The sequence below is a fragment of the Hordeum vulgare genome, chromosome 3H, assembly GCF_904849725.1.
Source record: "Hordeum vulgare subsp. vulgare chromosome 3H, MorexV3_pseudomolecules_assembly, whole genome shotgun sequence".
Taxonomy (NCBI): domain Eukaryota; kingdom Viridiplantae; phylum Streptophyta; class Magnoliopsida; order Poales; family Poaceae; genus Hordeum; species Hordeum vulgare.
Window position 1 is genome coordinate 156774 of NC_058520.1, and position 72001 is coordinate 228774.

Here is a 72001-nt window from a genome sequence, read left to right on the forward strand (position 1 = left end):
CCTCCTCGCCGCCTCCTCGCGCGCCGCCCCATGCCGCCTCCTCGCCGCCCCACTGCTTCATCTTCTTCACGTACGGTATATCCATATTTTCGTATATCCATATTGTTGTATGCTTGTACTTATGCTTGTACTTTCGGTCTGGTGGTTTGGTTTATATATAAAACGGGACTGGTGGTTTTCTTTTTATATAAAACGGGACGAAAGCTTTTTTCAGTATAATAACCGTCGATATTAGTTTTTTTCCGGCCCGAATAGGACATCCTATAAAAAAAAAAGTTACGTGATCATGCATATTCTCGGCCATTTCTACGGGAGAGGCTGCTATTTTGTTGGACCTTGTCGTAAATTCAATTGGTTTATATGGGATTTGTTCTATCGACGTACAAATCGTACCTGCTAGAGATGCTCTCACGGCTCGATTTGAAGCCGCCTTCATCATTTATGTCGCTAAAGCGAGGAAGACGATTCTAGTAGACCCACTTTTTCAGTCAAAATCGCCATACGTGTTGCTCTGGCTATCAAGGTCCCCTGAACTTCGTGTGTTTCTCGCTATCAAGGTCCCCTGAACTTTCTTTGGCATCAAAGCTCCAAATTGTAATGTCGCGGCATACATAATCAGAAAATAGGATTCACATCGCCTAGAGCTCTGATATTTTAGCATAAAAATTGAGAGAGATATTAGTTGGCATGGATTGGACGGTGAAAGGGATGGGTGATGGCTACCATCATCACCGGCCACCTGTTTCTTCTTGCTTTACTTGCACGGTTGCAACACCGATTCCTTGAGCTTTCACTTTCGGCCCCTATGACGCTCCCCTACTCCAAGAAGTCGGTCAACATTCGTGCAACGTGAGGTGACTCCGACGATTCCGACGATTCCGTAAAACCCTAAACCGACGATTCCGACGATTTCGTAAAACTTTCCTATGATTCCGTAAAACTTTTCCATAAAATTTCCGGTTCCGTAAATAATTTTGCTAAGTTAAATTCTTGTTACTAGCAGGTGTTGAGCTATGGATCCCCAAGAACCATATGATCAGCATGCCGATCAGCTCGCGGGAATGGGTGAGGCGGAGAAGGAAAGATACATGTGCCAAATGATTTTTGAAGATGCAACGGCCATATATCATGATGACGACGGTGGACATGCGTTTAGCAATCAATTTTTGAACGACTCCGGTGACGGAGCTGAGAATATAGAAGATGTAGTAGATGCAGAAATGCCCTCCGGAACAAACTCTGCCAATGTATATCTCAAGTCACTGTTGACGCAACAATTAATTTGTATTGCACTTACTAACGAATCATTATTTTCCCGTTTAGGTGCCCTCCGGAACACCTAGCGCAAGTACTGAGACAAAGTCGAAACGAGGCCCGGCCGCAAGGTTGAAAGATACTGCAAGGTACTCGATCGATAAAGTTGCTGCTGATGGCAAACCACTGGAACCCCCAGAAACTTATCGCAAATTTGTAAATCAGTGCGGAGTTGTTGTAAGAGACCTGGTCCCGATCAACTTAATAGAATGGAATAAGCCGAAGACCGGCGCCAATGTTGGAGCTACTTATGTCGATGACAGATTGAAAAGAGTGCTTTGCGACACGGTCTGGCTAAATTTCACCGTAGCGGAAGATAAGAAGAAGAAAGTCGAGGAGTGGGCTTTGAAGAAGATGGCCACACAATTCCAGAGGTGGAAGAAAGACTTGTGGAAGAAATATAAGGACGAAGATCCAGTTTTCACTGGGCACCTAGTGAAGATAAGAGACGCTTGGCCTGATTTTAAGGCATACAAGAAATCGGGTGTCTTTACATCCCGATCAGCCACAAATACGGAGAATGCGAAGAAGAAGAAATATCACCATATTTTGGGGTCAAGTGGCTACATGACTGCCCTGCCTAGGTGGCGACGCTATGAAGATGCGCTTCTGAAAAGAAATATCATTCCACAGACACATGACTGGCCCGATAGGTCCAAGTTCTGGTTGTTCGCGCATGGGGCAATGTTGGACGCTGAGACTGGGATGATTGTTGCGGAGGGACCATGGTCGGAAAAACTAAGACAAGTCATATCAGATATAAAGAAGGCAATAGAAGCTGTTCGAAAAGGAACTTTTGTTCCCGATAGAGAGAACGACGAGTTGACGAAGGCACTCGGGAACCCCGAAAAGTGGGGACGAACACGAGGCTTTGGAGCCACTACCCCGTGGAACCAAGGGTTTCCGGCGGACCTTGGCACTTACAGAAGCCGTGGTAGAAGCAAGAGGAAGGCGCTGGAACGGATATCGACATTAGAAGAAAAGGTGGCGTTTCTCTTAAAGAAAGGGGGACACCCTGTACCTGACACTGAAGAGGAGGAAGAAGATCCTGCACCTGACGCTGATCAGCAGCAATTAGAAGACGATCCTGTAGCAGATGCCGTCCCATCTCAGCATAGAAGCAGCGTGGGTTCCACGCAGCTGCAGCTAGAAGATGGTCCTGCAGTCGAACCGTCGGCGCCTCACTACCCCGTGGATGATGTCACGGAGAAGACAAACTGTGAGATACATATGCCAATGGGGAACATATCCTTCATGGTGGCGTCAGGCTATGCTTTACCGAATCAACCTGGAGCAACCTACCATGGTGGTCAGATTCCAGCATCCCATGCTCGTGTCGGGTTGTCAACAATTACGCCGGGATGCCAGTCAATTGAGCTTGATATTCCTGGAGGTGAAGGCGAGAAGACACTGGGAGAAATGGAGCTTGGTATCATCTTGTGGAAGAAGAAACACATCGTGTTTCCTAACACGGCGCCAAGGCCACCGACTCCTCCAGGTACAAATGCACCACCTCCAACAATTACTGAATGTTGCACCACATGTAAGCCTATTTTTAATAGTTTTTTCACTTTCATACAGAGAATGCACGACCTCCAAGTCCACCCCCAACGCACCTCCAAGTCCAACCCACAACGAAGATAGGGAGCCCGAGGCCGAGAGTCCATCGCCCGTGCACTCCAGTGAGCCGACGGATGCGCCCACTACGGGTACGGCAAAGCGGAAGCTGCAGTTCAGAAGAAACGGGACTCCTCCCAAGAAGAGAGAAAGGAAACCCAATAAAGTCAAGACTCCCCCGAAGTTACCAGGCCTGATGACTCCGGAGAAACTAGACGAGGCCTTGAAAGCCAAAAACAAAGCATGGTTCGCACGGTTTCCCCTGAAGCCCCCTCCAGACATCTGGAAGGAAACTCTGAAGAACGTACCAAAGTGGAAAATTGAGCGCACCATCGACAACTTATATTATCCTGAACCGCCGCCACCGCCTCCCCTTTCAGACTATGAACGGTTCATTGAAAAGATGCACACCGCACAGATGAAGCAGGCGGAGCAGATGAAGCAGGCGGAGCAGACGAAATGCGGGAAACAAGTTCCCCAGCTCGGACAACAAGAAGCACAGTCAATTGCCCCGCTCAAGGTGTTATCTGACCAGGCTTCAGTGTCTGGTCCACGCATGGGCGACGTAGGTTACGCTATTGCTGATGTGGTATATAAATATAAGCCCGAGCACCCTCTGGTCGAAAATCCTAGTGCTCTAACAACCCAACTATGGAATTTACATGGTTGGTACTTGGAGGCCGCAAGGCAAAAGAGAGACTGTATCATGGCGGCAGTTCAGGATCAACACTACTTCAGAGAGTACGGTGTGGAGGTTGGGTTCGATGATTTTTTCCAGATGTACAATCAACGTGCCCTCGACAAAGCTATCGTCAGCTGCTACTGTTTGTAAGTGATTTATTTGTGTAATTTAATTATTTAGTTAAGCTCGCGTTCATTGCCCGTATAATTATCACTCACGAGACATTCTTTTTGTACGCTACTATGCAGAATGAAGATTCGTGAATGCAGGCTGGCAGGAATCTGGGACTTTGGGTTCATTGACCCGTATTCGTTTCATCAAGAGACAATAGAAAAGTTCAACAAGGATACACCAGATGATTTGCTAAGGTTTTTGAAGCGACAAAGTACCAAAAAAGAAATACTTTGGTCCTACGGATTCAAGTGAGTGTTACTGTCTTGTACACATTCCATTTTGCTTACCTGATGTTAAGTGTAATTGATGAGTATGCATGACTGCGTGTGTACACGTGCGCAGGTCCCACTTCATATTGTTCATCATTAGAATCGATCAAGGACAAGTTGAAGTCTGGGACCCGTTAACCTGGGACGCTGACAAATGGAAGAGCGCGCGTCAGATGCTTCAAAGGTATATATATATCGGCCTCTTTCGTTCATCGGCCTCTTTTTCGTTCATTTCCTGATATCAAGTAAGTAATAATTAACTCTTGTATTCATTTTTCTTTGCCGGCCAGGGTTTGGCAAATGTTCATCAAGGAAGAACCCGGTACATGGGCAGACAAGCTCCACTTTCAGATTAACAAAGTAAGTAGTACTACGTACCCTGGTTTCAATACCATTACCGTTCTCTTGATTATTATTAATTTGACTGAATTATGTTCTCGTATATAGGGCGTCCCGCAACAACCACAGGGCACTGATTATTGTGGATACTACGTTTGCGAGTACATTCACAGGATTATCAATGAGAAATCCCGTACTTCCAGAAATCTAGAGGTACGTAACCGGATCTTCACAACTTTATTTATGTTGCCATCAATTATGTTTAGTTTTGTTCATAACTTAATTGTTTTCATCTACTTCTTTTAAAGCTGCAAGAAAGCGGGCGATGCTCAGACCAATCCAACGTTGCAAGGCAGTTGCAGAGGAATTGGCAGGATTTCTCCTCACGCAAGTCATAGATGAAGGCGGAGAATTTTTCCATCCTATGAACCAATAGCCAGCTCCCTTCTCTATGCAAGTATACAGCTATAGGAAACGAACTTCAAATTATGTAATGATAATCGGTCCAGTACTTCGTGTTACATGCATATATGTACTTTTATTTGGTGCATCAACATTTAACCGCAAACACGGAATCGGAAACACTTAACCGCAAACACGGGATCGGTGTTTCCGGATACGTGTTTCCGATTACGTGTTTCCGATTCCGTGTTCGTAAAAAACGGAACACGGACACACGGAATCGAAAAAACGTAAACGGAAATACGGAACCGGAAACACGTAAACGGAAACCCTGAAAATACGGAACAAAAAAATACGAAACACCGAAATACGGAATCGGAAACCCTGAAAAGAAAAGGAAAAAAAAGAAAAAAAAAGCATTATGACCGGTTGGTGTTACCAACCGGTTCTAAAGGTCCTCCGCCTGCGCACACTCTTCGGCGCCCACGTGGAGGCGTTTAGCACCGGTTTGTAAGAGACCGGTGCTAAAGGGGGGGGGCTTTAGTCTCGGATACGTAGCACCGGATGTGTATCCGGGTCCAAAGGCCCTTACCAACCGGTTCTAATACCCCTTTCTCCACTAGTGACCCACCCGATCGCAGGGGCCAGCGAAGCAGTTCCTCGTCCGCCCCGTAGCCCATCGCCCCTCCCTTCTCGTTCCCCTTCCTACTCATATCCTCTCGCGCTTCCCACATGGTGCTCAAGATGAGTTTCATTTATTTTTGTATACATTTTTGTTGTTCGGTAGCAACGCACGGGATCCAGCTAGTAGATTATTGAGGGTGATTATAGATCGAAGAGTGATCAACATTTTTTTTTCAACCATTGATCATGATGAGTTCAACACCTTTACTAGCTCCTTTTTACTTACTACTCCCTACGTTTCTAAATATAAGTCTTTTAAGAAATTTCAATAGGGGTCTACATACGAAGCAAAATGAATGAATATACACTTTATAATAAGTCTATATACATCCGTATGTAGTCCATTAGTAAAACCTTTAGAAAAGACTTATATTTAGGAACCGAGGGAGTAGTTAGTTAAGGTGTTTCCATCCCTGATTGTAGTCGGTTAATGAACAAACATCCTGTATCACTAGTGGGATGTTTATTTATACAGTTAAGTGGGTTTTTCCTTTTTACATAAACGGACTTACTATCATACCAATGCCCCCAGCCGTTTGGAAATTCTTGAAACATCTATGCCAATTCTAGTGCTGAAGGCCTGCACAATAACAAGAGAGAATTTTATGAAATTAGTTTACTTAATTTGATGCAAACTAGAGAACATTATAATTTGATATCTAGATGGAAACCAATCCTCCATCACACAATGCAATTTTTTTCCAATCGCGTCTAATTAAATTTAGCCACAAGAGAGGGACAAAAACAGAAGGAAATCAATTAAGACGTGTATGTCACGTTGTGTACATCCAAGGATGTTTTCAAACTTCTGGGCTAGATTCCCCCCTTCTTTTGTTTCTTTCTATCGTTCTATAGACTAAGAAAATGATGGGAGAGGAATCAATAGTTGCGCACTTTCACATACAAAGCGACACTCTTAAGTTTTATTTTCTGACCTTTACTTGTATACATGTCATTAATTCCGTTCAATGTTTTTTTTTGCGGAAAATTTTAGTTTAATGTTACATTAGATACTAACATTACCCATCAGATAAATATGAACACTTATTTTCTTTATAAGGCTATATCGACCCAAGGTTCCAAAAAGGACAAATGATATTTCGACACAAACATCATTTTACTCAGAAAATAATGCTTTTAATGATACAATTTTCATGCCACATAAACTATGTCGGTATAATTAATTATGGTCGAATCCTGAACCCTAATACCCATGTGTGCATCATGTTTTGCAACATATGTACGTACCCGGGAGTGTATAATGCAGAATATTTTGTGGGCGGTAACAGAGTGGTTAGCGTTGATGATGACAGCCCCTTCTTCCTCAAGGATGGTGATCACCTCATGGAGCTTGATAGGCCTCTCCGTACTGCATATCATCCTCATCTCCATACTTTCATCGTCGGATTGCCGCACCTCGACTACCAGTGGTGATGCCTCCAATTTTCCCCCTCCTTCTGGTGACCCCGCACCGCTGCTCATAGTAGCGGTGATAGTGGGTGTTGAGATGCCACTACCTCCAAGTAAGGTAGCCATGGCTTGTGCAGAGGTCTTCTTGTGTTGTAGGTCATCGACCCGTTCCTTGAGCTTGTTGATGTATGATGCCGCCACATCCAGGCTGCCTAGCTGGGTCATTGTATCCTATATACACATTAAAGGCACAATAATATGAACACATTGACATGCCATGGGCTCCAAGAATATTAGCACCTAAAGTGCAAATGGATGCCCAACAAAGACTCTTAACTACCATTCTCCACTTAAATATTCACAATATATGAACTCATTACTTCCTGGACAGGATGAGATCATGACATAAATACGGAGAATTGAAGAGAAACAATCGTAGTATATAAAAACAGAACAAGCCAGCCATCACACTCTTGTAATAATGAAAGGAAAATAGCATGTGAAGAGAAGTGTGTCCTTAATTACAGCGTGGGGGAAGTGTTGTTTGGGGATGAGGGACGTGAGCTTCTCACAGAGCGCCTTCATGCGCTGCCTCCTCTCTTTCTCGGACTCCTTCTTCGCCATCGGCACAGCGGCGCCCCTGGCCCTCTTTCCGCTCCTAGCCGGCTTCACCTTCGCCTTGATCTAGGTCACCAGGTAGAGGTCGATCAGCGGCTGCGGTCTTAAAAACTAGAGATCGAAATTTAAAGGTAATGGGGAAGAAACATATATACCGAGGCGCAGGCAGCAGCTAGTTTCATGGTGGCAGCTCTAGCTAGGATGGATGAGATGTAGGAAGAAGAACGAGTGCGTACGTGGTAAAGGCTGGCCGGCCGGCCGGGGACCTGAGATATATGCTAGGCCTATGGGAGTATGAGAAATATATATTGTTTCGAAAAATATGTGGACATATGCGATACTTTTTTTCTCTGTATCTAAATAATTATAGTTGAAGAAAACAAGTTTATTCTTTCAATCTATAATTATTTAGATGCATAGAGAGTATATACAAGGTATACATAATACGAGGGATGGAGAAATTTCAACGGAGGTTTGCTTGCTTGCAAGTTGCAGTTGTGCATTATGTGGTGTTTCTTTACCCAGAGACTAGACTAAAAAGTTTCTTTTAGTCCCTAGGTAAAGAAATAGGAGGGACTTTTTCTTAAGGGGTTAGAAAAAGACTTTATTGGAGGGATTTTTTCTTTAGTCTTTGAGACAAAAAAAAAGTCAGTCCTTTCAAAAGAAACACCACCTTAGTTGTTGTTGTTGTGATGCTAGCGGCAGCGTACGAACGTATTGCAAAGCTCCGTGTGTTCCGGTGACATGGATGATTGATTGGGTGCAAGTGGGAGTGGGTGTCTGTACCTATTCAGGCATTGTTGCTTTTTTTTTTGAGATACGGCCCTAAGGCATTTTATTTATTCAAATACCGTACATAATCTGAGTGCACAGCCGCACTCAGAAAGTCAGGGATAACATCAATAGTTACACTTTGCATCTCAGTGAAGAGCCCTCTTTTTGCAAGCATATGAGCTACTTCATTTGCTTCTCTTTCACTGAATTTTAATTCGAAACCCTGAAAACACGAGAAATATGAGGACATCTCTCTAAAAATGGGACCCCAACTTAAACGGTCACTGCCTCCATTCCAGTCTTCTACCACTGTCTTGCAGTCTGATGAGATTTGAATGATCGGCCACCGTCTCTCCTTAGCGAGTAACATAGCATCTCTACATCCCAAAGCTTCACTAACATAGGGGTCAGTAATACCAGCATATGGGCAGAACCTTCACACAATGAATCTTCCTTCATGATCCCTGGCAACAACTCCCGTACCTGCTCGTCCACCCATTGTTGCTATTCACCGCAATAAACTTACTATTGTAGGTGAGATCCACACGTGGTTACTCCTGGAAAACAAAACACCCACACGTTTTTGGGCTGGCCGTACCTTGCCCAGGCCCCAGGCCACGTTGTGGACCCAGAACAAGAGACATGCATGTTAAATAAGTGCATCCACTCCACGGTCTGGACCATGTACCCTGCTCATCCCTCCAGGTCCAAACCACGTACACGGCTGCAGATGTCGGTGGATTGATTTATGTCTTTATCAGATCTTTATAAAATAACTAATAAAGATGATCGCATGTATCGATTGATGCAGAGGTCAGAGTTTAGCCTTCTTTTCCAAAAAAAGAAGCGTTCATAAGAATGCTATGAGCTAGCCATCACTTCTACATAATTTCTGGCCTTTGTGCATGCACGGTTGAGTCCGAGTGATAACATTTTTCATTGATCCCCGTGAAACAATTTACAAATAACTAGTTGCATACATTATACGTTCACACTTGAATCTGTCAGTATAGAGGGGGAATGTGTTGACACCATTTTTTGGCACGGTAAAAAACATTATTAAGATGACCCGAAGTTAAGTCGTGAAGAAATGCTCAATATAAAAGAGGGCGTGTCTCAATTAGAAGATCGACAAGGCCCAGCCTTTTGGATGAATTACGATTAAGGAAAGGTTGCAACTTGCTCGAGATATGAAGGATTCGAGGATAATGTTGGCTGACGCAAGTCTCTTGGATGAGCAAGGAAAGATATGGCTCACCGGAGGAAGAAGGAGATCAAAGAACGTAGGAAGTATGAGGCAGCGAGAACGGGGATGGCAACAACGGAGCAGGTGGCACAAATGGAGGCGAAACAGATGGCGTCCGGCCAGTGGTCCGTCTGACGATTGATGTGTCGAGAAGAGTAATGCTACACGTACGGGCGTTCTACGGAAGATTTACAGGCTCGTTAAGAGTGATTAGTTGGAATTTACTTAAAGAGGACGGTCCTACCGGTGAAATCAGGGGGAGAGCAGTTAGATTAGGCCACGTCGCCCTCCCGTAGAAGCCTGTTAGAAGCTGTCCGTATCTTTAGCATTATCGTGTCCAGAATGTCGAACTATGATTTATTTTGCCATGTCCAGAATAAGTTACTGCAATTTAAATATGCATGTTTACATTTGATGGATTTGACTGCCCAACATTAAATATGAGGGGCTATCCAAGCCTGTCTAGGAGGCCGGGTTTGTTAAGTCCGGCTACAAATGCTTTACTAGATGATACTGTTGGAATTATGCCCTAGAGGAAATAATAAATATAGTTATTATTATAATTCCTGTATCAAGATAATCGTTTATTATCCATGCTATAATTGTATTGAATGAAGGCTCATTTACATGTGTGGATACATAGACAAAACACTGTCCCTAGCAAGCCTCTAGTTGGCTAGCCAGTTGATCAAAGATAGTCAGTGTCTTCTGATTATGAACAAGGTGTTGTTGCTTGACAACTGGATCACGTCATTAGGAGAATCACGTGATGGACTAGACCCAAACTAATAGATGTAGCATGTTGATCGTGTCATTTTGTTGCTACTGTTTTCTGCGTGTCAAGTATTTGTTCCTATGACCATGAGATCATATAACTCACTAACACCGGAGGAATACTTTGTGTGTATCAAACGTCGCAACGTAACTGGTTGACTATAAAGATGCTCTACAGGTATCTCCGAAGGTGTTCTTGAGTTAGTATGGATCAAGACTGGGATTTGTCACTCCGTGTGACGGAGAGGTATCTCGGGGCCCACTCGGTAATACAACATCACACACAAGCCTTGCAAGCAATGTGACTTAGTGTAAGTTGCGGGATCTTGTATTACGGAACGAGTAAAGAGACTTGCCGGTAAACGAGATTGAAATAGGTATGCGGATACTGACGATCGAATCTCGGGCAAGTAACATACCGAAGGACAAAGGGAATGACATACGGGATTATATGAATCCTTGACACTGAGGTTCAAACGATAAGTTCTTCGTAGAATATGTAGGATCCAATATGGGCATCCAGGTCCCGCTATTGGATATTGACCGAGGAGTCTCTCGGGTCATGTCTACATAGTTCTCGAACCCGCAGGGTCTGCACACTTAAGGTTCGACGTTGTTTTATGCGTATTTGAGTTATATGGTTGGTTACCGAATGTTGTTCGGAGTCCCGGATGAGATCACGGACGTCACGAGGGTTTCCGGAATGGTCCGGAAACGAAGATTGATATATAGGATGACCTCATTTGATTACCGGAAGGTTTTTCGGAGTTACCGGGAATGACGAATGGGTTCCGGGAGTTCACCGGGGGGGGACCCACCCCGGGGAAGCCCATAGGTGTTTGCAGTGCCGCACCAGCCCTTAGTGGGCTGGTGGGACAGCCGAAGAGAGGCCTATGTGCATTGGGAAGAAAATCAAAGAGGAAAGAAAAAAAAAGGAGGAGGTGGGAAAGGGAAGAAGGACTCCACCTTCCAAACCAAGTAGGACTCGGTTTGGGAGGGGAATCCTTCCCCCCTTGGCTCGGCCGACCCCTTGAGGGTTCTTGGACCCCAAGGCAAGGCTCCCCCCTCCCTCTCCTATATATAGTGGGGTTTTAGGGCTGATTTGAGACAACTTTGCCACGACAGCCCGACCACATATCTCCACGGTTTTACCTCTAGATCGCGTTTCTGCGGAGCTCGGGCGGAGCCCTGCTGAGACGAGATCATCACCAACCTCCGGAGCGCCGTCATGCTGCCGGAGAACTCTTCTACCTCTCCGTCTCTCTTGCTGGATCAAGAAGGCCGAGATCATCGTCGAGCTGTACGTGTGCTGAACGCGGAGGTGCCGTCCGTTCGGCACTAGATCGTGGGACTGATCGCGTGACGGTTCGCGGGGCGGATCGAGGGACGTGAGGATGTTCCACTACATCAACCGCGTTCACTAACGCTTCTGCTGTACGGTCTACAAGGGTACGTAGATAACACATCCCCTCTCGTAGATGGACATCACCATGATAGGTCTTCGTGCGCGTAGGAAAATTTTCGTTTCCCATGCGACGTTCCCCAACAGTGGCATCATGAGCTAGGTTCATGCGTAGATTTCTTCTCGAGTAGAACACAAAAGTTTTTGTGGGTGGTGATATGCGTTTTGCTGCCCTCCTTAGTCTTTTCTTGATTACGCGGTATTGTTGGATCGAAGCGGCTCGGACCGACATTACTCTTACGCTTACGAGAGACTGGTTTCATCGCTACGAGTAACTCCGTTGCTCAAAGATGACTGGCGGGTGTCAGTTTCTCCAACTTTAGTTGAATCGGATTTAACCGAGGAGGTCCTTGGATGAGGTTAAATAGCAACTCATATATCTCCATTGTGGTGTTTGCGTAAGTAAGATGCGATCCTACTAGATACCCATGGTCACCATGTAAAACATGCAAACAACAAAATTAGAGGACGTCTAACTTGTTTTTGCACGGTATGCTTGTGATGTGATATGGCCAAACGATGTGATGTGATATATTGGATGTATGAGATGATCATGTTGTAATAGATAATATCGACTTGCACGTCGATGGTACGACAACCGGTAGGAGTCATAGGGTTGTCTTTATAACTAACGTTTGTGCTTGCAGATACGTTTACTATTTTGCTAGGATGTAGCTTTAGTAGTAATAGCATGAGTAGCACGACAACCCCGATTGCGACACGTTGATGGAGATCATGGTGTGGCGCCGGTGACAAGAAGATCGTGCCGGTGCTTTGGTGATGGAGATCAAGAAGCACGTGATGATGGCCATATCATGTCACTTATGAATTGCATGTGATGTTAATCCTTTTATGCACCTTATTTTTCTTAGAACGACGGTAGCATTATGAGGTGATCTCTCACTAAAATTTCAAGACGAAATTGTGTTCTCCCCGACTGTGCACCGTTGCTACAGTTCGTCGTTTCGAGACACCACGTGATGATCGGGTGTGATAGACTCAACATTCACATACAACGGGTGCAAAACAGTTGCGCACGCGGAACACTCGGGTTAAGCTTGACGAGCCTAGCATGTGCAGACATGGCCTCGGAACACATGAGACCGAAAGGTCGATCATGAATCATATAGATGATATGATTAGCATTGGGATGCTTACCACTGAAACTATACTCAACTCACGTGATGATCGGACTTGAGCTAGTGTAGGTGGATCTGAACCACTCAAATGACTAGAGAGATGTACTTTTTGAGTGGGAGTTTAGCGAAAAATTTGATTAAGTTAAAGTCTAATAATCTTGAACATAGTCTAAGTCCACTTTGAATATATTTGTGTTGTAGATCATGGCTCACGCGACAGTCACCCTGAATTTTAATACGTTCCTAGAGAAAGCTAAGTTGAAAGATGATGGAAGAAACTTTGTAGACTGGGCTCGTAATCTTAAGCTAATCTTACAAGCTGGGAAGAAGGATTATGTCCTTAATGCTGCGCTAGGAGATGAACCACCCGCTACGGCTGATCAGGATGTTAAGAACGCTTGGTTAGCACGTAAGGAGGACTACTCAGTAGTTCAATGTGCAGTCTTGTATGGCTTAGAACCGGGAGTTCAACGTCGCTTTGAGCGTCATGGAGCATTTGAGATGTTCCAGGAGTTGAAGTTTATCTTTTAGAAGAACGCCCGGATCGAGAGGTATGAGACCTCCGATAAATTCTATGCTTGCAAGATGGAGGAGAACTCGTCTGTCAGTGAACATGTGCTCAAAATGTCTAGGTACTCAAACCGTCTAGCTGAGCTGGGAATTGAACTCCCGCAAGAGGCTATCACTCACAGAATCCTTCAATCACTGCCGCCAAGCTATAAAGGCTTTGTGTTGAACTACAACATGCAAGGGATGAACAAGTCTCCCGGCGAGTTGTTTGCGATGCTGAAAGTCGCAGAGTCTGAACTCCGTAAAGAGCATCAAGTGTTGATGGTGAATAAGACCACTAGTTTCAAGAGAAACGGCAAAGGCAAGAAGGGAAATTCAAAGAAGAGCGGCAAGCCTGTTTCCAATCCGACGAAGAAACCCAAAGCTGGACCTAAGCCTGAAACAGAGTGTTACTATTGCAAGGGTATGGGTCACTGGAAGCGCAATTGCCCCAAGTATCTAGCAGATAAGAAGGCGGCCAAAGAAAAATCAGGTATATTTGATATACATGTTATTAATGTGTACTTAACCGGCTCTCGTAGTAGTGCCTCGGTATTCGATACCGATTCTGTTGCTCATATTTGCAACTCGAAACAGGAACTGTGGAATAGACGAAGGCTGGCAAAAGATGAAGTGACGATGCGCGTGGGAAATGGTTCCAAGGTTGATGCAATCGCCGTCGGCACAGTTTCACTTCAGTTACCATCAGGATTAGTTATGAACTTGAATATTGTTATTTAGTGCCTGCATTGAGCATGAACATTATATCTGGATCCTGTTTATTGCGAGACGGTTACTCTTTTAAATCAGAGAATAATGGTTGTTCTATTTCTATGAGTAACATCTTTTATGGTCATGCACCCAATGTGAGAGGATTGTTCATATTGAATCTTGATAGCAATACACACATACATAACATTGAGACCAAAAGAGTTAGAGTTAACAATGATAGCGCCATATTTTTGTGGCACTGCCGTTTAGGTCATATTGGTGTAAAGCGCATGAAGAAACTCCATGCCGATGGACTTTTGGAGTCACTTGACTTTGATTCACTTGACACGTGCGAACCATGCCTCATGGGCAAGATGACAAGAACTCCGTTCTCCGGAACAATGGAGTGTGCAAGTGACTTATTGGAAATCATACATACCAATGTGTGTGGCCCGACGAGCTTAGAGGCACGCGGCGGATATCGTTATTTTCTCACTTTCACTGACGATTTGAGTAGATATGGTTATGTCTAATTAATGAAGCACAAGTCTGAAACATTTGAAAAGTTCAAGCAATTTCAGAGTGAAGTTGAAAATCATCGTAACAAGAAGATCAAGTTCCCCCCTTGGCTCGGCCGACCCCTTGAGGGTTCTTGGACCCCAAGGCAAGGCTCCCCCCTCCCTCTCCTATATATAGTGGGGTTTTAGGGCTGATTTGAGACAACTTTGCCACGGCAGCCCGACCACATATCTCCACGGTTTTACCTCTAGATCGCGTTTCTGCGGAGCTCGGGCGGAGCCCTGCTGAGACGAGATCATCACCAACCTCCGGAGCGCCGTCATGCTGCCGGAGAACTCTTCTACCTCTCCGTCTCTCTTGCTGGATCAAGAAGGCCGAGATCATCGTCGAGCTGTACGTGTGCTGAACGCGGAGGTGCCGTCCGTTCGACACTAGATCGTGGGACTGATCGCGGGACGGTTCGCGGGGCGGATCGAGGGACGTGAGGATGTTTCACTACATCAACCGCGTTCACTAACGCTTCTGCTGTACGGTCTACAAGGGTACGTAGATCACACATCCCCTCTCGTAGATGGACATCACCATGATAGGTCGTCATGCGCGTAGGAAAATTTTCGTTTCCCATGCGACGTTCCCCAACAGATACATTATCCTTAAAGATATATAAGAGCGTTTATATCACCATTTCTTTATAGAGGAAGTACATAATGGCCTTGGTTTTGCTAGTAATGAAATGAGGGGCCTTTGGCCCTTTTTCTCTTAAAAAATGCTTGGTCCAATTAACTTTTCTTTTTTACCGTGTAATTTTTTTTTTGTAAATTATCTCGAGCTAGAATAATTAGCATGTATAAAAAAATCAAACATTGATTCTTGAATATCCATTGCTAAGTATGTATAATTATCCTCCTGTGATCTATCGAACCTTGGGACTCCATTCACCGAGGAGGAGGTCCGTGCAGCGATACATGAGCTTCCAGGAGATCAGGCATCAGGCCGAGACGGATTCACTGGAGTTTTCTTCAAAGATTGCCGGGACATCATCAAACCGCATATTATGCTCGTGGTAAATAATTTCCCCAAGCTTCATATCAACAACCTTCACTGGCTCAACTCGGCTAATATTGCCCTTATCCCTTAAATAGATGGGGCGGAAGACATCTCTGACTTCCGGCCTATCAGTCTCATCCATGATGTTGCTAAGATCATGGATAAGATGATGGCTACTCGGCTAGCCCCTTACATGCCCAAGCTTGTCCCAGCACGCAAAATGCCTTCATTAAGAAGAGAAGTATCCACGACAACTTCATGTATGTCCGCAACCTGGCCCGCCGACTCCACCGTACAAAAACCCCAACCCTGCCTCCCAAGGTGGACATCAGAAAAGCCTTTCACTCTGTTTGATGGGATTACCTTATGGACTTGCTATGACACCATAACTTCCCGAGTCGATTCTGTGATTGGATATCTGCTCTCCTTTCCACGGCCTTGTCGAGATATCTTCTTAATGGTGTTGGGGCGACCTAATCAAGAATGAAAGTGGGCTTCGATAGGGGAGTCCTCTCTTCCCTCTCCTCTTCGTCCTTGACATTGATCCAGTGCACCATATCCTGGCCAAGGCTACCACGCACGGCAACCTCCACCCCCTCCGTGGCAACCCCATCCGGGCCTCCTTATATGCTGACGATGCGACCATCTTTGTTGCTCCCATCAAGGAAGATATTCAATTTCTAGCCTCAACGATCTCTGCCTTCGGTGACATAACTGGTCTCGTTGTGCCAACATTAACCTTGATGACATCCTTCAGGCCTTCCCGGCAGTCCGGACCTCTTTCCCCTTGCGGTATCTGTTGGGGAACGTTGCATGGGAAACAAAAAAATTCCTACGCACACGAAAACCTATCATGGTGATGTCCATCTACGAGAGGAGATTAGATCTACGTACCCTTGTAGATCGCTAAGCGGGAAGCGTTAAGAAACACGGTTGATGTAGTGGTACAGCTTTTGATTCAAATCACCGTCGTCCCACGATCCGTTCCGATCTAGCCCCGAACGGACGGCACCTCCGCGTTCAGCACACGTACAGCTCGATGACGATCTCGGCCTTCTTGATCCAGCAAGAGAGATAGAGAAGTAGATGAGTTCTCCGGTAGCGTGACGACGCTCCAGTGGTGGTGATGATCTACTACTGCAGTGTTCCGCCCGAGCTCCGCAGAAATCCGATCTAGAGGCAAAACTATGTGGAATAGGCTTGAGTTGCACGTGGCAAAGTTGTGTCTCAATAAACACTAAACCACCAATATATATAGGATGAGGGGAGGGGCTAGCCTTGGGGAACAAGGGCCCCAAGGGTGCGCCGGCCGAAGGGGGAGGAGGACTCCTCCTCCAATTCGGTTTGGGAAGGAGGAGTTGATACGTCTCCAACGTATCAATAAATTTTAATGGTTCCATGCTATTATCTTGTCAACTTTAAAGCTTTGTATGCATTTTTATATCTTCTTTGGGACTAACCTATTAACACAGCGTCAAGTGCCAGTTCCTGTTTTTTCCGTGTTTTTGACCTTTTTCAGAGGAGAATACTAAACGGAGTCCAAACGGAATAAAACCTCCGAAAAGATTTTTTCCGGAATAAAAGATACGCAGGGAGCTTTAGAACCAAGGCAAAGGGCACCACGGGAGACCACAAGCCCCCTAGCCGCGGCCGGGGGGGGGGGGGGGCTAGCAGGCTTGTGGGCCCTCCATGGATCCTTTGCCCTACTTCTTCCGTCTATAAATGCCCGAAAAATCTGAAACCATGGGAGGGAGCCACGAAAATACTTTTTTGCCGCCGCAAGCTTCTCTCTCCGCAAGATCCCATCTGAGGCACATTCTGGTGCCCTGCCGGAGGGGGGATTCGGACACGGAGGGCTTCTTCATCAACACCATTGCCTCTCCGATGATGCGTGAGCAGTTCACCACAGACCTTCGGGTCCATAGCTAGTAGCTAGATGGCTTCTTCTCTCTCTTGGATCTTCAATACAAAGTTCTCCATGATCTTCATGGAGATCTATCCGATGTAATCTTCTTTTGCGGTGTGTTTGTCGAGATCCGATGAATTGTGGATTTATGATCAAATTATCTATGAATCTTATTTGAGTTTCTTCTGATCTCTTATATGCATGATTTCATATCCTTGTAATTCTCTTCGAGTTGTGGGTTTTGTTTGGCCAACTTGATCTATAGTTCTTGTAATGGGAGAAGTGCTTGGTTTTGGGTTCATAACGTGCGGTGACCTCACCCAGTGACAGAAGGGGTAGCGAGGTACGTATCGTGTTGTTGCCATCAAGGGTAAAAAGATGGGGTTTATAGCTATTACATGAATTTATCCCTCTACATCATGTCATCTTGCTTAAGGCATTACTCTATTTGTTATGAACTCAATACACTAGTTGCATGCTGGATAGCGGTCGATGTGTGAAGTAATAGTAGTAGATGCAGAAAGTATCGGTGTACTTGTCTCGGACGTGATGCCTATATCTATGATCGTTCACAACCCATCTTCAGCCGCCCCCTGAAATGCAAGGTTTGCACTTGGCTTATCATCCAAAACCGGGTGTGGACAGCGGATCGGTTGCATTGGTGTGAATGGTCAAACTGCGGTCAATCCCCCATTTGCAATTAAGTCCAAGAATCCGCCGCCCATCTTCTCTTCCAGTGCAGATTTGCTACCCGCATATGGAACAAGGTGGTCGCCCGGCTTGGCATTCAGGATCACTCACCTTTGGCTTGGCGACACGAAGACACGGTGTAAGATTGATGGATGAAGACGATCACCTCGGGAGGACACCTCAAGAAAGCTTTAGTTTCGATTCTGATGTTGGTCATGTAGGAAATTTGGAAGGAGAGAAACGCGAGAGTTTTTCGCAATACGGCTTCGCCGACCGTCATTATTTTCGCTAAGATCAAAGAGGAGGCCCACGTATGGGCGCCGGCTGGAGCTAAACATCTGAGTGCACTTATGTCGCGAGAGTAATCTTTTATTTTTGCAGCTTTGCTGCTCCTGTCTAATCCTTTTCTTTAATTAATGAAAATGCCAAGTCTTTTGCCTTGTTTAAAAAAAAGTAACGTACACCTGACTGTGACGCGTATAGGAGTTTTCAATTCCCCTAGTATGGTTAGTGACAATTAGTTGGTTAGCAATGTGTTTATGGTTTCGACTGAGGTAATGAAATGAAGATGGTGTGAGAGTGACACAATAACGAATAAGTTAAGCAATCACATGCGGCATTTTGGTGGAGTTTACACTCCTTCACGCTCGTCATGAAAATATTAAAGTCTGAGATCACGGTCTTTTGGTGACGATATCTTGTCAAATCGACATTCGGTAAAAGTTAACATCGTTATCTGACAGCAGATTTCTCCATTTATATGGGATATGAGAGTTGACTCACATGTTATTTTGCATAATGATGATTTTTACCTTGAACAGAGTCATTGTTGTGCAAAACTATAAAGGATCTAATAAAAGAATTACTTATGTGAAAAAAAAAAATACTTCGGTCACTTCCACGTGCCAAATAAGTTTCTTTTGAAAAAATGGTGTGTGGAAAAATAGACTTGTAGATTGATTCCTTCCTGGTGACCTTTTTTGGGCCACCATTTGGGTTTCGATGTGGAGAGGAAGAAAGCGATGTGTCCAAAGGCCATAGCATATTGTTCATTTGGCACGAGTTTACATGCATCATGTGACATGGGTCTTCTGTCACTTTCCTGTTCCTTTTGAAACATGAACATCAATATATATACTTGTTGAGTCAATCAATTTTATATTCATTTGGTAGGCATGGTTCATACTGATACTGTACTCAACCTTTCTACCATATGCACCCTTGACATCCACACATATTGTCTCTTCGGTTTCATACAGAGCCTCATTAGTTTAGGAAGTCTAAGCTTTCTACCTGTTAACACACGATCATCTTACATACATCTTCTAGTGTAGTAGAGAGGACAAGATATGGAGTAGATTTCAGACAAACCTGAAGCTCACTCAGTAGCAGAGTTGAAAAGTAATTACCGGGATAAGCTGGCTGCTCGTTAGCCAAGGGAGAAGCTAATTAAGCTAAGCCTCATGGTAGCGAGAAAGAGATCATGTCCTGTCCGCAGGAGGACCGACGTACGCCGAGACGGCGGCGAGGCGGCGGAGCCGGTGGGCGACGCGGGCGGCATCGAGGCCGATGCGGGGGCAGAGCGCCTGGGAATGGACGGTGTAGAAGATCTTGTCGCCGACGACGGAGAAGCTGGCGCTGACCACCTCGGCGCCCTCCTGCTCCAGCACCGCGATCACCTCGTGCAGCCGGAAGGGACGCCCGGCCTCGCTCGCCAGCGCCACGTCCAAGGTTCCGTCCCGGTGCCGGACCTCGACCACCGGCAGCGCCGTTGTAGAGGTTGAAGTAGCTCCCTTGTAGTCGCCGGCGGAGACCGAGGACGAGCAGGCACCGGCGTTGCCACCGGAGAGGGCGGCCTGCTTGCGGCGTTTGAGGTCGTCGATCCGGGCCCTGAGCTGGTTGATGTAGGCCGCCGCGCCGTCCAGCTGGTCCAGCTGCGTCGCCGCGTCCTGCAAACACCACACAACCAAGTCGTCGTCGTCAGATGAGGCAATCAATGGCTAGTAAAATAAGCAGAGGATCACCTGATTGGCATCATCTTGCACATGCAATAAGAAACATACTGTACTAATTAAGATTTTGTGGCACGTGAATGCAATCAGATGAGTGATCTGCAATCTTGGGTTGGTGGCTGAAAGCGGGATTATTGGGGTTTGGGATGGATTGATGGAGCAAACATTTTAATTTCTTCTTGACCAGAAAGTAGTAGCTGCCTTATCGGATGGACAGGGAGCGAATGAGTGAGTGGTAATACGTACTAGACTGATCGCTTTCTATGGCCACCGCATCTGGCACGTGCCCAAATTCTAGCCCAAAATGAGGATGAGATAATTCAGTGGAGACACCACCACACATCACACTTGATGTTTTCTTTCTTCTTCTGGAAAAGGCTCTCACGTGCATACAGTATTACTGCTCGGTAACAGTGTGGTTTATTAAAGGGTGTTTGTTAGCACATGGACTTATTTGGGACTTAAAACTTATAAGTCCTTTAAGTCTCATGTAAATCAAACAGGGGGATTTATAGGGACTTAAAAGTGGGCATTTGGAAGTTACGAAATAAGACTCTTAAAAAGGGACTTATAGGGACTTATAGTCGTAATATGGTCTTTTAGTCCATGTTAAGTCTTAGGAACCAAACATGTAGGAAATTTTTAGGGACTTAGGACTTATAAGTTGAGACCAAACAGCTGCTTGTAGCTGCGTGCGTCTAGCTAATTAATCTGGCAAATGAGATGTGGCTTTTGGTGCGCCATGGACGAGGAAGAGATTGTTTACCTTGTTGGTGGAGGGCGGCGAGGAAGAGGAAGAGGAAGGAGAATAATGGCGGAGGTGGTGGTGGGGGGATGCGGCGGGGATGAGGGATGAGAGCTTGAGGCAGAGGCCCTTCATGTGCAGCCGCCGGTTCTTCTCCACGTCCTTGCGCTCCATCTTGGCCCCGTCCGGCACCACCACCATGGCCTGCCTCCTGCTCTTCATTCTTGTGTTGCGAAGTGAGATGAGTTGCTGTATTTCGCAAAGAGCAGGCAGATGGAGGTGTGGAATGGAAGGGTAGAGTTGGTTGGGTATGGAAGGGAAGAGCTTATTTATATACAGCCAGAGGAGCACGGACCAGCCACACTGCAGCTAAGGGCGATTTATGATTTGACGCGTAATAGGAGTAAGTGTTGACTTGATTGCATCCATTAATTCCACCACGCAAGCGTCAAGTGTGAAATGTGACAGTGGTTGGTTCCGTTGATGGATGAAGATGTGCGCACGTGGATGGGATCGAATGAGAAAACCGCGGTTTCTGGACCGCTGGTCGCCCTCTTGCTCTGCCCCCTCCACTTCCCTTCTCGGGTGCACTCTCAAATAATCTACTCACTCTGTTTATAATTACTTATCTTATCATGAAAATGAATGTATCTAGACACATGTTTACTTCTAGATGCATCAATTTTTATCAATTTTCACGACAAGTAATTTGGGACGGTCACCTCATATGTTAAAACATCTACACCAATATATACCAAATCCAAGCCCTTAAATGCCCGCGAGCATTGACCGGACACGTCTCATATTGGATTTCACACCCGTGTTTTTTTATATCCCAAACCTCAAAAGTATGTAAAACATGATCAACACACGCTTCATCGGATTAACATTTTATCACCGGGCAAAAGGAGCATAGATTATCGGAGTTCAACGGCGAACGGTGCCCCTCCTCCATGTAGGCATCGACGTGTCGAGCTGCATCGTCGTCGGAGCTGGAGGTGGAGCCGCTCGTCAGGTCGGAGTTGGAGCTACGCCTTTTGACTGAGAGCATGCGTAGCAGGCAGGCGGACCATCCTGGTCTGCCTCGCGCTCCGGCTTAGCATTCTTGCGGCGGAGGCGCCGCACATCCGTCTCCGCTGCCATGTGAGAGCGAAAAAGGACATGCGTGAGGAGCGTGACCTTGGCATACACCGATGCACAGTCAGCACCTCCCTCGCCCGCTGCCGCTCACAGCGGTTTGTTCGTGCCTGGGACTCGAGCATCCTTGTGCGTGTCGGCGTCGCTGTGGGCACGAGGACCAAACGGTGCCCCAGATACCACTTCCAGACAAGAGGGAACCTGCATTGGTGGTGGTGATGGTGTACTTGAAGGACGTTGGGAGCGGAACCGCCAGAGTTGCGGGACATGCTCGCGACGTCGTGGGGAGTTGCTTCGACGGGTGGCGGGCACTGAGGATGAGTTGCTACTGCGGGTGCTGCCTTGGTCGAGCCGCGACTGCCTGAATGCGCTACAGAGGGCGACCTCCTGCACAACGCGAGGATGGGGATATATGTGGTGCACGGGTGGTCTGTAATGGGCCAAGCCGATGTGACGGACACGTTAGGTCTGCCCCATATCCGCCCTAAATTTACAGTGGACATGACGCCGAAGAGCCGTGGAGTTTGAGGCCGACTTAAGTCCCAATACCCCCATTAATCAACGATTATGTGATGACATCGACGTCTATCTCCACAAATAAAAAAAATTCATCGTGGGAGTTGAGATATGGGCTGGTGAGATATTATTTGTACATATTAGTTAGTAATTCGCGTGGCGAACGCGTCCTTTCTATAATGTTCATAAATAAGTAGGAAAAACACTCCGACAAGTTTGGTTGGGAATCCATTCCGTTGACACAACCGGTGCATGGATCCGGTGTCGCTGCCTCATCGGAGGCGGTACGGTCCTTCTTCCGTTCGAACGCGATGGCGGACGCGCAACCCCTCCGTTGGTGCGTCCGGGATGCACCATGGTCATCCGCGGACGCAGGCATGGCGCGGCGTGCCAGTCATGCAAGGCAGTGGGCACAAGAGGCAACAGAAGCCCTCGCGGCGGTGGAGATTGGGGAGGTGGAGTCGCACTCTCCGGCGCCCCGTATGATGAACACGTGTGGGCGCCGTAACTGCATCATGGTGGACGTCGGCTCCATCTAGAATGGATCCGTCATCAATCTTACCTCCATGGGCACCATCCGAGTCATGGGCTCCTACGAGGAAGAATAGGGCATGTGCGACGACGGAAGCTCGACTCCCGTGAGTCGGCTAGTGTCCTATGTCCTACTTTACCTCGCCGACGACCAAACCGACACTACAAGGGGCGCAGTCAGCTGCAGGACATGGGCACGGTGTAGCCGAACGAGCCCCGCTTAAATATTTCTACATTGCATGTTTTTTTTTTGTTTTTTTAGAAAAGGAGGATGACCCCCGGCCTCTGCATCTGGGAGATGCATGCAGCCATTTTATTGATTATTCTCGAGGACTTTACAAAGCAGTACAACAATATGTCTGAATCCGCCATCTTGGCAACATCTGCCGCTACTCCTATCCATATGATGAAGGGGTGCAAGCTGGACCAAATACCCAGACCTCTCACCTAAGCCTAACATCTAAAGCCGGAGACCCTGACCGAGCCGCATACCGGGTCCGGGGCACAAACCGGTCAGACGCACTCACATGTGTCGTCGCCGCCATCTTCCACTGGTCCATCTTCAGATTTTCCGCCGTCGCCCACCACCCACAAGCGTCACCCAACCCCAAGGTTCCACATCGGCGCCTTCAAGAAGGGAAAGGCGCCGTGAGCGCCGCCGCCGCCCAACAAAGTTAAGGCTTTCGCCCGGGTGACCTAGGGGAAGGGGAAGTGAGGGGATCAATCCATACCGACGCCTCCAAGGAGGGGTACGGCGCCCTCAGGCGTCGCCGTCGACGCTGCCGGCCATGGCCGACCAGGGATTTTGCCCGAACTAGATCCCCACCACCAGCAGCACCTCATGTACAAAAACAGGCAATCCAAGGAAGCGCGGCCCGACCAGGCTGGCCCGGACGCCAAACAGGGAAGGAGGGGAATCGCTAGATCGCGCGCACCGGCCACCGCAAAAGTCGCCGCCGGACGCCAGCGACCACCGGATCCCGCCGCCAACGCGACCGAGACGCCGGATCCACCTCCCGCACGACTGCTAGCCTGCCGTGCCTCGCCAATGGAGCCGCCGCTCCAGATCCGGGACTCCGCATGCAGAGGCAGGGCAGCCTAGGCCCCGCAGCCACCATCCTTGGCGCCCCGGGCTTGCCCGGCGACTGCCTCAGGCGGCGGCGAGGAAGGGAGGGGGAGGGGGAGGTGGCTAGGGTTGGAAGGGAGGGAGGGAGGGAGGGAGACGTGCGTGAGAATCAGGATGGGAGCTTCTACATTGCATGTAATAGTACGAATTTATGGTTTCAACTTTGAGATATTCGGTTGTAAAATGCATTTTTTGATGGTTGATGTGTCACTGTGTTCACGGACGTTTGAGTGGTTGAATTTTCCCATGACGGTTGTAGATGCTTTGAGGGCCGTGGTATTCCTCCGTTTTGAAAAGTTCACATTCTATATAGAGAAATGTATCAGAGTGTGATATGTATCGAAGTGCTTTAGCATAGGTATAATAGTGGCGATTAATTAACTGAAGATTAAGTAATGTGCTATGGTTTCACTTTCATGTCAGAGGATGCTTTGAGGGCCGGGGTATTCCTCCTTTTTGAAAAATTGACATTCTATATAGATAAATATATGTGAGTGCGATATATATGTATCGAAGTGCTTGAGCATAGGTATAATAGTGGCGATTAATTAACTGAAGATTAAGTAATGTGCTATGGTTTCACTTTCATGTCAGAGGATGCTTTGAGGGCCGGGGTATTCCTCCTTTTTGAAAAATTGACATTCTATATAGATAAATATATGTGAGTGCGATATATATGTATCGAAGTGCTTTAGCATAGGTATAATAGTGGCGATTAATTAACTGAAGATTAAGTTGAAGATTAAGTAATGTGCTATGGTTTCACTTTCATGCCAGAGGATGCTTTGAGGGCCGGGGTATTCCTCCTTTTTGAAAAATTGACATTCTATATAGATAAATATATGTGAGTGCGATATATATGTATCGAAGTGCTTTAGCATAGGTATAATAGTGGCGATTAATTAACTGAAGATTAAGTTGAAGATTAAGTAATGTGCTATGGTTTCGCTTTCATGCCAGAGGATGCTTTGAGGGCCGGGGTATTCCTCCTTTTTGAAAAATTGACATTCTATATAGATAAATATATGTGAGTGCGATATATATGTATCGAAGTGCTTTAGCATAGGTATAATAGTGGCGATTAATTAACTGAAGATTAAGTTGAAGATTAAGTAATGTGCTATGGTTTCGCTTTCATGCCAGAGGATGCTTTGAGGGCCGGGGTATTCCTCCTTTTTGAAAAATTGACATTCTATATAGATAAATATATGTGAGTGCGATATATATGTATCGAAGTGCTTTAGCATAGGTATAATAGTGGCGATTAATTAACTGAAGATCAAGTAATGTGCTATGGTTTCACTTTCATGCCAGAGGATGCTTTGAGGGCCGGGGTATTCCTCCTTTTTGAAAAATTGACATTCTATATAGATAAATATATGTGAGTGCGATATATATGTATCGAAGTGCTTTAGCATAGGTATAATAGTGGCGATTAATTAACTGAAGATCAAGTAATGTGCTATGGTTTCACTTTCATGTCAGAAGATGGTGAGGGTGACATAATTTAAATTTAAATTAAGCAATCATGTTATACTCATCGGCCCATCACCTCCTCGTCTTTGTGCATAGATTAATTAATCAGGTAATTTAAGTCATGGTCTCACGATCTTTTGATTGTGATATCATGTGGAATTCCACCGGGTAAAAGTTGATCTCTTAGAAGGGTAATGATACCGCCACGTAATTTTTTTCTTCTTGTTGCATAAAACAGTTTTAAGTAAAGAAATGGATGGAATTATATAATTAAGGGAAAATACAATCAGAAATAGTGCTATAAAATAACTACCTATGTGCAAAATTATATTTGACAGAACCAAATACCCTCATCATCCAGATTTCTCATCCACTAGGTTAATCTTTTAGTTACCCTAGTTCTTTTTGGCTTTTTAATTAGCCTAGCAACCAACATACTTTCTGAGGAATTCGCCAAGAAAAGACATACTTTCTGGGGCGAAATAATAAAATGGAAGCGTGGATTTATTCTTTTTTGAGTGACATTTCGGCCCACCATTGGAATCTCGCCTGAGTGGGAGTCAGCGACATGTAGCATGGGCCGAAAGGCCATCGTATAGTAATATTCGGCACGTTTACATGCATTCAGTAACATGGGCCTAGCTCTCACTTTCATCCATCCATTTTCCGACTCTTACTGCGTAGTACTAGTTTCTTTTTTGTTTGGCAGAAAGCACGTTTCATACTTTGTTCAATCTCTTTACCATACGCACTCTAACACCCACATATGTGTATTATCTTTTTTTTTTTTTTTTTGCGGGAAACATATATATTATCTTCAGTTTTAGACAAAGTTCAATCAACCAAAAAGCTAGTATTTGCTTTCTGTCAAAGAATTATTAACTTAATTGTCACTGTCAGTGTCTAGCAATTACACCGCGGTATTTGTTCCTTTCCCCAATTATTCTTCTCTCATTTTATAAATGCATCATGTAGTCTTAAAAAGCCTCATGCATCCGCGAGGTCGAATTTCTTTATTCTGGTCGGAAGCACTAGCTGAGGAATTGATATTTAAGTGCCGCGGTGAAATTGCGGCTGTTTAGTTAATAAATTGCTGTTAAGTCACACTGCTCTCCTTTTTATCGGATGTCCCCGAAGGGACAGGTCATACTGCTCTTTGCGATACACAACGGATAATTTTCGGATATGTTTGGACATTTGCACCATGCAATTACACAGTCTAATTGCATACATCATGAAATATATATCGAGCAGTTAGTTCGTGCAATAAGCCCCAAAAAATATTCTGCGAAAAACAATCTCTTGTAAAATACTGCCTCCGTCCCAAAATAAGTGTCTCAATTTTGTATTAATTTTAATACTAAGTTATATTAAAGTTAAGACATATAACTTTTGGGATGGAGGGAGCACTAACAAAGTAGCCATAAGATAGTACCCGATTAGTTTGGGATGCCTCTCGTGCACTCTATTATGTCACAGCTAAAGCAATACATATTTGTTTTTAGGTATATATATATATATATATATATATATATATATATGATGACGAGGAAATCCCCTGCCGGATAGGCCCATGGCGACGGTCGGCCCAGCTAAAAGCCCATGCCCATAACATATATATGGTCCAATTCAACAGCGACATAGGTCACGGTGAGTTGGTGAGTAGTCACCAGTTATTCACTCCGTTTCTAAATATAAGACCTTTTAGATATTGCACTATGAATTACGTACGGATGTATATAGACATATTTTAGAATGTAGATTCACTCATGTTGTTCCGTATGTAGTCTTCTAATGTAATCTCTAAAAGGTATTATATTTTGAAACAGAGGGAGTAGATGAGATGAGTTCTTCAGTCGTGTCCATAAATAAAGAAATAAATAAATACCGGATAAATAAAGAAATAAATAAATACCGGACTTGATATACATGTTGTAGTTTGTTCGGGTGACCTTTTAGGTTGCTGCAACACCTCCCCTGACCAATCAAATAAAATAATAACACAACACTTAGAGCGTGACATTGTAGATTGTCGAATGCTTGGTCAACACACACACCTCAAAGTTCGAAGGATGGAATGACATGGTTTTTGTCCTAGTAGCGTTCCAAGGGGGTAAAAATCGATAACGTTAGATGGATCTTCGTCGAAGAGTAAAACACTGGATTTAACGGTTGTGTTCCAAAATTTTCATAGCATAAGTGAATGGGCAAGAAGTGCAAGACCTACTTCCACAATATGGTGATGTTTTGTTTCCTGTTCTTGTAAACGATAGCGATCCGTTGACAAGAATTCACTTAGATTAATAAGGTTTTGTGACTACGAGTTGCAAGGGAACTATTCTGCTTACGCGTATGAGGAAATGCAACATTATTGTATTGACAAATAATGGCCGAACGATCATACGATCTGAAAGTAATTTCAAACGAAAATAGAGAGATTGGTGGTGCACGATTATTGTAGGTTCAGGCCCCCATATGGGTAACATACCTACGTCTGGCTATATTCCATTGAACGAATATCTCTTCCTAATAATAAAGCACTTTGTGTTTCTGCCGTCCGTCGTGGTCGTTTTGTAGAAAACCCCCTAGAGTTTTCTGAAATCAACCCACAGTCTGGATTTAAGTGAGAAACGAATCGTTTTTTTGCATTTTTTACAGGAAACCCCTGTGCTTTCCCGAAATCAACCCGCAGTACATAATAAAGTAAGAGAACGAAACTTTTTTGGATTTTTTGTAGAAACATCCTTCAGTTTTCAAAAAATAAACCCGCAGTACATACTTGAGTAAAAAAATAATATTTTTCCGTATATTTTCGAAAACACCCCTACAATTTTTAATTAATTAATCTGTAGTTCAATTATAAGTGCAAAATACTTTAAAAAATTATATCTTTTAAACGGTAACTCCAATTTTACATTATTATATATGAAATTTTATTAGAAAAATATGTAGAATCTGAATATAATGTTAGTTTATCTATTTAATTTTTTAAAATTCTGTTTATAATGTAATTTTATTCAATAGTGATGCGCACAATCTAAATATAATGTGATTTTATCTATTTAAATTTTTTAAAATAATATTTATGCTGTAATTATAATCAATAGTGTACAATCAATTTTTCATAACGAGGCTGATCCATGTTGTTAATTAATCCGCGGTCCAATTATAATTAACAAATACTTTAAAAAATTATATCTTATAAACTGTAACTCTAATTTTAAATTATTACATATGAACTTTCATTCAAAAAATGTGTTCAATCGAAATCTAATGTATCTTACCTATTTAATTTTTGAAGATTCTATTTATAATGTAATTTGAATCTATGATGCGTATAATCTAAATATGATATTATTTTACTTATTTAACAACTTTTAAATTCTATTTATGCAGTAAGTTTAAATAAAGGTCTCAAGTCATGATTATTAGTTTAACACGTGTTGTATGGTTTGCTTCCGTTGCAACGCACGGGCTATTTTGCTAGTGTATTAGAAAGACACGTCTCATTCGTTAGATTAGAGAGCTCATCATTATTGATATATAGGGGATTGGTAGTCTGGTAAATACTTACTATCTAGAATCATGTATGGACCGGAGATCCTTTGATATATGGAGAGCGGATCTCCGCATAACCATAGGATTCCTAATTTTAATGATCCCAACCTTAGCACATCTAGTGTTCCCACTACGGTGTGCTTGAAACACATCCATACGGTGTTCCCACATGAGGAGATACACATATCCACTAAGGACGTGTTTGGATTGGATGTAAAATAATATGGAGGTTTATTTTTTACAGGTGTAACTTATCAGCTAATGGGCAATTCCTGGTCGGAAACGAAACGCACGATCAAGGTATGTATTTTTTACGGAGGTATTTGAAATGAAAATGCTGATCCAAACAGGCCCTAAGAAAACACCCATGCTGTAAAACAAATATTAAGTTTTTGGGCATACTCCACCCAATCACTTTGATGGCTATTATATACCTGGCAAACAACACAAACCACTCATTGTTTGCATGGAATTGTGAAAAGATTCTTATTTATTTAGTTCTACATACTTTATATGATTAATTATTATCTTCATGTCAAGCAACCATTTAATGTGCTTGGAATTATGTAATGATTTTTGAAACCTTACATATTTGTACCAACGGATATATCGAATTATTACTATAACCATCCATATATCTTATGAAGTAAAACAACCCCAGACTTACTTGGGAGCAGGTACACATACATCAAAATAAACAATTTTAAGAGGATAGAGAAAAACATGACTAGTTTCCTATTGACAACCGCAAAAGCACGGGAAATTATTAAGATGGTGAAATTGCATCAATGGGTAAGTAGGATTGCCTAGTCGACTATGCCATGTATCCGCGAAGCATGGGGGTGTGGCTGCAAGATCTCGATCCTAGGACTATTGACAACCCTCTGCATGTGTATTGTAAAAACTATTCATGATAAATCCCAGGAAAAAACATTATTCCCATAAGTGAGTGGATGAACACTAAAGATAGTTTTTGCAATCTTAGAAACTTGAAGGCTATTATAATGATGACAGTTATCGGTGAAAGTAAAAATTATGTAGTGATCAACATGACTAATGTGCATACTTCACATATTGGTTGTGTACACTTTGTACTTCCCTTTCCACTAGTTGTCGATAGTGAGTTGATCAAGGTCACTTGTTATGTGACCCATGGCTCCCTTACCCGCATACCAGTTTGTATTGACATCGTTTGCTTGGAAGGTAGGGTCCAAGCGCTTCCAACCCATTAGGGAGCTAGGGCCCAACCTGGTGCAACGCTGGAAGCGCAGAATTCACCATTATCATAGTTGAAGTATTGACAATGATTTTCGCCACCCTTTTTACCCTGCTGGTCGCTGTTTCCGGTATTGAGACCTGCATGTTCATTGTCTCAATTATCACCACACGGATCAAGGTTGGATGAATATTTTCATGGTTTGGATGAATATTTTCCTAGGAATAAGAGATCTTGCTGCTCGAGTATGGCTTGAATAGAGCTCATACGAGAATACAACTCACCAACCGACACCAACTTGTTTTGATTCATGATCAATGATAACATGGGGTTTTAATCCGAATTGAGGCCACCCGATAGATACGAGAGCGGATCTTTCCAGAGCCATTTTATCATCGAGCTCTTTTATTTTGTTGAAATAGTTAATTGTCGAGAGGTTATTCTTCCTCATATTTGCCAATTTCCCACAGACCTTGAAGATCTTTGCATTGAAATGGGAGTAGAGCACGCAACCAAAGGTAGAGAAAGTCTCGGCCATGTTTGGAATGGCCGGCACACGCCCCGACATATCTAGGTATATTGACGCAAGCAGGGAACTCAACATTTGGTATTGCTTGACCCAAGATTCATACTAGGGGTTATCACCATATTAATTATTTCCTTTGTAATGCATGGCATGTCCTAAGTTTTTTATAGGAGAAAGTTCCTCAGGTCGAGCTTCACATTGATTAGATGATCTTAAAACACAAGAATGTTCAGAAAGGAGGATATAGGCATGGTGTTTGTGCATATTAGAGAGGCAACATTAATATGATACAATACAGATTAGCGATAGCAGATTGGTTGGGATGATGGTGCTCGGGCTAGATCAATGTATCGCACAAAAGACTTGAGATATAAGTTGTAGTTTGTTAGGGCAGTATTTCACAAGCCTATTCAACCTCAAAAGTGAAAACAAGCCTATTCAGTTTATACGTCACTGAATATTGGAGGAAGAGATAAAATAGAACACATTTAATTTTATATATTGTAACGTCTGCAACAAGATGTGATAGACAAAAATTGTAACCATAAATTATAGCGCGTTATCATAGATCGAAGATCCATCAACATATTTTTCATACGTCGACCTCATTTTGAAATTAACATGGTGAAGCACTAGCAATCAAGTTTAGGCATTTCCATCCCCGGTCATAGTCTTTTAATAAATATATATCATGTACCGTCCATGAATTTTTATTTTCTACAGTTCTGTGTGGGCTTTTGTGTTTGCACAAATTGATTTACTATTATACCAATGCTTTCAGTCGTTCGGTAATTCTTGAAACATCCATGCCAATTCTGGTGCTAAAGGCCTGCAAAGAGAGGGATTTATAATATTAATTAGCTTAATTTTATGCAAATAGATATCATTATATTTTATATTTAGATGGAAACCAATATTACAAAAATGTTTTTCCAGCCGCATCTAATCAAATTTTGCACATACATTCTAGCCAGTATGGCAAGAGTGTACTTCTGAGGTTGTTTTCAAACTTTCTAGCTACCTTTCCTCTTTTTTCATGTTCTTGCTATGTTTCTATAGCCTAGGAAAATGATTAGATAGGAATTTATGGATTTGCAGTTTCCTATCATTATTTTCAGAGACATTCTCAGATTTATATTTCGTTAACTTAGCTTAATTGTGCACCAGAAACAAACAATGTCCCTCAAATAAATTTGACACCATATTTTTATAAGGCTATCGAGACAACATTCCAAGAAGGGGAAAAACTTTTGACACAAAAATCTTTTCATTTAGAAAGTAATGCTTTAAATATGAATCGAGTGATACAATTTTAATGCCACATAATGCATATGTATTGGTCTAACTAATTGTTTGTCAAAACTTGGATCTGTGAACTCGTGCATGGCTTACATTTTGCAACATAGATGTATTTACTCGTTGCAAATGGAAAAGACTATACCTATATATGTACGTACCCGGGAGTGTATAGTGTAAAATATTTTGTGGCCAGCAACGGAGTGATTGGCATTGACGATGTCGGCGCCTTCTTCTTCGTGGATGGTGATCACCTCATGGAGCTTGATCTGTTTCTCCGTGCTGCATATCAGCCTCACCTCCATGCTTGAATCGTTAGGTTGTCGCACCTCCACTATGGTGGGTGATGCGTCCAAATACTTTTCTCCTTCCAGTGACCCCGCACCACTGCTTGTGGTAGTGGTGGTAGTGGGCGTTGAGATGCTACTAACTCCCCGTAAGGTAGCCATGGCTTGCACAGAGGTCTTCTTACGTTGTAGCTCATCGACCCTTTCCTTGAGCTTCTTGATGTATGATGCCGCCACATCCAGACTGCCTTGCTGGGTCATTGTATCCTACACAGATTAAGGAATAATAATGGAAACAGGTTATGGGAGCTTTATTTTATTTGATAACATGATTTCCTTGACTCAGATCGCCCTTCATTTCAAGACAATGGAAGAGTTTTTTACTTCCCGGTCTATATATGGTGATGCACACAATTACACACAACAAACCTTTTGGATTTCAAAACTAGATTACCCAAATCATCACACATAAACTAAACTGTGGATTTGCATTAATGCACAATTGGTTTTTATTTTGCAGTTGTTTTTCCACCAGACCTTGGCATGCCATGAGCTTCAAAAATGGTTCTCTTCCATGAATGTTTTCGATGGCGGTTTTCGCCCTATGGGACTATGAATGTGTGCCAATGTTTGTACATAGCTCCCTTTCAACCTTTCTTATCTTACTGTATGATATTTTCATCTGTGCGCATATCCTTAGTTGATATTGGGTCTGTGACTTAATTCTTGAATTATCTAAAAGATCTTACTGCGTACTATCTCCATCTCCATTATCAATTGAGAATTACTTTCTAAATACTGTCACGCTAAAATGTCGATTCATTATTAGCTAGTGTGTTCCTTTAATTAAGTTACTCTTATTATTAGCTAAGGATGTTTTGCATGAACAGCCACATGGGCCACCCCATGTCGTTGATGCACTTCATAAAACAATATTATATGCATTCTATTATTTGTGGGCATGCGAATTCAGAGCTGGAAGAGTTTAGGAAGGTTGCAAGCTGAGCATTCAAATGTGTCAATTCTTGCAAGCTCCAAACAGAAAGACTTCACATTTCAAACGTGACAGTAAGTTATTTCCTGAGAACTTGGGGGCTGCATTTTCAGAATATGATAGAGAAAAAAATAAACTCAATCGAGGAAAGCATCACATTGCAAGAAAACTTAATGCCCGTAGAACTCAAGTGCTAGCTCGCGTGGATTACGATATTTCATGTGATGAGAAAGGAGTATACTGGTTGCAATTACATTGAATCATTTTCACCGATGAAGGCATAGCTAGATCATACTGTATGGTGTAGTACCTAAAGTGAAAATGAATGACCAATAAACACAGTTAATTACCATCCGCCACTTAAATAGGCTGAATACCTAAAGATGGAGAACTGGTGAGGAACATCCACCCCATGAGCTAGCACACACTAGTCAGTTATACGTAATTAATGAGAAGAAAAAAACTGAACATGTGAAGAGAAGTTGGAGTTGTTTGTCCTTACAGCGTGTGGATTGTGTTCTTTGGGGATGAGGGACGTGAGCTTCTCGCAGAGCGCCTTCATGCGCTGCCGCCTCTCCTTCTCCGACTCCTTCTTCTCCATCAGGGCCGTTGCCGTCGGCACACCGGCCCTGGTCCTCTTCCCGCCCCTCGCCGGCTTCGCCTTCACCTCCATCTGTGTCAATGGGTGCAGAGATTGAAGAGGATGTCTGTGTCAATGGGCGTGGATCGAAATGCAATAAAAGAAAAGCAGCAGCAGCAGCAGAAGAAGATGAAGAAGAAGAAGAAGAAGAAGAAGAAGATACCGAGGTGCAGGCAGCTGCTAGGTTCATGGCTGGAGGATGCGAATGGAGGAAGAAGAACAAGTAAAGTGCTTGCGTGGCGTGGTTTAAATGGACGTGTACGGATAAGGGCCAGCCGAGGAGGCCTATGGGAGCTTGGGAAATACTACTCTACTGCTACGTGTGTGTGTATATATAGGGAGCTTGAAAATATTTAAAAAAAATATGTGTGTTCATGTAGGAGTACATGTATACGAGGTATATGTGGCTGCAAAAGTGAGATGGTGTACGTACAGATGCTATTGGTTGGTGATGGTGTATTGTATTGTACCGATGGAGAAATATCAACGGGGGCTTGAGGTGAATGGAGATGCAGAGCTCCGTGCCCGTCGGCAGCGCGACACAGCATTCAATGCGGTGACAGCAGCGTCGACGTGGATCCATATTGGTTAAGCACCAGCGTATAATTAAAGAAACTCGGCCATGCAATGCATGATTGAGTGCAAGTGGATTTCTGCCATGCATTGTTGCTCTTCACCACAATAAGCTTACTCCTTCCAATCCACATTACTTCTCGCCTCAAACACATGTAGGAGTATTTTTACACGTTAGATACATCCGATTGAACAACTTATATGGATTGCAGCTGTTTTTCCTTGGCTCACTTGGGAAACGAGGAATGGATCTGCTTGTAGGTGCTCACTCACGCACTTGTTGTTATGTTTGCTAAAATGTTTGTGGCCACTTTGTCCCAAGGACGATTTGCCGATGATGACTTTTTTTACCATCTACTCTCTCCGTTCCTAAATATAAGTCTTTTAAGCGATTTCACTAAAGGGCTACATACAGAGCAAAATGAGTGAATCTACGCTCTAAAGTATGTCTATATACATCCGTATGTAGTCCTCTAGTGGAATTTTAAAAAAAACTTATATTATGGAACGGAGGGAGTAGGTGACTTTTTTACCATCTCCATATTGAACTGGGCACAAAATAGTTTACCTCCGTCCGAGAACGAATGTGTAATGTTTAACTATGTTTGTTCAAATTTTTACCGGCATGCTCAACTTTATCTTGCAGATTTGATTTACATTCAGTCAATTCATTATTTTCTTCCTTTGTTGCAGTTTTAACTTTTACTAATATCGTTATTAGTTTTCAGTCAACTGAAACAATAGTGGGACCGATTTTATAACGGTGAAGCTTGTAGATAGTCAACTGAAATAATAGTGGGACCGATTTTATAACGGTGAAGCTTGTAGATAGTCAACTGAAATAATAGTGGGACCGATTTTATAACGGTGAAGCTTGTAGATAGTCAACTGAAACAATAGTGGGATCGATTTTATAACGGTCAAGCTTGTAGATAGTCAACTGAAACAATAGTGGAAACAATACCGTGGATGTGCAACATGCAAATAAGTAAGTGAATTGAACCACAACAAGCCCCACAAAATGAAAATAACTGAAGCTGAGCAACATGCAAAAAGAATTGTTGATGTCTAGCTCCAATGAAAATAACTGAACCTGAGCAACTGAAACAATAATAAGCTTGTTGATGTCTAGCTCCAATGAAAATAACTGAACCTGAGCAACATGCAAAAAGAATTGAACCACAACCAGCCCCACAAAATCAGTAAGTGAATTGACTACCGGCACATATACAACTGATGACATGATGTTGATGTGCTACCTCCAATCCATATGAACACTTTTGCTGCTTTAGTATAACTTTGTATTAACGCTGTGATAAGTGAATTGATTCAAAGGGGGTACATCTATATAAAAGGTATCACAATCGTAGCTCGCAAGCAGGCCGGACGATAAATCTTCCTAGGGTCAAGTGCGTCGATGTCACATACTTATCGGCACCACCCCAATACTATAAGTCTAAGCCATATGTGGAGATAAATAGCTAGCTAAGATAGCTATATGAACAAAAAATAAGTACACAATAGTTTGATGTTTACTAGATGTGGTTAGTGCTAAAGGACAATGTTTAGAGATAACAGATTGTGACAGTATCTACCACAATAACTTGTAAATCCTGAGAGTATCTAGCTATCACAATAGCTTAGTTTTTCTTTTTCCATTTCAAAGCCAGCATGTTCTTTAATAAGAGTAGTACGGCCAGCATATTGACTGGTAGATATATAAACTGCCATCAACTAGATGACGTATCACCGCTGCAAATCCTGGACCATCCAACAAGGACCCCAAGCTAGCATTTGGAAGTAGCAGGGAGGGTGGCGCGGGGCTCTCCTCGATGCAACCGTTTTTGTTTGTTTCCTTGTTTGCCAAGTAGAATTTGCAGCGGAACGTCGGCTTAAGTCTATTATTACGCTTCTCAAGATCGACGTAGCTTAAAGGTTTGATTTCCCCTTGTTTTAATTAACAGATTTTTTTCTATTAGTTGACTGGATCTTTTTTCGTTATTAGTTGACTATTCTGTACCGATTTCAGTCATTCTATCTACTCTACGGTTACGCATGAATCTGACACCAGTCGCACGTTTAAAATAAATAAACTGAACACAGCACAGAGGCAAGCTCTCATATATACGCGCGTACACTCACCGTTATGAACATGCACACACACACAATCTATCTCTATGAGCATCCTCGAAAGAAGTGAGCCGGGTTATTATCTTTATATTTACAAAATCATCATAAGAGCCTCGTCGTCGACAGGAGCGTACCCTTCCACTAAACACACACCGTTGAAATTCAGAAATAATGCGAGTACCTGGACTTGAACCCTGGTGAAATAAGAATACAACTGTCCCTTCAACCATCCAACTGCGGTTCGCACATATCAAAATATTTAGCTTGTATATACTTTCAACATGCAAGTTTCTTTATTTAATATTTTTAGTACGTAAATGTTCAATTTACCTTTTGTACTAATGATCTTAAATTAGTCAATTCTTTTATTCTGAGCTGCAGTTGCACTTTTAACCTCTACCTTCTGCACTTATAGAGGTGTAAAATTATCGTATCTATAGGTTGTGGTGTGCAACCCTATTCCTTTGATGTCTAATATTTTAGTGATCTAAACGTTTTTATATTTCCTTACGGAAGGGGTATTTGTGGAACCAACATCATTTCTATTTCGGTGCGGGGCTGACTGGAAGGGTTTGAAAAGTCAGGCAAGATTTTCATTTTCGTTTTTTGGGGTTAAGGTCGTGGACAGGGTATTTGCTGCGGATTGCTTGATGGCTATGCTTGGCTTCATGCGGATTGCTCCATATAAGAGGAAGAAGTGCATGCGTAGGCGCTGGTGACGCGAGCAAGGGTGACGTCTGCACTGCACCAACAAAGTGCAGCAGTCAAACATTTAACTGTTTTTTGGTCGATCTGCACCAACAAAGGCCAGACGTCCGTTTGGAAGCGCGCAGGAGAGCCAGACAGAGCTAGCTCCCACACTTGTTCATCGATCTCCGTGGCTGTCTGTCTCCTCCTGACGCAGATAGATGGATGGATCTCCGTGTTGCTTTGCCTCTCCATCGATCGATCCAAGCTGTAGCCATAGTAGGCCTGTGAATCTCCACCGCCACCAATCCCGTGTGGGGTGTGACAGGTGTGGATGCATGCGTGGATCTGCATACCCGTCGGTGTCTTCCATATGAAAGATCTTTTCCTAGGGCATCTCGGACGCCAATAGTCAAACCGTCCTCATATGTTCGCAGAGGGCGGTCGGACCGTGAAAGCCATTTTGCAAACCGAAATCAATCTTGTGCGGTTTTACTGGAGTCCGGACACGAGAAACATCGAAATCTGACCCCCTAGCCCACCCGAAAGAAAGGCCGAACCTGTGTGCTTTTGCAGCAACCTGCACTATTACCTTGTCAAAATCCCCCACTCCCTTCTCCTTCGGCCGCCGATGCACGGAACCGGAGAAAAACCTGTTGAAGATGGAGGTGGTGGAGGTGCCGGATGATCCAAGCATCCTGCTCGCCACGAAGATTAGCTAGTAGTCTACGCGGCAAACTCATACCGAAGGCCGCAAAGGAAGAGAAGCAAAATAAGATGATGGCCGACGACGGGTGTGGTACGGTGGTAGGCGTCACGACAGAGTGCACTGTGCTAAGACGGGCGCATCCATAATACAGACGGAGCTGCGACCAAAACATTATACGCCACCAAGCATCTCAAAACCGTTGCCGGGAAGGTACCTTTCGGGTGTTTACTTAAACACGATGCTGTTCTCTTCCGAGCGTTCTTCGCCGCAGCTCGTCTGAGCTGACCAGATGGGATCAGATGAGTGTCCTTTTTGTATTTTTGTTGGAAAAAATCAAGAGTTTGCAGTAGACGACATGCCAACATAAATTTGTGATTACATGTGAAGAGAGTATTTTCGTGGCTAGAAGCAGGGCAGCATGCGTAGGCGCTGCTGACGCAAGCAAACGTGACGTAGGTCTGCACTACGTGTATGTAGTGATAGTCACACACTTTAACTAGTTTTGGTGTGCGCGCGCGTGCAACAAACTGGTCTTGGTCGGTCTCTGCTGTCAACACAAAAACGACACACATACATCAGTGGGTTTCATCAGTATGTATGCATGACTGCTTTCATCAGTGGGTTTCATTATTTAGAGCAACTCCAACCGACCCATTTCGTTCGTTCACCGTCTGCTTGAATCGCTGCGGATAAAATTGATGGCCCAACGCACCGATTCATTTAATAAACGCATTCTTCACGTCCGCACGAATCCATTTCAGGCTCAAATTTGGGACATAAATGCATCGGCACGGACGCCTCGTGCGTCAACTCGGTTCCCGTCGCGACCCCACATGGCGCCCGGCCAACTACCGCTTGCGTCTTTATTAATGATGACCGGAGACCACGGGCCCACGCGTCAGCAACCGCGGGCGTAATCCAAGCGTGCGCGTCGGGGAGGGGGGGGGGTTGTGTGGGGGGTCCTCATCCTCTTTTAGAAGCCAACCCACGTGCTCCCCCGCCGGCGAAAAACCCTAGCAACCATGGGGTTCTTCTAAGGCGTAGATTCAAGCTCCGGCAAGAACAAGGGCCTTGCCCCCACCCTTCCTTCGCGCGCTTTCCCCCATCGCCGTTTTCCCGCTCGCCTCGGCAGCGATAAATGTCTTAGTGCACCAGGCGAGGTGTCACTGGGAGCATCGCATTTCCCTTCCCTACCCCGACGTCACGCTGCTACATGACTGAGACTTGGATAAGGAGAGGATCCCAGTGCCGGCGGTTCCGAAGTTGGCACAGGCACATGCAGAGGAGGTGAAGCGCCGGCGGCAAAACCTGACACCGAGCAGCGACTCAACCACGCCTACGTAGTAGACTCTATTAGAAATATGACCTAGAGGTATCAATAAAATAGTTTTTATTATATTTCTTGTCTGAAGATAATCGTTAATTATCCACGCTATAATTGTATTGAATGAAAACATAAATGCATATGTGGATATATAGACAAAACGATATCCCTAGTGAGCCTCTAGTTGACTAGCATGTTGGTCAAGGATGGTTAACGTTTCCTAGCCATAGACAAGTATTGTCACTTGATGACGGGATCATATCATTAGGAGAATGATGTGATGGACAAGACCCATACTATAAACGTAGCATATGACCGTATCATTTTGTTGCTATTGTTTTCTGCATGTCAAGTATACATTCCTATGACCATGAGATCATGTAACTCACTGACACCGGAGGAATGCCTTGTGTGTAACAAACGTCGTAACGTTACTAGATGACTATAAAGGTACTCTACAGGCATCTCCGAAGGTGTCTGTTCAGTTAGCATGGATCAAGACTGGGATTTGTCACTCCGTGTGACGGAGAGGTATCTCGGGGCCCACTCAATAATACAACATCATAAACAAGCCTTTCAAGCAATGTGGCTAAAGAGTTAGCCACATGATCTTGTATTACAGAACGAGTAAAGAGAATTGCCGGTAACGAGATTGAAATAGGTATGGCAATACCGACGATTGAATCTCGGGCAAGTAACATACTGAAGGACAAAGGGAATGATATACGGGATTGCGTGAATCCTTGACATAGAGGTTCAACCAATAAGATCTTCGTAGAATATGTAGGATCCAATATGGATGTCCAGGTCCCGCTATTGGATATTGACCGGAGAGTGTCTCGGTCATGTCTACATAGTTCTCGAACCCGGAGGGTCTGCACATTTAAGGTTCGATGACGTTTTCGGTATAGTTGAATTATTGATGTTGGTAATGTTGGAATTATGCCCTAGAGGCAATAATAAATGTATAGTTATTATTATAATTCCTGTATCAAGATAATAGTTTATTATCCATGCTATAATTGTATTGAATGAAGACTCATTTACATGTGTGGATACATAGACAAAACACCGTCCCTAGCATGCCTCTAGTTGGCTAGCCAGTTGATCAATGATAGTCAGTGTCTTCTGATTATGAACAAGGTGTTGTTGCTTGATAACTGGATCACGTCATTGGGAGAATCACGTGATGGACTAGACCCAAACTAATAGACGTAGCATGTTGATCGTGTCATTTTGTTGCTACTGTTTTCTGCGTGTCAAGTATTTATTCCTATGACCATGAGATCATATAACTCACTGACACCGGAGGAATGCTTTGTGTGTATCAAACGTCGCAACGTAACTGGGTGACTATAAAGATGCTCTACAGGTATCTCCGAAGGTGTTAGTTGAGTTAGTATGGATCAAGACTAGGATTTGTCACTCCGTGTGACGGAGAGGTATCTCGGGGCCCACTCGGTAATACAACATCACACACAAGCCTTGCAAGCAATGTAACTTAGTGTAAGTTGCGGGATCTTGTATTATGGAACGAGTAAAGAGACTTGCCGGTAAACGAGATTGAAATAGGTATGCGGATACTGACGATCGAATCTCGGGCAAGTAACATACCGAAGGACAAAGGGAATGACATACGGGATTATACGAATCCTTGGCACTGAGGTTCAAACGATAAGATCTTCGTAGAATATGTAGGATCCAATATGGGCATCCAGGTCCCGCTATTGGATATTGACCGAGGAGTCTCTCGGGTCATGTCTACATAGTTCTCGAACCCGCAGGGTCTGCACACTTAAGGTTCGACGTTGTTTTATGCGTATTTGAGTTATATGGTTGGTTACCGAATGTTGTTCGGAGTCCCGTATGAGATCACGGACGTCACAAGGGTTTCCGTAATGGTCCGGAAACGAAGATTGATATATAGGATGACCTCATTTGATTACCGGAAGGTTTTCGGAGTTACCGGGAATGTACCGGGAATGACGAATGGGTTCCGGGAGTTCACCGGGGGAGGGGGGGGCAACCCACCCCAGGGAAGCCCATAGGCTTTGGGGAGACACACCAGCCCTTAGTGGGCTGGTGGGACAGCCCCAAGGGGGCCTATGCGCCAAGAGAAGGAAATCAAAGGAAAAGAAAAAAAAGAGGGAGGAAGTGGGAAGGGAGGGGGACTCCTCCCACCAAACCAAGTCCAACTCGGTTTGGGGGGGGAGTCCTTCCCCCCTTGGCTCGGCCGACCCCTTGAGGGTCCCTTGGACCCCAAGGCAAGGTCCCCCTCCCTCCTCCTATATATATGGGGCTTTTAGGGCAGATTTGAGACGACTTTCTCACGGCTGCCCGACCACATACCTCCATAGTTTTTCCTCTAGATCGCGTTTCTGCGGAGCTCGGGCGGAGCCCTGCTGAGACAAGATCATCACCAACCTCCGGAGCGCCGTCACGCTGCCGGAGAACTCTTCTACCTCTCCGTCTCTCTTGCTGGATCAAGAAGGCCGAGATCATCGTCGAGCTGTACGTGTGCGGAACGCGGAGGTGCCGTCCGTTCGGTACTAGATCGTGGGACTGATCGCGGGATTGTTCGCGGGGCGGATCGAGGGACATGAGGACGTTCCACTACATCAACCGCGTTCTCTAACGCTTCTGCTGTACGATCTACAAGGGTACGTAGATCACTCATCCCTCTCGTAGATGGACATCACCATGATAGGTCTTCGTGCGCGTAGGAAATTTTTTGTTTCCCATGCGACGTTCCCCAACAGTGGCATCATGAGCTAGGTTCATGCGTAGATGTCTTCTTGAGTAGAACACAAAAGGTTTTGTGGGCGGTGATGTGCGTTTTGCTGCCCTCCTTAGTCTTTTCTTGATTCCGCGGTATTGTTGGATTGAAGCGGCTTGGACCGACATTACTCGTACGCTTACGAGAGACTGGTTTCATTGTTACGAGTAACCCCCTTTGCTCAAAGATGACTGGCAAGTGACGGTTTCTCCAACTTTAGTTGAATCGGATTTGACCGAGGAGGTCCTTGGATGAGGTTAAATAGCAACTCATATATCTCTGTTGTGGTGTTTGCGTAAGTAAGATGCGATCCTACTAGATACCCTTGGTCACCACGTAAAACATGCAACAACAAAATTAGAGGACGCCTAACTTGTTTTTGCAGGGTATGATTGTGATGTGATATGGCCAATGATGTGATGTGATATATTGGATGTATGAGATGATCATGTTGTAATAGAAATATCGACTTGCATGTCGATGATACGACAACCGGCAGGAGCCATAGGGTTGTCTTTATACTAACGTTTGTGCTTGCAGATGCGTTTACTATTTTGCTAGGATGTAGCTTTAGTAGTAATAGCATAAGTAGCACGACAACCCCGATGGCAACACGTTGATGGATGATCATGGTGTGGCGCCGGTGACAAGAAGATCGTGCCGGTGCTTTGGTGATGGAGATCAAGAAGCACGTGATGATGGCCATATCATGTCACTTATGAATTGCATGTGATGTTAATCCTTTTTTTGCACCTTATTTTGCTTAGAACGACGGTAGCATTATGAGGTGATCTCTCACTAAAATTTCAAGACGAAATTGTGTTCTCCCCGACTGTGCACCGTTGCTACAGTTCGTCGTTTCGAGACACCACGTGATGATCGGGTGTGATAGACTCAACGTTCACATACAACGGGTGCAAAACAGTTGCGCACGTGGAACACTCGGGTTAAGCTTGACGAGCCTAGTATGTGCAGACATGGCCTCGGAACACATGAGACCGAAAGGTCGATCATGAATCATATAGTTGATATGATTAGCATAGGGATGCTTACCACTGAAACTATACTCAACTCACGTGATGATCGGACTTGGGATAGTGTAAGTGGATCATGAACCACTCAAATGACTAGAGAGATGTACTTTTTGAGTGGGAGTTTAGCATATAATTTGATTAAGTTGAACTCTAATTATCTTGAACATAGTCTAAGTCCATTTTGAATATATTTGTGTTGTAGATCATGGCTCACGCAAGTGTCATCCTGAATTTTAATACGTTCCTAGAGAAAGCTAAGTTGAAAGATGATGGAAGCAACTTTGTAGACTCGGCTCGTAATCTTAAGCTAATCTTACAAGCTGGAAAGAAGGATTATGTCCTTAATGCTGCGCTAGGAGATGAACCACCCGCTACGGCTGATCAGGATGTTAAGAACGCTTGGTCAGCACGTAAGGAGGACTACTCAATAGTTCAATGTGCAGTCTTGTATGGCTTAGAACCGGGACTTCAACGTCGCTTTGAGCGTCATGGAGCATTTGAGATGTTCCAGGAGTTGAAGTTTATCTTTCAGAAGAACGCCCGGATCGAGAGGTATGAGACCTCCGATAAATTCTATGCTTGCAAGATGGAGGAAAACTCGTCTGTCAGTGAACATGTGCTCAAAATGTCTGGGTACTCAAACCGTCTAGCTGAACTGGGGATTGAACTCCCGCAAGAAGCTATCACTGACAGAATCCTTCAATCACTGCCGCCAAGCTATAAAGGCTTTGTGTTGAACTACAACATGCAAGGGATGAACAAGTCTCCCGGCGAGTTGTTTGCGATGCTGAAAGTCGCAGAGTCTGAACTCCGTAAAGAGCATCAAGTGTTGATGGTGAGCAAGACCACTAGTTTCAACAGAAACGGCAAAGGCAAGAAGGGCAATTCGAAGAAGAGCGGCAAGCCTGTTGCCAATCCGCCGAAGAAACCCAAAGCTGGACCTAAGCCTGAAACAGAGTGCTTCTATTGCAAGGGTATGGGTCACTGGAAGCACAATTGCCCCAAGTATCTGGCAGATAAGAAGGCGGCCAAAGAAAAATCAGGTATATTTGATATACATGTTATTGATGTGTACTTAACCAGCTCTCGTAGTAGTGCCTGGGTATTCGATACCGGTTCTGTTGCTCACATTTGCAACTCGAAACAGGAACTGCGGAATAGACGAAGGCTGGCGAAAAACGAAGTGACGATGCGCGTAGAAAATGGTTCCAAGGTTGATGCAATCGCCGTCGGCACAGTGTCACTTCAGCTACCATCGGGATTAGTGATGAACTTAAATCATTGTTATTTAGTGCCTGCGTTAAGCATGAACATTATATCTGGATCTTGTTTATTGCGAGACGGTTAATCTTTTAAGTCTGAGAATAATGGTTGTTCTATTTCTATGAGTAACATCTTTTATGGTCATGCACCGAATGTGAGAGGATTGTTCATATTGAATCTTGATAGCGATACGCATATACATAACATTGAGACCAAAAGAGTTAGAGTAAACAATGATAGCGCCATATTTTTGTGGCACTGCCGCTTGGGTCATATTGGTGTAAAGCGCATGAAGAAACTCCATGCTGATGGACTTTTGGAGTCACTTGACTTTGATTCACTTGACACGTGCGAACCATGTCTCATGGGCAAGATGACTAAAACTCCGTTCTCCGGAACAATGGAGCGTGCAAGTGACTTGTTGGAAATCATACATACCGATGTGTGTGGTCCAATGAGCGTAGAGGCACGCAGCGGATATCGTTATTTCCTCACCTTCACTGACGATTTAAGTAGATATGGTTATGTCTACTTGATGAAGCACAAGTCTGAAACATTTGAAAAGTTCAAGCAATTTCAGAGTGAAGTGGAAAATCATCGTAACAAGAAGATCAAGTTCCTACGGTCTGATCGTGGGGGTGAATATCTGAGTTTCGAGTTTGGTGCTCACTTAAGACAATGTGGAATTGTTTCGCAGTTAACACCGCCTGGAACACCACAGCGTAATGGTGTGTCCGAACGTCGTAATCGTACTTTGTTAGAGATGGTGCGATTTATGATGTCTCTTACTGATTTGCCGTTATCTTTTTGGGGTTATGCATTAGAAACAGCTGCATTCACTTTAAATAGGGCACCATCAAAATCCGTTGAGACGACACCATACGAACTGTGGTATGGCAAAAGGCCAAAGTTGTCGTTTCTTAAAGTTTGGGGATGTGATGCTTATGTCAAAAAGCTTCAGCCTGAAAAGCTGGAACCCAAAGCGGAAAAATGCGTCTTCATAGGTTACCCAAAAGAGACAGTTGGGTACACCTTCTATCTCAAATCCGAGGGCAAAGTGTTTGTTGCTAAGAACGGAACTTTTCTCGAGAAGGAGTTTCTCGAGAGATTTGAGTGGGAGGAAGATAGAACTTGACGAGGTTGTCGAACCTCTCATCCCTCTGGATGGTGGCGCAGGGCAAGGGGAAACCTCTGTCGTTGCGACGCCGGTTGAGGAGGAAGTTAATGATGATGATCATGAAACTCCAGTTCAAGTTTCTGTTGAACCACGCAGGTCGACGAGATCACGCGCTGCTCCAGAGTGGTACGGTAATGCCGTCTTATCAATCATGTTGTTAGACAGCAATGAACCTGCAAATTATGAAGAAGCAATGGTGGGCCCAGATTCCAACAAATGGCTAGAAGCCATGAAATCCGAGATAGGATCCATGTATGAGAACAAAGTGTGGACTTTGGAGATACTGCCTGAGGGCCGCAAGGCTATTCAGAACAAATGGATCTTTAAGAAGAAGACGGACGCTGACGGTAATGTGACCGTTTATAAAGCTCGACTTGTGGCAAAGGGTTTTTCACAAGTTCCAGGAGTTGACTACGATGAGACCTTCTCACCCGTAGCGATGCTTAAGTCCGTCAGAATCATGTTAGCAATAGCTGCATTTTTCGATTATGAAATCTGGCAGATGGATGTCAAAACGGCGTTCCTTAACGGTTTCCTTAAGGAAGAGTTGTATATGATGCAACCCGAAGGTTTTGTCGATCCTAAAAATGCTGACAAGGTGTGCAAGCTCCAGCGATCCATTTATGGACTGGTGCAAGCATCTCGGAGTTGGAACAAACGCTTTGATGAGGTGATCAAAGCATTTGGGTTTATACAAGTGGTTGGAGAATCTTGTATTTACAAGAAAGTGAGTGGGAGCTCTGTGGCGTTTCTAATATTGTATGTGGATGACATATTACTAATTGGAAACAACGTAGAGTTTTTGGAGAGCATAAAGGATTACTTGAATAAAAGTTTCTCTATGAAGGACCTAGGAGAAGCTGCTTACATTCTAGGCATTAAGATCTACAGGGATAGATCAAAACGCCTGATAGGACTTTCACAAAGCACATACCTTGATAAAGTTTTGAAGAGGTTCAAAATGGAACAGTCCAAGAAAGGGTTCTTGCCAGTTTTACAAGGTACGAGATTGAGTAAGACTCAGTGCCCAGCAACTGATGAGGATAGAGAGCATATGAGCACCGTCCCCTATGCTTCAGCCATAGGTTCTATCATGTATGCAATGTTGTGCACTAGACCGGATGTTAGCCTGGCGTAAGTATGGCAGGTAGGTTCCAGACTAATCCAGGAGTGGATCACTGGACGGCGGTCAAGAATATCCTGAAGTACCTGAAAAGGACTAAGGAGATGCTTCTCGTGTATGCAGGTGAAGAAGAGCTCGCCGTAAAAGGTTACGTCGATGCCAGCTTTGACATAGATCCGGACGACTCTAAGTCGCAAACCGGATACGTATTTATTCTTAATGGGGGTGCGGTAAGCTGGTGCAGTTCAAAGCAGAGCGTCGTAGCAGATTCTACATGTGAAGCAGAGTACATGGCTGCCTCGGAGGCGGCTAAGGAGGGTGTCTGGATGAAGCAGTTCATGACGGATCTTGGAGTGGTGCCAAGTGCACTGGATCCAATAACCTTGTTCTGTGACAACACTGGTGCCATTGCCTTAGCAAAGGAACCAAGGTTTCACAAGAAGACCACACACATCAAACGACGCTTCAACCTCATCCGCGACTACGTCGAGGAGGAGGACGTAAATATATGCAAAGTGCACACGGATCTGAATGTAGCAGACCCGCTGACTAAACCTCTTCCACGGCCAAAACATGATCGACACCAGAACTGTATGGGTGTTAGATTTATTACAATGTAATTCACATGGTGATGTGAGGGCTAGATTATTGACTCTAGTGCAAGTGGGAGACTGTTGGAATTATGCCCTAGAGGCAATAATAAATGTATAGTTATTATTATAATTCCTGTATCAAGATAATAGTTTATTATCCATGCTATAATTGTATTGAATGAAGACTCATTTACATGTGTGGATACATAGACAAAACACCATCCCTAGCATGCCTCTAGTTGGCTAGCCAGTTGATCAATGATAGTCAGTGTCTTCTGATTATGAACAAGGTGTTGTTGCTTGATAACTCGATCACGTCATTGGGACAATCACGTGATGGACTAGACCCAAACTAATAGACGTAGCATGTTGATCGTGTCATTTTGTTGCTACTGTTTTCTGCGTGTCAAGTATTTATTCCTATGACCATGAGATCATATAACTCACTGACACCGGAGGAATTTTGCGATTGGGCACATGCGTGTTGGTCTTACTACATATATTTCGTATAATTTTTTCCGATACTTGATAATAGTGGCCTTGCATTCTGGTCCTTGAGCACAATTACAATTCACACCGTTCTTCATCAACTCCAATCATGTACCGTGATTCTTAAATTATGAGTCAGATTTACGATGAGCACCCAAGAAGGTTGGAGCTTGGTCCCACTCAAAATAAAATAAAATAAAATAGATATTCCTATGCTAGTAAAACTCAGGGAGAATTCTTTTTTCCATCATTAAGGGCAAAAAGTTTTTTTTTTAAATCATGGGGACATATAGTATGGCGATGCAGAGGCCGGGCTCCATGGAGCCCGTTTTGCAAAAAGGAAATCAAAATATATGGAAAGATGACAAAAGGGACATAAGGCCCGCAGACAGGAGGGACTAGTCCGCCGAAACGGATATAGAAGGGCGACGTCCAACCGTAACCGCATACATCCCGCCTTCCTCATTTTTTATTCAAGTATGCATGATCAAACAACTCATGCATTACGCTACAATCGATAAATAGGGGCATGCATCACTATTTGAAATTTTAAAAAGTTCAGGGTGACGAAGACGCACAATTTCGGTAGGGGTGTGGCATGGTGGATGAGGTGGTCGAGCGGCGGCGAAGGGAGGAGAGAAATATGGAAGGAGAGAAAATGAGAGGACGATGGATCGCGAGGGTCTGGGATGGGTTTTGGGTGGGCAAGGGATGGCTGATAGCGACTTCTCATGTCCGGACTCGTGCAAACCTTCCCATTTTTGTCTCCGGTTTGCGGGAAAATCGCGTTCGAACCACCCCGCGGACTGATACAGGACCGCGTTGGATGGCTTCCGTGGTCTGGATGCTTGATCCGGACCGTTGTGGGAGGGTGTGTTGGAATTATTCCCTAGAGGCAATAATAAATATAGTTATTATTATAATTCCTGTATCAAGATAATAGTTTATTATCCATGCTATAATTGTATTGAATGAAGACTCATTTACATGTGTGGATACATAGACAAAACACCGTCCCTAGCATGCCTCTAGTTGGCTAGCCAGTTGATCAATGATAGTCAGTGTCTTCTGATTATGAACAAGGTGTTGTTGCTTGATAACTGGATCACGTCATTGGGAGAATCACGTGATGGACTAGACCCAAACTAATAGACGTAGCATGTTGATCGTGTCATTTTGTTGCTACTGTTTTCTGCGTGTCAAGTATTTATTCCTATGACCATGAGATCATATAACTCACTGACACCGGAGGAATGCTTTGTGTGTATCAAACGTCGCAACGTAACTGGGTGACTATAAAGATGCTCTACAGGTATCTCCGAAGGTGTTAGTTGAGTTAGTATGGATCAAGACTGGGATATGTCACTCCGTGTGACGGAGAGGTATCTCGGGGCCCACTCGGTAATACAACATCACACACAAGCCTTGCAAGCAATGTAACTTAGTGTAAGTTGCGGGATCTTGTATTACGGAACGAGTAAAGAGACTTGCCGGTAAACGAGATTGAAATAGGTATGCGGATACTGACGATCGAATCTCGGGCAAGTAACATACCGAAGGACAAAGGGAATGAGATACGGGATTATACGAATCCTTGGCACTGAGGTTCAAACGATAAGATCTTCGTAGAATATGTAGGATCCAATATGGGCATCCAGGTCCCGCTATTGGATATTGACCGAGGAGTCTCTCGGGTCATGTCTACATAGTTCTCGAACCCGCAGGGTCTGCACACTTAAGGTTCGACGTTGTTTTATGCGTATTTGAGTTATATGGTAGGTTCCCGAATGTTGTTCGGAGTCCCGGATGAGATCACGGACGTCATGAGGGTTTCCGGAATGGTCCGAAAACGAAGATTGATATATAGGATGACCTCATTTGATTACCGGAAGGTTTTCGGAGTTACCGGGAATGTACCGGGAATGACGAATGGGTTCCGGGAGTTCACGGGGGGGGGGGGGGGGGGGGGGGCAACCCACCCCGGGGAAGCCCATAGGCTTTGGGGAGACACACCAGCCCTTAGTGGGCTGGTGGGACAGCCCCAAGGGGGCCTATGCGCCAAGAGAAGGAAATCAAAGGAAAAGAAAAAAAAAGAGGGAGGAAGTGGGAAGGGAGGGGGACTCCTCCCACCAAACCAAGTCCAACTCGGTTTGGGGGGGGGAGTCCTCCCCCCTTGGCTCGGCCGACCCCTTGAGGGTCCCTTGGCCCCAAGGCAAGGTCCCCCTCCCTCCTCCTATATATATGGGGCTTTTAGGGCAGATTTGAGACGACTTTCTCACGGCTGCCCGACCACATACCTCCATAGTTTTTCCTCTAGATCGCGTTTCTGCGGAGCTCGGGCGGAGCCCTGCTGAGACAAGATCATCACCAACCTCCGGAGCGCCGTCACGCTGCCGGAGAACTCTTCTACCTCTCCGTCTCTCTTGCTGGATCAAGAAGGCCGAGATCATCGTCGAGCTGTACGTGTGCTGAATGCGGAGGTGCCGTCCGTTCGGTACTAGATCGTGGGACTGATCGCGGGATTGTTCGCGGGGCGGATCGAGGGACGTGAGGACGTTCCACTACATCAACCGCGTTCTCTAACGCTTCTGCTGTACGATCTACAAGGGTACGTAGATCACTCATCCCTCTCGTAGATGGACATCACCATGATAGGTCTTCGTGCGCGTAGGAAATTTTTTGTTTCCCATGCGACGTTCCCCAACAGGTAACCGGATGTTGTTCGGAGTCTCGGATGAGATATCGGACGACACGAATGTCTCCGGAATGGTCCAAAAACGAAGATTGCTATATAGGATTGTTGCATTTTGTTTCCAGAATGTTTTCACGCATTACTGATAAAATACCGGGAGTGACGAATGGGTTCTCGGATTTTACCGGGAGGGGCCACCCACCCGGGAGAGAACCAAATAGGCCCATGGGTGGCGCACCAGCCCTTAGTGGGCTTGTGAGGCCAGCCAAATAAGGCTATTTCGGCCAAATCAATAATGAAGAAAAAAAAGAAGGAGGTGGACAAGATAGGAAGGAGTCCTCCACCAAACTGAATTGGAGGAGGACTCCTCCCTCCTTGCCACGGCCGAAGCTCCTCCTTGGAGTAAGAGGCAAGCCAACCACCCCTTGGTTCCTCCTATATATAGTGGAGGGTTTTTTTTTTGCAACTCAAGCCTTTGTGCAACCTTCTCTCCCTTCACTACTTCATGACACCTCGTAGCTAGATCGGTACGGTATGGCGAAGCCCTGCCGGAGTAGCTCCACCATCATCATCGCCACGCCATCGTGCTGCCGGAGAATTCAGCTACCTCTTCGTCTCTCTTGCTGGATCAAGAAGGCGGAGATCATCATCGAGTTGTACTTGTGCTGAGCGCGGAGGTGCCGTCCGTTCGGTGCTAGATCGGGACGGATCGTGGGACGACGGCGCTTTGGATCGTGAAGACGTTCCACTACATCAAACGCATTTCTTAATGCTTCCCGCTTAGCGATCTACAAGGGTATGTGAATCCGATCTCCCTCTCGTAGATGATCATCACCATGATAGGTCTTCGTGTGCGTAGGAAAATTATTGTTTCTCATGCAACGTTCCCGAACAGACTCCCCCGATTAGGAGGTCTGGTTTCCGTCTGAGAACGAGGAGTAGCGCCAGCGTGGCCTCCGCGACGTGCGGGCTGGCACGCCACCGACCCTTGTCGTGCGTGACGAGGGCCAGTTTGCGTTGGCGGCTGCCCTCCATGAGAGTGAGTAGGAACCGCGGCGCAAGAAGGAGGACGAGGCGGTGACTTACTAGGCGCGGCTGGCAGTGGCACAACTCTCTCCGCTGCCGGTGATTGCGTCGTGCCTTTGCTGGCCCCGCCGTCCCTAGCCAAGCCCGAGCGAGGCCTCCTCGGAGGGGAGACATATGTGCGGAACGGTGTAGTGTGCGACTGGGTGAGCGCGCCACCCATCTGGTTGGGGGCGACGCTGCCGCATGAGCAGCTGTACGTGGAGCACTGGTGGCAACAGCGGCTGGCGGAGGAGAGCCTCGAGGGGTGACGGCTCGAGGACTGTCGTACAACCCGTGCATTTAAGGAGGCTTTGAGCGGTCGGTTAGACCTTAGATGTATCCTGCAGTAGATTCAATAGTAGTTATGCTGTGATATATTTTATTAGCTAGATATATGATGGGTAAAAATCAAAGGTGAAACCTCTAAAAGAGAGAGGCCCAAGCGTCGGCCCTCCCCCCGCTAGGGCGGCTCAGGTGGAAACCCTAAACCGCGTCGTCGGGCGTCTCCATCCCCATCCTCCCCTCTGTCGCTGTTTGAGGAAGTCGTCGGCAAACCCTCGGACGAGTGACGGCGGCGGCAAAGGATCTCTTCCCTCCCACGTCAGATAGGGTGAGGCGGGTCACCCTATGATGTCGAACAGTTATTCCCAATCTGCGGCACGGTATCACCTCCGGCAACAGCACATGTCGTCGGGGCTTTGAAGGATGGTCGGGATGATGCACCAGTCGTCGGGTGGATTTCTTTGGGATGGATCCGGGTGAAAACCTGGTCTTCGACCGATGGCTGGAGTCGGTGATGACGACGCCCTTATTGTCGTTTCCTTCATGAAGGCATCATCGAGGTGAAGCTCCTAACTCCACCTAATACCTCCGGGGGAAACCCTTGATCAGTAGATCGGACGATGGTGGCACCGTTGTGTCGTTTCCCATTGGGGGCGTCATTCTTGAAGGTGTACGCGGGCTCGAGGGACAAGTGGGAGGTATCATTGGCGGAGCGGTGCTTCATCCTACATATTCATGGCCAAACGTTTCATGAGGGTGGATCTCAGCGGCATGGAGCAGTGGAGGCTCCGCATCTGATGTGTGGCGATGGACTCGCGTAGGAGGACTATGTTGCTTGGCATCATGGTGACGTCGGTGGCAGAGAGGCCTGCCAAGGTTGATGCGTTAGTAGCTGCTTTGAGGATGAATCGATGGAAGACGGTGGCCATGACCCTTGCAGCATGTACGTTGGTGCCGACTAGGACTGCGCAGTCCCGGTGTTGTGGCTTGGACGGGGCATTCAACTTTATATGTTAGGTTTTGGTGCGGTGTCTGTTTGGTATTTGGTCCGGACATTCGGCATGCCTTCATCGGGGATAGGAGAAGCGACATGTATTCTCAAGATGATGACTTCATGCTTACTTATGTATTATTTTATAAGGTCTTGATACATAATTAATAAAATGACTCCATGCATGCAAAGACTGGGATACATTCTCCTTTTCTTAAAAAAAAAGATAGGTCTTCGATGTTCACATCCATGTAAACTTAATCTTTTATGAGGCTGTGAGCAGGCGAGATAAGCACTAAATCATCATTTTCACTAGATTGACACAATGACCATTTCTTGGGGTCCACTCCCAAAATAAAACATTTCTTGAGGTCTACGTACGTGCATGAACATTTTTTTTTGCATCAGAAAATGCACAATGAATGGTTCTTTGACTTGTCACAATGCAAAAAAGAAAAAACTGATTACATGCATTTCCAGCTTGGTTTTTCTTTTTTGCATCAGAAAATGCACAACGAATGGTTCTTTGACTTGTCACATGCAAAAAAAAAAATCTGATTACATGCAAAAAAAAAAATATCACATTTATAGACTTTCTAAACCGTGACGAAGAGAGTACTACCTGCTGCCTGAATTAATGCGCATAAGCTTTCATTCAAGAAAACCCAAAAAAATCCAACGTTCAAAGAAATTTGATTTAAAACAATAAAAGTTCTGATATTTCCAGCCTATTTGGCATTGACGTTACAGTTTATAAGAAAACTCTGCAAATTTAAAAAGAACTAGTCACAATGGGCTGAAATTTCCTAGACTGGGTAAAAAAGATGGACTAAAGTACTCAATTATGTTTTAGATTATCATATTTATTTTTAAAAAGCTGATTGCTAGAAACTTCCAATATTTTATTTTTTTCAGAGAGCCTCTCAGCTCGGCAATTCGTTCCTGCATTCATTTAACTCATGGGACCCACATGTCATATTATCGTAAGTAATAGTATTAATTTAAAATCCCGTAGAGTTGTAATTTTGTAATTTTCAAGTACCTCGAGCCCAAATATTGTGTGTTTGTGAAATTCCTCTTTGGTGTATCTAATAGTTGCTCAATGTTGTGAAAGACATATTAAGACTATCATCTAACATGCCACAAAAATTTAAAACCAAACTCAATATATAGCTTGACAAACAAATTAGCCATATTTGTCATTTAATAATTCGATGGCCTTAATGACAGCCTAATCTCTCATGGCTACTGTGCATCGTTAGATTTTTGTTGTTGTTGCCTGAGTTGTGTTGGAACTTTTGCCGCATATATAATTGGGACATATTGTATTGATGTCATTGTTTAATTTTATTTCTTCGAAAATTGTGTGACTTTTACAACTTGGTTTTCGGACATTAGGAGTATGCGGGAGTCAATATATGTTGTCAACCTGCCCCAATAGCTAGCCATCAAAATAATATGATGATCTTTTTTCTGTGCATTTTAATATGAGTGTCGTATATATTGGCGCGTTCATTTTCCCAATACGAAAATGTGCAATTAATGGATGGATTTCTACCACATGCATGAAAAATATCTGATGGATGCAAGGCCATGAAGGAAGCACGAAAAACTTGATAAATATTTTTGTGGAAGCTCGCTAGCGGCTGGATGTCACGGATATGGACGGCTCACGAAATCCTGATAGGGGAAGGGACGATGGATACGCACATGCATGCATGCAGTCCACATCAGTAGTATGCAGCTAACACAAAAGCCAAAGCATCCACATCGATCTACTGTGCTCAACAAAATGCTCAATCGAATTGATGAAGTTTGTGAGCTAGCTTAGCTATCATCTTAGAGCATCTTCAACAGTCCGTATGTTCAATCGTTGGTATAAGTGTCCACATCAACAACCAACATCATATCATACAAGCTCTTCAATGGAGTATATGTTAATCGTATTTAAAATAACTAAGTGGGTCCACTAAAGAGTGAAGAAATAACCAAGCTTGCTTCGGAGCTTGTGCGTGAACCGTTGCTTCAAGTTCATGCGATTTCATTCTCTCTCTTCTATTATTATGCGACATGTCATCAAAATCATCTATATGGCAATTTTACCAACGATGATCATACGACCATTGGAGATGCCCTTAGTGTGGTCCGGTGGTAGCCATCTGGACCCTGGCCTGCCTCTCGTTGGCTGCATACACACATTTTTGTGTCAATAATTCGGGTTTTGCAGCAGTCGGAAGGTACATGAAGACAATTGCAGTGAATGACATTGGCGTCGACATCCGTTGGCCATATATTGTTGGTCGACATATCTGGTTTTGCCAGTATTGTGTTTAGCATGTGTAACTTTGTTGATGTTCTTATATTTTTTCACCTATATATATTTCTCGCTAATTCTTCCAGCTATCTATAACAGTGACGAGTAACTGTCAAGAAAAACTTGTCTGTCTGGAATTAGCTTCCTTTTATTCCTAGGATATACATGAAAATGGAACACCTGACAACGCATCTTGACAGAGGAAAAACAATTCTGGGTTGAATAGGAATTTCGGAGTCCTCCCTTCCTGTCAGCAGGTAGCGATATGTACGCTCCTAGTATGCGTGTACGTGTACGTTTAATTAGCCTGGTTGCTCAATTTACCTTTCAAGTTTTTATTACATAACTTTGAGAAATTTGTTACTTGACAAATCATAGTATTAACATCTACTCCCTCTGTCAAAAAAAAAAAAAACTGTCTCAAACTTAGTACAAATTTGTACTACAGCTACTACAAAGTTGAGACACTTATTTTGGAACAGATGGAGTATTACATAATTGGAGTATACTTGAAATTTTGCGATTGGGCACATGCGTGTTGGTCTTACTACATATATTTCGTATAATTTTATCCGATACTTGATAATAGTGGCCTTGCATTCTGGTCCTTGAGCACAATTACAATTCACACCGTTCTTCATCAACTCCAATCATGTACCGTGATTCTTAAATTATGAGTCAGATTTACGATGAGCACCCAAGAAGGTTGGAGCTTGGTCCCACTCAAAATAAAATAAAATAAAATAGATATTCCTATGCTAGTAAAACTCAGGGAGAATTCTTTTTTCCATCATTAAGGGCAAAAAGTTTTTTTTTTAAATCATGGGGACATATAGTATGGCGATGCAGAGGCCGGGCTCCATGGAGCCCGTTTTGCAAAAAGGAAATCAAAATATATGGAAAGATGACAAAAGGGACATAAGGCCCGCAGACAGGAGGGACTAGTCCGCCGAAACGGATATAGAAGGGCGACGTCCAACCGTAACCGCATACATCCCGCCTTCCTCATTTTTTATTCAAGTATGCATGATCAAACAACTCATGCATTACGCTACAATCGATAAATAGGGGCATGCATCACTATTTGAAATTTTAAAAAGTTCAGGGTGACGAAGACGCACAATTTCGGTAGGGGTGTGGCATGGTGGATGAGGTGGTCGAGCGGCGGCGAAGGGAGGAGAGAAATATGGAAGGAGAGAAAATGAGAGGACGATGGATCGCGAGGGTCTGGGATGGGTTTTGGGTGGGCAAGGGATGGCTGATAGCGACTTCTCATGTCCGGACTCGTGCAAACCTTCCCATTTTTGTCTCCGGTTTGCGGGAAAATCGCGTTCGAACCACCCCGCGGACTGATACAGGACCGCGTTGGATGGCTTCCGTGGTCTGGATGCTTGATCCGGACCGTTGTGGGAGGGGGTGTTGGAATTATGCCCTAGAGGCAATAATAAATATAGTTATTATTATAATTCCTGTATCAAGATAATAGTTTATTATCCATGCTATAATTGTATTGAATGAAGACTCATTTACATGTGTGGATACTTAGACAAAACACCGTCCCTAGCATGCCTCTAGTTGGCTAGCCAGTTGATCAATGATAGTCAGTGTCTTCTGATTATGAACAAGGTGTTGTTGCTTGATAACTGGATCACGTCATTGGGAGAATCACGTGATGGACTAGACCCAAACTAATAGACGTAGCATGTTGATCGTGTCATTTTGTTGCTACTGTTTTCTGCGTGTCAAGTATTTATTCCTATGACCATGAGATCATATAACTCACTGACACCGGAGGAATGCTTTGTGTGTATCAAACGTCGCAACGTAACTGGGTGACTATAAAGATGCTCTACAGGTATCTCCGAAGGTGTTAGTTGAGTTAGTATGGATCAAGACTGGGATATGTCACTCCGTGTGACGGAGAGGTATCTCGGGGCCCACTCGGTAATACAACATCACACACAAGCCTTGCAAGCAATGTAACTTAGTGTAAGTTGCGGGATCTTGTATTACGGAACGAGTAAAGAGACTTGCCGGTAAATGAGATTGAAATAGGTATGCGGATACTGACGATCGAATCTCGGGCAAGTAACATACTGAAGGACAAAGGGAATGACATACGGGATTATACGAATCCTTGGCACTGAGGTTCAAACGATAAGATCTTCGTAGAATATGTAGGATCCAATATGGGCATCCAGGTCCCGCTATTGGATATTGACCGAGGAGTCTCTCGGGTCATGTCTACATAGTTCTCGAACCCGCAGGGTCTGCACACTTAAGGTTCGACGTTGTTTTATGCGTATTTGAGTTATATGGTTGGTTACCGAATGTTGTTCGGAGTCCCGGATGAGATCACGGACGTCACGAGGGTTTCCGGAATGGTCCGGAAACGAAGATTGATATATAGGATGACCTCATTTGATTACCGGATGGTTTTTGGAGTTACCGGGAATGTACCGGGAATGACGAATGGGTTCCGGGAGTTCACCGGGGGGGGGGGGGGGGGAAACCCACCCCGGGGAAGCCCATAGGCCTTGGGGGAGACACACCAGCCCTTAGTGGGCTGGTGGGACAGCCCACAAGTGGTCTATGCGCCAAGAGAAGAAAAATCAAGAGAAAAAAAAAAAGGGAGGAGGTGGGAAGGGAGGAGGACTCCCTCCCACCAAACCTAGTCCAACTCGGTTTGGGGGGGGGGGGAGAGTCCTCCCCCTTGGCTCGGCCGACCCCCTTGAGGGTCCTTGGACCCCAAGGCAAGGCCCCCCTCCCTCCCACCTACAAATACGGAGGTTTTAGGGCTGATTTGAGACGACTTTTCCACGGCAGCCCGACCACATACCTCCACGGTTTTTCCTCTAGATCGCGTTTCTGCGGAGCTCGGGCGGAGCCCTGCTGAGACAAGGTCATCACCAACCTCCGGAGCACCGTCACGCTGCCGGAGAACTCTTCTACCTCTCCGTCTCTCTTGCTGGATCAAGAAGGCCGAGATCATCGTCGAGTTGTACGTGTGCTGAACGCGGAGGTACCGTCCGTTCGGTGCTAGATCGTGGGACAGACCGGGGGATTGTTCGCGGGGCGGATCGAGGGACGTGAGGACGTTCCACTACATCAACCGCGTTCTCTAACGCTTCTGCTGTACGGTCTACGAGGGTACGTAGATCACTCATCCCCTCTCGTAGATGGACATCACCATGATAGGTCTTCGTGCGCGTAGGAAATTTTTTGTTTCCCATGCGACGTTCCCCAACTGGGGGGTGGGTTGCTGGTCTACCTTGGAGATGCCCTAGTATGTAATGTATACAAAAAAGACAAACACATGGAGTAAAATATACCTTTTCCTTTTTGTTTTTGGGATTGATATTTGTCATCTTTCTGTGCCATGCAAATAGTCAAACTAGTTGATGAAATTTCGTACACATTTGAAGAACATGCTCCAAATTTTTTTGACACTTTTCATATGGCGATGCAGAGGCCGGGTCAGCATTGGAGATGCGCTTAAGAGCATCTCTAGCAGACCCCATATAAGTGGTCAAACCAGTAATTTTTTTTACGTTTTACATTTTTGGTCGTAAAAAATATGCAGAACAGAAATCGTAAAAGTGTGTTCCAACGCATAATTTTTTTAAGGGCCATGGAAAAGTCACACCCGAAACCCTTATTTTTAAAGGTTGGAAGGCCGATTCTAGGTGGCCCCGTATACCAGTCAAACCTCGTCGGAGCAAACACGCAGCCGTGAAGTTTGTCGGAATCCGTCCTAAACTTGTCGGAATTCATCACCGCACACTGGAAAAGGCTGCTAGACACCGCAATCGATCGCCGCCGGTTTGAATTGGACGAGCTCGACCTCGCCATGGCCTTCCATGACCTCAGCCTGACCGTCGAAATCCTCCCAGCGCGGCAGGCAAAGGGGCACGACTCGGTCGACACGGCTGGCAACAGAGCAAGGCGCTGACGACGGAGGCGACGGGGCATGATCAGCGGGCGACTAGGCGTGGCTGGTGAGGCTGGGCGCGACCGGCGTGGTGCTGGTGTGCGGTCGACAGGGACGGGGCACGACCGACGGGCGATGGGGCATGGTTGACGGGCGACGGGGCACGGCCGACGGCCGATGGGGCGCGGCTGGAGGAAGGGGCGGCGGTCGCCGGACCGTAGGGAGAAGCTCTTTATCGCAGTTTTACAGTTTCTGTTCTGGCGTAGCTAAAATGAACCCATAAAATGCACTTTTTTCGATCCGTATCCCATGTTTACAGTTTGCCTTTTTACGGTGTCTGCTAGAGATGCTATAACATATATGTCTATGAAATTGTATACATGTATACTAGAAACATATGTCTATGTGTATACTTTTTTTCTGATTGTTTTTGAAGTGTGAATTAGTATTTCCGTTGAAAGAAAAATAAAGAGCTCTATGAATGTGGGTTGCTGCTTGTACTTTTCGTGGAGACATGTGGTCTCATAGGGTTTCAGATGTGAAAGATGCATGTGGCAGCCGCCATTGATACGCTGAAGTAGTCAAGTCTCTTTGTTGCTGATACACGCGGAGTCAAGTCTGAAAATATCGCTAAAGACCTTTTAATCACCTTCACAATCAGTTGCCCACTTGTGAGTCAGAAGTCACAAAAGGAGGAAAACCTACATGCATGATATGACAGCACAGGTAGCACGTTAACGCACATCTGGACCTCGTGCTGCAATACATCTGTACACATAGCACCACTATGCCATTGGCACAGCTTAATCAATTTCTAATCATCAACTCAGATGAGTGCTGGACAAGAGTAGGCATGTGTATGTACAGTAGAATTGCATGAGAAGCCAGTGGAGGCCCATCACCAGATGGCTTTCAAGTTGCACTGCTATCCACGAGGCCCTAGGTGCGGTCAGGCCGATCAACGACAACCCATAGCCGCCGGACTCCCTGACGGAGTCTTTTCTGAACGTGTGGGGCTTGGGGTCTTTAAAAGCATCCGTCGACTGTCTTGCGTATCGCGCTGTCGGTCGTATCTCCTTCGACGTTGGCACGTGACGTGTTCGTGTGTCAACAACTTCCGTGTTCGTGTGCACAACGATAATTTGCGGGAGAAAACATGTCCGGACCGTCCCGCGGACCGATCGATACAAAGATCGTGTGGGTGACTTTGGCGGTCCGGACTTATGCTGATGGTTTGGTGGTCGCCCTTGGACATGCCCTAATGCGCGAGCACTGTAATCGTTAAATTCTAATTTTTGAAACCGGCTTTGCTTTTTGGGTTTCGGGTCGAGCGAAAGGTTTAAATGAAATTAGAGGACTTATGAACGGTCATGCATGATTTTTATTTTTCATTTTAGGGGTGATGGGTTGCTTGAACGGTCAGGATTTATGAAGGTCGTGGATAGAGTATTGCTATGGGTTGCTTGATGGCTATGGTGGCCAGCTCCTGACGGCCCATATAAGAGCAACTTTAGCAGACCCCGTAAAACGTTCGGTCCGTAAAAATTCCGGCAAGTATGCAGGCTCGGTCCAATTTTCTGGCCAGAACAGACCCCGCATACTCGCCCGGCCCGTAATTTTTTTGCCGCAGCCCGCAAACCACACGTCCCGAGCAGTATAAATGCGGTTCCGCGGCCATTTTACGGGTCCAAACCCTATCCTCCCGCCGCCGCCGAGCCCCTGCGATTCCCCACCCCTTCTCCATATTTCTCGCCACCGGCGACCACCTCCCCCACCTCCAGCCGCCATGTGGAGCTCCGGACGCGGCTGCGACAGCAGATCCGGCGGCGGAAGCGGCCCGTCCGCTCGGACGCCGCGAGGAAGCGCGGGTCCCGGAGATGGACCAAGCGCGGGGCCCAGAGGTGGACCGACAGCTCTTGACGGCCCATATAAGAGGAAGAAGCAGACCTGAGGTGCATGCGTAAGCGCTGGTGACGCGAGCAAGGGTGACGTCTGCACTGCACCAACAAAGTGCAGCAGTCAAACGTTTGGTGGTTCTGCGCCCGTTGGAGACGAAGCAGAGGGAGAAAAGGAGAGTCAGCATGCAGCTCGCTCCCTCGCTGACACTTGTTCATCCATCTCCGTCGCTGCCTGCCGTGTTTCTTTCGCTGCCTTGCCTCTCCATGGATCGATCCAAGCTCCTGTCTATGAGTCTGCAAAGGTACCAATCCGGTGCGACAGATGCATATCGTCTCCGACAGAAAAAAATAAAAGAAGGAACTGTATTTTTTTGCATGGAAGATGTTTGAGTGTGTGATGTCCGCACAAAATTTTAACTTCACGTGTGTGATGATGTCCGTGTCCGGTCAAGTGCCAACGAAATGGAGGTGAAGCAAAAGGAGGTAGAGTTCGCACTAATCTTCAAGGAAGTAGAGATCAGGCTAAATTTCGTGTTTTTATCCTTTTGCGTAATTTGATCCAGATATGACCTTAGTTTGTAAAATTTTAGGATCCAACCTTAGTTTGTACAATTTTGAGGTCTTACCCTGTTTTTAGCACCATGGACCTTGTTGGTTGGGTATAGCAGCCTATCGTCTAGGTCCCTGTTCCTGACGACAGAAAACTTATTCACATCAGCAGCATGGACCCCTATTGTCGAACACAAATGGTCGTAGCCTATACATCCCTACCTCCATGGTCCCTGACGGTAGGTGCAAAGACGAACTATGTTCGACATTTGAAAAAAATTGCGGTTGGACACGCACCCCAAGGCCAGGGTACTTGGCGATAGACTGCTATACCCTATCGTCAAGGATCTTGACAATAGGAAAAAAATCAGATCTTTATTTTTTACAAATTAAGGTTAGACCTGAATCAACTTGGTCAAGATACGAAATTTAGGCTAACCCGTATTTGCCTACTACAGTACTATAAATGCTAATAGCTCTTTTTTTTTTGTTGAACAATCACCCGAGGGGGGAGAGCTTCCCTAAGTGAATATATTACCACTCAAAAGAAGGTACAAGTGAAGAATTACATGCTGCTGATGGCGATGAAGTGCCGCCATGCATATATACGGCCGGCCGGGAAAAGGAAGCAGAGCTGCATGCGTGCGTGTGCAACGATGACGCATGCACCAATTGAACAAGATCTTTGGTGTGACAAGACAAATTCGTCTTGCTTGAAGAAACGAAAACGACGTGAGAGCATACGTAGGCGCTGGTGACGCACGCAAGGGTGACGTGCGTTTGTACCCAAGTGTATGTAATGTGGCAGTCACACTCACACATTCAACTTCTTTTGGTGCATGCGTCACACACACACACACACACACTGTTTTATTTTCATTCTTAATTAGTTCCATCAGACGTTCACATCCATGTAAATTTAATCTGTTCCAAGGCTCTGCGACAACCATAAAATCTTTATTTTCAATACAATCGCACGGTGAACGAAATGGTGCACCAGGAAATGTGCAAAGAATCAACATTTAGTTACAACGGATCTCTAGTTAAGATTTGTTTCTTTACATCACGTAGCTACTCAAAGTCCACCGCGTCGGGCCACTCGGGCGGCGACCTGGCCCCAGCCGCCGGGGGCGCATCCTCCCTCTTACCCTGCTTCCGTCACCGACGGTCCAAGCCCGGTGGTCGACGACGGTGGAGGAGAACATCGCCTCTCTTCCGCTGATCTGGGGTTGCGCGGAGCCCTGAATCTTGTGGAGACGCGCCCGACCCGATAGGCAACGGTGATGGCTGTGGCGCGGCGGTGTCGGAGACGGTGCGGACTGCGGGCACGGCGGCCAACCTGTTCGGGTGGCGGCATGACATCTGCCTTTGGCAAAAATGACTCATTAGAAGTATATCGCGCGCAGCACAAAAATAACAATACATCAAGGTCCACTAACCACCGAACGAGCACTCCTGCTGCTAGAACAACGTGCCACTCCTTCGAAATAGTGAAACTATTGCCAAGTCCATACAAAGTAAACAAGGTAAGTTCCCCTCAAAAATAAATACAAGGAAAGTTGAATAAGATATTTCAAAATCGGCATATTAACCATCGATGCAAAGTTATCGAGGGAAGTATGGATGCCAAAGTTGAATATTACAATTACTCTCGAAAAAATATTAATCTGAATATTACAACTACTCTCGATGGAAGTATGGATGCCAAAATTAATATTACAACAAAATTAATAAAGTTGAATAAGACATTTGGAGAGGATTGATGTATAGTACTCCCACACGTGGAGTACACCCTGTGCACCCACATAATTTGATATATTTAGTAGTTGCTAAATTTAATGAATTAAATACTCCTGAAGTCAAACTTAATAAAGTTGGATTAAGTTTATAGAAAAAAATATGCATTTACATAATACTATTTATAAATGATGTGAAAATATATTTGGTGATGCATATGCTGGTATTTATTTTAGTAAACTTGGTGAAAGTATATTGCTTCCGTCGAAACTAATATGCAGAGCAAATAAAAGCGGAGGGGTATCAATATATAGCCCGAGAACCAACAAAGGCAAACTTACCGTTGATAATTTTATTGGGCCGAGTTGACATCCCAATCGCTATTATTCATAATCGGATTTTTATTTTCGGTTCATGAGTTCTGATTCACTTTTTGAATATGAAAGTTTTGTTGTATGATTGATAGCCATGTCATTTTTTGTTTGGAATTTTTTGTGACTTATAAGGCGAGCCAAAAGGAACGATTTTCCACCACAGGGACGAAAAATATCTGATGGATGCATGGCCCGGAAGGAAGCCGGAAAAATGGATCGATTATTTGTGGAATTAAGCTCGCTAGCTACCTTCTCTGTCACAAAATCCAGACAGGGGCAGGGCTGATAGAGGATGCACATGCATGCAGACCAGATCAGATCACACTAGTGGAAAACGGGCCTTTGGCCGGGACCCTTTAGTCCCGGCCTGCCTCTGGGCCGGTACTAAAGGCCCGGCCACGTCGCCTCAATTCTCAATGCCTCCCTCGAGGCTTTAGTCCCGGCCCGTAAGGAGCCTTTAGTCCCGGTTCGTGTCCCAAACCGGGACTAAAGGGCTACGCGGTGGGCAGTGGTGGTGGCAACCGTTCGTATCCCCCTTTAGTCCTGGTTGGTGGCTCAACCCGGGACTAACAGCCTAACACGTGGCCTGCCGTAGTGGTGGCAACCGTTGGTATACCCCTTTAGTCCCGGTTGGTGGCTCAACCCGGGACTAACAGCCTAACACGTGGCCTGCCGTAGTGGTGGCAACCGTTGGTATACCCCTTTAGTCCCGGTTGGTGGCTCAACCCGGGACTAACAGCCTAACACGTGGCCCGCCATAGTGGTGGCAACCGTTGGTATACCTCTTTAGTCCCGGTTGGTGGCTCAACCCGGGACTAAAGGCCGGCGTCGTTTCGGGCGATGAAAAGCACGAACCGAAGCACAGTCGCCATTTCTCTGTTTCTTCTTCTCTCTCGCTCTCCCTCTCTGTTCTTCTCCTCTCTTCTTCCCTTCTCTTCTTTCACCATGCCAACTCGCTTTCCAAAGGTGCTCGCACATGGCAAGACCATGCTCGATGTCGTGTACACGAACGAGAGCAGGGAGGTGCCGTTTTTTCTTGAACAGTTGAAGGAAAAACGGCTTGACGCCGCAATGGATCATGAGAAGTTCTTGGGGCTTGATCTGGAGTACACGGCCGATCAACGCGGTGTTGCCGTCATCCAACTATGCTTTGCACGCCATGTCTTGATCTTCCAATGTGCGAGGTAAGTTTTGAGGCTTTCTTTGATCCAAGATAATGACATTGTAAGTTTATTTGTTTCAATCATAGTTGGTTCCCTTCAAATAGTTGTAGTGAAACAATTTTGATTAGTTGAAGGGGAACACAATCTAATTGGAATAGTGTTCCATAATCTGAAAAAATCGTATTAGAATCAACTAGTGTTTAATATGTTCCATTGGAATCATAGTTGGTTTCCTTCAAATAGTTGTAGTGAAACAATTTTGATTAGTTGAAGGGGAACACAATCTGATTGGAATAGTGTTCCATAATCTGAAAAATCGTATTAGAATCAACTAGTGTTTAATATGTTCCATTGAAATCATAGTTGGTTCGCTTCAAATAGTTGTAGTGAAACAATTTTGATTAGTTGAAGGGAACACAATCTGATTGAAATAGTGTTCCACAATCTGAAAAATCTGATTGGTTCAATATGTTCCATTGAAATCATAGTTGTAGTGATACAATTTTATGCGGTGTTCTTTGATCCAAGGTTGAAAATTGCATATAGCTAGTGATCTCTCTAGGTTCCATTGGATATCAATATGATATGTCATAGTCATGAAAATTGCATATAGCTAGTGATCTCTCTAGGTTCCATTGGATAGCTATAGTGATCTCTCTAGGTTCCATTGCATATGTTCTGTTTGAATCCTAAAGATAATTTTCTCTTTAGTTGTAGTGAAACATGTTTCCTTATTGCAGCAGTATGTAACATTTGTTCTATTTTAATTTGTTTCTGTTGCAGTAATGACAAGCATTGTCCAAAACTCATGGACTTCCTTTGAAGTGGCATCACTTTTGCTACCGTTGACATAAGGAACGACAAGCTGAAGATGAGGTACAGCTTCGGTATTGAGATACCAACTGGTTGCCTCATTGATCTCCAAACGGTATTCAGGCTTCGACATGTCAGGACTTCGATGGCTCATATGGCAGTTGCCTTGATCGACGAGGAATATGGTGATATGCAGATCAGTTTCCCAAAGTCTCAGCACAAACTTTGGGAGAAGGCCCCACTTGATCCTATCAACATTGAGTATGCATCAAAAGATGCATACGTTTCATACGAGTTGTACTGCAAGATTCGAGTCGTCAACTATGGCCAACGTGACCTCGAGGAAGGTGGACATTCTGATTCAGACGATTCAGACGAGTAGTGTTCTCAACGTCGAACACTTGCATATATATCTATGGTAGCTATTATTATGTACTGTTTGGATTAGTATCATGTACTGCTTGGACCAATTTATATATGTCTAGTTTCTGTTTGTGCCATTATAGTTTCCAAATTTGAATGGTTTAGCCCTTTCTAACTTCATTTGCTACTTTTGAATGGTTTAGCCCTTTCTAACTTCATGGTATCATGCATTTCGACCACATATATATACAAAAAGTCTTCAGTTCAAATAAGTTCAAATAAGTCTTGAGAGATGAGTTCTCGTTCGAAACCCTGATACTTCGAGAGAGATTGTCCGTTTTGTACACGAAGTGCATCCAGTTTTTGTCGTAGCCCTCTCAACTTTTTAACACATGCTATGTGGGTGAAATGATGATAGCATGCCAACTTTCAACATTTTCAGAGTTCATTTGTAGTACTACGGCCGCTCCGAAGAAATCCATATCGACTTTGATGAACTCTTCCAGATGTACAATGGCGATGCCCTCGACAAATCGCTTATGAGTTGCTATTGTCTGTAAGTTTTTCAATTCGTTGTCTACATATAACTTGTTTAGTTATTTCAATTCATTGTCTATATATAACTTGTACTCTATTATGCAGAATGAAGATTCTGGATTGTAAAAGTAAGACCATCCTAAATATTGGGTTTATTGACCCAGATAAAATACATATAGCGACGCTAACTGATAAACCGAAGGAGACGGAGGAAAACCTTCTAAGGTTTCTAATAGATCAAAATTTCTGTGACCACATACTGTTTACATACAACTTCCGGTGAGGGTCTTTATTCTGTTGTGTCCATTCACTTATAAGTGTAATTGATAAGTTACTGACACACACACACATGTATATATATATATATATATATATATATGTATATGCAGCTTTCATTGGATTTTGTTGGACATTCAAATTGATAAGGGAAGAGTTGATGCCTTTGACCCATTATCGAGACCCTTGGAACAGTTCCAAAGCCTGCAGGACATGCTCCAAGGGTAATTTTAATCATTCTTGCGCTCTATCGGTCTCTTTCGATGATTTTCTGATATATCAATTAATGAAAAACTTAGCAAATCATTATCCTTGTCGGGCAGGGTTTGGAAGCGGTTCAAGTGCGTGACTCCCGGTAACTTTCCTGAGAAGCTGACCTTTAGAGCGGCTCAGGTAAGTAGTAGTATGATATACTTTTATTAATTTTCAATACATTTATGATGCTAGATTATTATTTTGATTATATATATTCTATTCTCGTAAAGTGCGACCAGCAGCCACGGGGAACGCATCTATGCGGATACTATGTTTGCGAGACCATTCGCACGTTTACCTCTGAGCTCAAGGATCACAGATTCGACGTAAGCAATGAACATTCACACCTCTATTTTTACCCGTCATTCTTTGTTATCATGATTGATATTCATATTCATCTCCTCTTCTTATATAGCACACGGCCATGAGGACGAAGGTCCTACCAGAGCAACGCGCGATTGCTGTTGCAGAGGAGCTTGCGGGATTTCTGAGGACGGAAGCTATAGATGACAAAAGACGATTTAGTGTAACTAGGGGCCATTACTGATGTTCGTCCATGTAATCGAATAGACGGGCTCTAGTCCCTATAATTCAGATCTCCATATAATTGTATATATATGCTCGCTTGTAAGATAAGTTTATCTTATATATATATGCATAATTATTTCTATTTAAATTATATGAAAACTAATTCCCGAACAGCAAACGAGGCATCACGTTAATCTCCCGAGCACCTAAACCCTAAAACCCTAAAACCCAAAAATAATTTCATTCAAAAAAAACCCCCCAAAACCAGCAAAATCTGAAAATCTTTAGTCCCGGTCCGTGTAACGAACCGGGACTAAAGGGTCTGCCCCTGGGGCGCTACGAGGCGCCCACGTGGAGCACCTTTAGTCCCGGATTGTACCTTTAGTCCCGCCACTTTAGTCCCGGTTGACTAAAGGCCCTTATGAACCGGGGCTAAAGGCCCCGTCCCCACTAGTATCAGTAGTATGCGGCTAACACAAAGGCCAATGCAGTATTCATCTACAGCGCTAGCTAGGTACCAATGCATCCACATCGATCTATACTGTGCTGAACAAAATAAGGACCATGCTCAATCGAATTGATGAAGTTTGTGAGCTAGCTTATTAGCTATCTCAGTGTGGTCCGGCCAGTAGCCATGCATCTGGATCCTAGCCGGCCCTGTTGTTGGCTGCATATACATAACCTATTACCTAGTACTAAATTTTTGATGAAACATAAAAAATGAACAGTATGCATGTATAATACATTCATACCCATACATGAATTAAAAAGGGTCCCTAGTTATTGCAGATCTAAAGGACTCAATCAAACTAAAAAAGGAAAAGAAATAAAAAAGAAAAGAAAATACCTGCACGAATCTTCACGTAAAATCAATGACTTAGATGTGCAATATTTGAGGCATATCTAGATGTGCTTTAATAAAACTGTATCTTTCTCTTAAGGAAGAATATACATCCAGAAAAAACGCCTGCTATCGGCCGGGCCCCACAGCCAACTAGTACAAAAGCTACGGGGCCTTGCCCGTATAGGCATCTTTATATTTTCCTTGTATTTGAGTTGTAAGGCATGTGGATGTGGAAGCCGGCCGCCTCAAGTCTGAAAATGACACTTGAACCCATTTCAATCACCTTGGTCTTCTTCAGGTAGACTTGAGCAGTGAACGCAGACATGCAAAGTCTTCAAGTTCCATGTATGCAATTAATTAGTTCATACCGCATGATTGAATCGACCGAGGCAACATGCCATGTGTGATGTATCCATTCATTTGTGTGTACACTGTCGTCTGAATCCTGATGTTTGCATTTTGATATGAAAAGCCACATGTTTCTCGTCGTACATATCAACGGGCTCCATGGATTTATTCTTTTTTTTCTTCTTTGGTTCCTTCTGCCCCTAATGTGAACTGCTTCATTTGAAACTCTCATGCTCAGCTTTTCAGTTATTTTTTTAAAAATTAGCAGGGGAGCTGCTAAGATTTCATAGCAGAAGAAGAAGCTGAAGATGGCTGAGGCTGCTCGGTTTACTTAAGGAAATCCGGGCAAAACCTGTACAAAGGACACACCATCCACAACACCTACCAATACTAGGTCTGAAGCACACGAGACATACAAAACGCCAAAAGGCCGAGCCAACACAACATAAACAGAAGGGTACGTTGCCGAGGAGGCCAACGTCATCGTATATCGCCATCCGCAGACACGGCCTGGACTTTGACTTCATGGAAACATCACCCAAGAGCACCATTCCAACGTGATGATCATGATTGCCACAAGCATGATGGACAGCCACTTGAACACCAGAGCGAGAAGACATATCCGAAAGAGGAGTGGGCATGTGCCACTAAGATCTCGCGAGGGCGACCAACCTGATTTGTCTGTCGTCTCCAAAAATGATGCTTTCATGGAAGAAACGACGACGCCAAGAGCGCCGCCATTGCTGATCCGACAAGCGGATCTCGGTTTTCATCCAAGATCGAACTCGAGAACGGGATAGATGCGAAAACTCCTCGGTGATGCCTTCAACAAGGAAGCAACATCCACAGACGTTGCCATCACCGGCTAAGAGCCAGAGTTTCGTCCAGAGAAATACGCATCTACGCCCATGGACCTCGGTCCGGGTGCACCCACCACCCGATCTGAAGCCTGTCGCTCCTATCCTCCTGGCATGAGCATGAATGACGACGCCGCTGCACCACCCGAGGCCCAAGCATCCGGACACCATTTGTCCAGATCGAACCCGTCATAGATGCGGTCCGAACGATCAATATCTGGCCGACCTGAGCCGTCACCACCACGCGTCCAGCCAACGCAACTCCGCGTTGCACCTCCAGCGCCATCACCACCGGTCAGCAGTCTGCCCTGACCACCGCGGCCATAGCCACGACGAGCGTGCTCGAGCCCAAATCTGGCCCAAGCCTTCCATGGCCACCACCTCCTGCCCACCGCGCCGCGCCACTGACGCTCTGCACCCCATGGCCGCAGCTCATTTGTTGCACTGACGCAAGTACAAGTCCAAGAGAAGCAGCAGCATCGCCATTATTTGCCAAATACCGCCCTTCGCCCAGGCACAGGCAGCCCGTGAAGTAAAGCAAGGTCCCTACAGCAGTTCTGCACAGCATTGTACATACTCCTATGTCTTATAACTACCATTTGACCCTCCTTCCTTTTCTATCACCGGTAAAAAGATAAGTTCTTCTTGCCGTTTCTACTGAGTAGCATCTGCCAAATACCCCTCAAGGATGGCAAAAACGTCAGTTCCATTTTCGACCAAGGATATAATATATTAATATTGCAAAGATACCAATTACATCTAGACTCTGCAACAACCTAATATTGCCAAGATACCAAGCGTGCGTCTGTGTGCACCAAGATAGTTTGACTTGTGACATATCAATCTACAGGCATTAACACTACTGTACTGATATTGAGACGAATATGACATGCCGATTCACCATATTTAAGCACATTATAGTACAGCTAGTGACAATTAATTGAAGATGTGTCCTGATTTTCATGTCACAGAAGATAGTGAAAGCCACATAAGATTATTTTTTAGCTGTGTTGATGACCACACGAGACAGAAGAAGGATCAAGCTAAGCAAATAGATGTGGTATTTGGGTTAAGTTATACTCCCCCACCCACTACTAATCAAAGTCTCGAGCTTCTGATCTTTTGATTGTGATATCAGTCGAATTCAGCATTACATAAAAAATTTACGTTAACATGTTTCCTCCTAAACCCTTGTTAAGGTATAGGGACATTTTTTGTTTACACGGACGTAAGATGCTAATATAAGCAGAGAAGTGCTATTAATTAGAAACTATTTGTTTACACGTGGTTGTTATTTTATAGAAGTTAACAATGGATATATCTTTAACGAATACATACATTTGTACCTTTTCCATTATTTACCAAACTTAGAGTAATGTTTTTAGTTTACCTTTCAAAAAGGTGCTTTAGATGTATCCAACCTTTAAAAATGCGGCCTCAAGAAAGGTGTGCAATACTTCAACCATAAACACTTTCCTTCCTTGAAGTAGTCTAGCACAAATTCACCTTTTTTTTTTCTGTCAAAACAACTACTTGTAGCGACGGATTTATTGTCGAAGACACTATGAGAATAATGCAACCCAAGAATTATAAAATATAAAGACCAAAATAAATAAACACTCTAGCTTGATGCATGACAGGAGTAGGGATTTTTTAGTTGGATAGGAGTAGGTTTTAAGCAACCAAAGTGGGTGCAGGTATTATGAGACTAGTGATTAATTAGCGAGGAACCAATCCCTTTCGCTGTGTAAATATATCAAAAATGAACAAATGGACAAGAGGACTTATTCTTTCCTGGTCAAGCAAGCTCGTCCAATCACTCACACAAGGGAGAAAGTGAAGCACCTAACAGTATTCGGCACGTTTACAAGCATGGATGCAGTAGCATCTGCCTCTCACTTTCATCCATCCCTTTCTCTA

General features: G+C 44.6%; 2 protein-coding genes across 4 annotated transcripts; both read right to left on the minus strand.

Annotated features, from left to right (window-relative positions):
- Window positions 1-5971: 5971 nt before the first annotated feature.
- Window positions 5972-34676, minus strand: LOC123442338 (transcription factor bHLH167-like). Of its 3 annotated transcripts, none has more exons than XM_045118346.1 (4): window positions 34550-34676; window positions 34249-34419; window positions 6730-7122; window positions 5972-6061 (listed from the first exon to the last, which is right to left on the minus strand). In XM_045118346.1, exons 1-4 carry the CDS (start codon window positions 34574-34576, stop codon window positions 5996-5998), a joined length of 657 nt encoding a protein of 218 aa, XP_044974281.1. In that variant the 5' UTR covers window positions 34577-34676; the 3' UTR covers window positions 5972-5995. The 3 variants fall into 3 exon arrangements, with proteins under 3 accessions (XP_044974281.1, XP_044974279.1, XP_044974280.1); XM_045118345.1 differs by lacking the exons at window positions 5972-6061; window positions 6730-7122 and adding exons at window positions 31688-31998; window positions 32627-33019; XM_045118344.1 differs by lacking the exon at window positions 5972-6061 and having other exon boundaries at window positions 6558-7122.
- On the minus strand, window positions 19775-21372 carry LOC123442339 (transcription factor bHLH167-like). Its single transcript, XM_045118348.1, has 2 exons — window positions 21105-21372; window positions 19775-20275 (listed from the first exon to the last, which is right to left on the minus strand). The coding sequence occupies exons 1-2, from the start codon at window positions 21303-21305 to the stop codon at window positions 19808-19810; spliced, it is 669 nt and encodes a 222-aa protein (XP_044974283.1). The 5' UTR covers window positions 21306-21372; the 3' UTR covers window positions 19775-19807.
- Window positions 34677-72001: the final 37325 nt, after the last annotated feature.

Excerpts from the sequence above, each read along its gene's own strand:
- LOC123442339 (XM_045118348.1), bottom strand. The coding sequence starts at position 21,305 with ATGAAGAGCAGGAGGCAGGCCATGGTGGTGGTGCCGGACGGGGCCAAG. Across the intron at positions 20,276-21,104 it reads CGCCGCCCTCCACCAACAAG|GACGCGGCGACGCAGCTGGA; the intron begins GTAAACAATCTC and ends TGGTGTTTGCAG.
- LOC123442338 (XM_045118344.1), bottom strand. The coding sequence starts at position 34,576 with ATGAACCTAGCAGCTGCCTGCACCTCG. Across the intron at positions 34,420-34,549 it reads TAGCAGCTGCCTGCACCTCG|ATGGAGGTGAAGGCGAAGCC; the intron begins GTATCTTCTTCT and ends CCATTGACACAG. Across the intron at positions 7,123-34,248 it reads AAGAACACAATCCACACGCT|GATACAATGACCCAGCTAGG; the intron begins GTAAGGACAAAC and ends ATGTGTATATAG.